Here is a 72,089-nt window from a genome sequence, read left to right as displayed (position 1 = left end):
ATTCTTTATGTATTTCTTTCTCTCAGTGTCAAAGGGTTGTCAACACACCTATTTATTATTTATTAAATATTTTCAGCCTTCTTCTGTTTTTATCTTTGTTTTTTTAATCAAACCAAACAAATTGTGTCAACACAAGAAAAAAGTATTAAACATGAGAATAGACGAAAATATTCTGTCAGTGATTGGATGCCCATATATTAAACACAGCAGTCCCTCTGCACTGATTAATATGACACACACTAAAACAAACAAAAACATACGGCAATCAAAGTCAGAGAGAAAAATATGCAGAGTGAAGAAGAGGGGAAGAAAATAAAGAAAAGGGAAGGAGACACGTGGATTTAACTCCAGCTCTTTGTCTAAGGCTCTGACTGTGAAATCCATTTAACTGATTTAAAGGGACTAACACTCCTTAGCAATTGCGGTTCATTCAGTATTCTTTTTTGTCACATCCCATAACCACCAAAAACTTAGTAACTGCATGCTCTGCACCGTATAGAGACACCATTCATTAAGGTCTACAAGGTATATTATAATTACACCAGTATCACACCAGAACTTTGGAAGACAGGGCATGAACAAAAACCTACACAGTATTTCTTCCCCTCCACCTTCAACATCAGTCAGTTGGTTCAGCTTTTATTTCATAAGGCCCCTGAAGTGTCCAAGGCATTAAAAGATTATTTATATTAAAACTGAATGAAATATCTATGATGGTCAAAGATTGCTCCTTTAATCTCATACGTTGCTCTTTTTCATTCTAAGTGAGCAAGATGTTTCTTCACAATTCTCATTACATTTTTTAACTTTATGTGTGTCTGTGTATACACGTGCACGTGTACATGTTTGTGTATAAATAATCCATATATATATATAATTTTATAATACATAAAACTATTTAGATGTAAATATATTTATATAATTTTATAATACTTGTCTCTGTGAACTTTGGTGTGTCAGTGGAAAATAACACCATGTAGTTGTCAGTCTCTGTACAAATAGTATCACTTTCAGTAAGGAGAGGATTTGGGTATTTCAATGGCATAAATATTTTGGGGCTTTATTCTGATGTAAGTGATATATCTAAATATATCGCCTTATTTCAGTACATGCTAGACTTCTTGGCAGCTCAAGATAGGTGGAATCCAGGCCTCAGTTACTAACCAAGAGATATTTCTGGAGGTGTATATATACATGTGTGGCAGCCAGTCTTTTCTCAACCTTTCCCTTCAATTTTTAACTTGAAACTTTCTCCACATGGGATGAAGCCTAAACTGATGTTGATACACTAATCTGGTCTTTATCTGACAGGTCCAATGAACACTGCAGATTAACTAACATTCGAAGTCCAGAACCACAGTATAAATAATGGGACTCAAGCACATAGGATTGCATTTGTGATAGAAAGTAGACATTGTATGGCCTGGTTTATTATAAAATGACACTACTACAGCTTTAGAAGCCAAATACTGTCAGACAAGCAGATAAGGGTAAGAAGGCAGTTCCCTTTTTTAAGGGTATCCCTGATTTTCTGAAATTAGTGTTGAGGTAGGAATCTCCCTGAGCACTTACTTAATCTTGGTAGAAATAATTTCCATCTTTCTTTTCTCAGAGAGTCTGAGAGGAAAGACTTTCATTTAACCAATTCTCAGTTAGTGCTTTGTGTAATAATGGCATTGATTTAGCTATTTAAATTTCTTAGCATTAATACCCTAGATATTTCAATGTCATTTGCTAAACCTCAAATTTGTATTTAATCTATCCCATAACAAAGAATTTTCTGCAACATTTGCACAAATATTATGTACACAGTTCTCAATGCATTCTCATAATTTGGAAACAAGTCTTCATGGGTTTTAGAACCAGCACATGCTCTGTATAAAACTTCTTGTTCATTTGTTGCATGCGTGATATAACTTATAGAACACAACAGCTGTATTGCCCTGGGTTGTCCTTACTAGCACTGCCGGCAAGATCTGGAAGAGTAGCAAGGATTATACCTCTTTAATGAGAAAGATTCTGAAATCTAATTATCTATTATTTGCCTTAATGAGGGGTTAGTATATAACAATTTAGTCTGATTCTTAAAGGGGGCATTGAATCCCTTTCCTTCAAGGGTTAGGAAAAAAATCCCAAGCAACCCTATCTTTTTTCAGTGTCCAGCAGCAACACTACGGAGCATTCTTTCAAGCACAATTACAATTATATTTATGAGTTGTCTGCCTCTTGCCAAGACTGAATAAATTTGACCTGATTTACGTGTCTAATTAGAGTAATAAGAGGTTTGGGGTTTTTTTCAGCTTACAAGCCAAGGGCTCTGGCAAGAACCTTTGTGTCACAATAGATCAAGTAAATTGAGCAGTAATTTGTGCCATTCACAGGTACCTTCCAAACTTCTGTAATGAAGGTTCTTCAACTTTCTTAATTGTTCCAACTCTGTAGTAAATTCTGGTTTTGCTTACCAAAATGTCTTCGTCTGTGGAGGACTGGCATGTGCGATGGCTAATTATAGCCAATGGGTTGATTGTTTGTATTAGCACTCACTCACCACTGGTGTTTTCACCAATTTAATTTAATTTTAACATTTTTCTTTTTAAAAAATGCCAGGTTCACAAGAGGACATTCACAAAACCTATGCCTGTCTACAAAGTAATACTAAATGTTTTGAATCCATGGGGACCTCCACAAATAATTCAAAAACTGCACAAAGTTTGTGTTCTATGGTTGCAAAGAGACTGAATTAAAGGCTTTTGGTTTTGTTGGGGGGAGTTACAAAATAAAAGTTGAAAACTACCGTCAAACTGAACTCTCTGACTTAGGCATGGTGACAGGCCAAATCCTCAAACAGTCTTATTTGAGGATAAGAGACAAGTTAGCTACTGTAGCTTGACTCTATTCCAATCCAATTGATCCTAAGGTCAAGTAGACCAGATGAAAAAGTCTTGAAGGAACTTGCTCCATTCCACACATTTAGTGGTGAGATATCTCCATGGCCTGCTGCCGTTAGGACGGTTGTTCACTGGACCAACTTCTGTATTTAATAGCCTGCATACTAGCTCTTGTAGTTTACCAGGAAAGCACCCATGTTTCTTAAAAACATGACTTTGTGTGCAGATTGTCCCAAGGAAACTGCTTCACATAGATTCTTTTTGTTTTCAAAGAGATTATAAATCCCCAAATTCTCAGCTTCACCCAGACTCCCCCTATAATACTATGTGAGTATTAAAGATTAAAGCCCAATAAAAGCTAGTTTATGAAGATAAAGTTCACATAATTAATTACAAACTTATAAACTGGATTGCCAATAGTAAATACATTTTAAAATGCATACCTAAATTTTAACAGCAAAATGGTTTCTCCTTAGGTGCTCAAGAAATAATAATCACCCAAAAACTCTTGTTGCAAAAGCTAAGGGTGCAGAATTCATCAAATTACTCCATCTGCTGGGTGATTCCCTCCAATCCTGGATGATTTCTCTTAGACTGTGTATTCCTGTCCCTTTTTAATGCAAATGAAACATTCAAAGCTTGATCAGTGTCCTTTCAAAGTAAATGAAATATTCAGGGTTTGTCTTTGATATTCAAAGCACTTCCTGGAATCATGACTCCCTCTTTTCTCTCACCATTTCCAGTTTAAGAAGACCTTTATATTGCAATTTTAACATATTCTTTCTTCCACAGAAGGCACAAGACAAATGTTTTAACGCTTTCTTGACTTTACTAGCCTTCCTATGTTGCACCTCATAAAAAAGTATAAATTATACAACAATTTGGCTAAGTTTATGATTTCTGCTGTGTTGCTGTTGCTCTACGGAGACCATTCATGACACGTTAGAAATATAGATGCCCTAGTCTGTAACAGTGTACTCAGACTTTGTGGCTGCCTCCCACCTTTCATACATCTTAACCCTCCTACTGAATAGTCTTCCCTGGACCCTAAACTCATCTGTTCTAAACAAGATATTGTAGCAACTCTACTTCTTCATAAGTCAGTGTCTTCCTGTATCTTGTATTCAGCCACACTCATCCAGTATTCATTTAGGGCTGCCCCATATGCCCCCTTTTCAGGATTTGTCCACAGGTGCAAAATTTTCTGCACAGCCTTCTCTCCGTCATGCTTTTCATATGCTTTTCTGAATATCAGCACTGCCACCCATCTGCATCCCTGTTCCTCAGGTTTTGATGTTAGCTCTCAGAGATGACATTTCATACCCAAATGTCTCCTTCAGGGCTCCCATTTAGGGATAACTTTCATCCTGTGGAATCTGTATCCACTTCTCTTCATTGTCTCTTCCCTTCAGTAAGTTGCCTTCAGTTCTTGCCTCTGAAGCATTGCCATCACTCTTTCTGGCACATGTATTCAAAGAAGCGAGCAATGCTTCCTCTGAAGTCCCCTCCAGCTGGACCATGTTCTGGTTGCTGGGCTTACTGCTGGGAGCTTGTCTATTAAGCCTTTTGCATAGGCTAATTCTGATCCCCCTTTATCTTTCATAATCATCCATATACCGGCAGAAACTGGAAGTAGGAAGCTTGCCTCACATCCTCAGCTACCACACCACTTTCTCAGTCATGACACACAGTCCCAAAACACAGACAGCAAACCAATCATACAGACACAGATTCACTCTCTTCTTAGGAACAACATTCACTCTGCTTGCATTCCAAGTACATTCCAAGCAAGCAAGCCCTTGATCTTTTTTCTGCTCTCTTTTCTGGCTTCTGTGCACAATAAACCATGAGTAGGCTGCCAGAAATGTGAACACTGGCCTACTAATAAACACATGTTTGGAGATACACTTACCTTGTTTAACAGAAGTTACCCTTCAGCACAGACTCAGCAAACACATTGTGAACTTTTTTGCATTGGGACCATCTATTAAAGCGTATCAATATGTCTGTATTTAACCTGATTGCACTTCCGTTTTATTCATGATGTTGAGCTAGTGCATGAGTAAATAAAAATATACCTCTAAAGAATCAATTGTGAAAACTGGAAAGTACAATTTCCTATATTAATTAATCACAGTCTACATATATCCTAGTTTATGTGAAGGCTTTGAGGGGATGTAGCTCTAAGATCAAGGCTATTGTGGTCTCCAGTATGTTTCCCTGGAATTTCAATACTTGCAGGTCAGTGCATATTCTACTGAAAAAGTAAAATGCAATGAGCAAAAATATTTGCAGTCTTGAATCAGGATTAGGCAAGCTAACAACCAGAATTTCCATTCCGGAAGTTCTAATTGATCAAGAAAGACAACTGCTAAGTGCAGACACATAAGCAAGCTGCTGAAAGTTATCTGCTTCACTAATAAAATAACAGAGCATTAAATTAAATGCACTTGGGCTTGAAACTGTCTTAGTAAATGCCTAGGTTTTGTTGACATTAAATGAATTACACAAACTACTTTAGTGTTTACTCTTAACCCCTCCCAGACTTACCAGCCAGCAATGGTGGAATGAGGCATCCTATCATGCTTGGTCTCAGTTCAACTAAGCAAGGTATCAGGCATCTCCTAATCTTTCTGTGCTGCTTTTGCATGCAAGTGTTGAAAAGGCTCCCATTTCACGCCATGCTTGCTATGGCTGTGCTAAAGATGGTCCTGGATAACAGTCACCATATCTTTCTATGGGTTTCATCAGCGAGACCCGGTTCAAAACACCACAAAGACAGGTGATCCAGCACACAGATAAAGCCTAGCCCTGAACTTCACAAACATTTTTATCAGTTTATGTCATTATGAGGTTGAGACCAACACTCACATAAGGAAGATGTCGGTCAATGTTTCTCTACAGAGACCTGTGCAACCCAAGCTGTGGATCACATTACTTCAGGGAAGAAAGAAATGCAGAGCACAGATAAGAACCTGAATCAATATCCCTCCCTACCAACCCACCCAGAGCACATTAAAACTGCCCTCCCATTTTGCAAGCCACAGAAAAGAGTGAGACAGAATCATATATATTGCCTTGAAATGAATCCCCTTAGCACACAGCTAGAGTAGCACAACAAAATGTAATTTATGTCTGTTAGCACAAGCTTGAGTTAGCCCAGCTCAAGGACTCAAGCAGATAAAAGTTCCTGGCAGGACCAATGGGCAAGAGAGCGCCCTTGTTCAGGTAAAGACATTCCTACATTTCCATGTAGCAAAGAAGGGATAGAACAAACTTATTGTGGGAAAAGGAGTGTGGGGAAATTAAGACAGAAAAGACACAGGGCAGATCCAATGATGGCATTTATATAGGAATCTGGTACATTGCCTTCTACTCTCTAATAAGGATAGCACCTATTCAGTAGTGGTATTTCTTTTATTTACTATAACCAGTCTATTACATTTCAGGCACATATCAACAACTTGCTGAATTCTTACTGTAAGACTCAACATGCTGTGTAGTTTCCCAAGCAAAATCGTGCAGAAATAATCTGTCTGCAAGAAAAGCATCTACCAGACTGAAGAGAGCATACCAAGTTCACATGATAATACCTTTAACATCCCTTTGCAACTCTTCTTATGAGATGTAGTGTATGCAATTACATTTAAAAGTCTTAGATATAAAAGGCATGTTAAATATGAAGGTAATACCATATGAATTCTTCATTGAAATCAGTATTATAATAATCTCTAATAAAAGGTCCTTGGCAGATCAGTTAAAGAAGAAGATACTGAACTGAGATACTGAAGTGTCTTTACAGTGTCTTTATTTTCATTTTGTCTCAGGAAATTTGCATCATTGATTGAAAACACCATCAATGCGACAAATTAAAATAATGCCTCTTCTTTGCCTAAGAGATGAGTGTTTTCTCTATTAGGTTTAGGTGGAACAAAAAGCTTTCATTAATACTTACTGGTTGCCATGCTTGGGAACTTTAAAGGAGACATGAAACTTAAATGCCTCATGCTTGCATGTGCACAGATATGCCTGTATTTATGTAGTACCCAAGTTTCTTATACATACATAACTATTTCTAACCCAAACCCACCAATGCTTTGAAAAATATGTCCTGAAAGGATGGATTCCAACCTTTTCACATCATCAATATATCTTCTTTACTCAGAAGAAGCTCAAGTAGATTACATGTGAGTGAGACATTTTCTATTCCTGGAAAGGTCAGTATCTCTGACCTTGTGAGGGGATTGTCTTACGAGTATTGGACACTGACATGTCTGTGCATCACCTGTCCATCTGCCCATGACTACAGGGGAGGATTCAAGCAGTTCAGCCTAAATATGAGTGTCTTATTGTATCAGTGTGAACTCATCAGTTAACATAGTCAAACAAAGCCAGATTAAGTAACGACAGTAATTGAAAAGAAGATCATTGGAGATCTTCAGACAGAAAATAGCTATGGAGGATTGACTAACAAGCTTACAAACTAAAAACTTAGCCCAGTTTCACACCTTCACCTGACACAGAAGCAGAGGCATCTCACGTCCACCTGGAAACAGCGTAACACTGAATCTGGGTGAAAAGGAGACTCGGCATTGGGTAGAAGAGGTGTAGAAGAATGTAAGTTCAGGTTGTTCTAGTTTGTACAAAGTGGAGTAGCCCAGTGACTGCTCTAACTTGTCTGAATTGGTTTGCCTGCTTGGGCAGCATAAGAATAAAGAGGGAAATAAAAGAAGCAAAGAGTCACTGTGGCCTCAGGATGTCATAAAGGGTGCTCTTTGTACCAATTGCATTTACTCTCCTGGCAAAAAATACACTTGTTCTTCACTAGAAAAAAAAATTCTGCAATTAAATAATATGTGAGTGTGTCAAGTAAGATTCCTCAAGTATCACTGCTCAGATGTCCTGTGTCTACTTCTTGCTGCCATTCATGCATACTGACATCCAAATGCTATCTTATCACCAGCACACCAATCATCTTGACAATTCCAAAATAATGTAACTAAACTTCTGAAAGTGAATTACCATGTTCTGCAAAAAGCTCTTCTTCAGATACTGAAGTTCATTGCAGGAATAAAAGCTCTTCAGAACTGCTTCATGATAAAGCACTACAATACTCGTATAGTTTTCCAATTCCTTTTTAGGTAGAACCTTTTAACTGCACCTTTCCCTAGTGCAGTCCTTTAATTTAAAATTGATTTCCTCATCAAAAAATGTGGCCTAATTACATAAAAGGCTCCTTAGTGCAATGAACAATTAGTAATATTCAGCGTAAGTGTTTCAGTCTCAAAACAGCAGATGTCAACAGTCTTGCAGATTTCAGATATACAAATCAATGACACCATCTGAAAACTAAAAGGAGCTTGGTTTATATTAGTCTAACAACTAACAAGAGCTTGGTTTATATTTTGAGCAATATGCATTTGAAAAGAACACGTCACTTCCCACTTAGAAGTTGCATGTTCTTTTTATTTTGTTCTTTACCATCACCTCCCGTGGTGTAAGAAGCAAAAAGTTTTCAATAGGAAGAAAGGTGAAGCCTGCTTTAGGGTCTCAACATGAAGTCTTATACCAGGGGCGTTAGAAGGGACATAAGAAATTGGACAAAAGTGCTTAGTAATTATTTAAAGCAGCATTAAGTGTTAATAAAATTGGAATGTTTTGAAAAAAAAATGTAGATGCTCCTGTTGGCAAGGAGGGATCCAGCTAAGACAAGCTCTGCATAAAAGCAGCTTCTTAGCATTAAATGTTTGTAATTGGCAGCTCTAAATTGTTCTTTCTTTATCCCCCCTATATGCTGTTTTCTTGGTTACAACATTATTGGCTGCTAATTTTACTTTTGTCCTGTGATAATGTACAAAAGTTACTGTGAAACTAATGTGAACATACTGTGAGTTTAATGTGCATCTCTTGCTGTTATTAGATAGGGCTGCAGGGCAGGCCTGCTTGGGTTTACTGCATGGGTATGTTTTATTATGTAACAAACACAGCTGAAGCTGGTAACAGCTTTAGATAAATATCTTATTGAAGATATTTTTCTGTCTGCAGGGGAAAGCAGAAAAAATTCACTATATACCTTGAGAGGGAAATAAACAGCATGAACTAAGGAGGATGACCTGAAAAGAGATGTATTTTGTACACAACAGGACAAGCTAAGTCATCAGTCCTTTGCATAACAGGAGTTACAGACAGAAACAAAATTTATTATCCAAAGACTTACTCAAATCAACCATTACCCAGAGATTCTCTATGTCCCAGTTTGAAGCTTTAACAGACACTGATAGTATTACCATACCCTGACTGGGCTCCAGCTATTTCATAAAAGCTACATTTAGTTTGCAGATTATCTGTGCTTTTAAGTTCCCAGTCCTAGGCACAATTTACAGCATAGTCAAGCTCCTTATCACAGCTAGATCCAAGCTCGCATCTAGTCAACCCTCAGCACTGCAGTTTTCACAGAGGGGAAATCCAGTCATGCTGGCCAAATAGACTTTATCAGCTAAGCATAACGGCAGCCAGTGCTGATTCTTGACTTCAGCTGATGCTGAAATTTTTGGGAAATTTTTGTCCTCAGCACAAGTTTTGAGGTATTCTAAAGAAAGCTGTATCTGAAATTATAACCAACTCTTAGCATAAAAGTGCAGTATTACTCTAATGTTAATGGGACCTTCTATATTCCATAGCATTTTGAAAATCAGGACACCCACATTGGATTTAAAGAACTATGCTTTAGATTACTAACTTTGAAATGTCTGTACTGAGATAAATGGAACAAAAAGGGGTGTGCCTCGTGAGTAAGATTAAGGGCAATATGTAGTTGGGTACCCAGTTCCCAATGAAATTCACTACAATTTGGGCACCAGTGTCTTTTTGACATTTCAACTTATATATATAAATTGTCTTTGAAGTAGCTCTAAAAATATCACAGATTGCTTTCCTTTTCCTGAAACAGTCTATATGCATTTTCCTGGTTTAATTTATTTTTTTCACTACAAGAAAGTCCTTCCCTCTCCATTCAAATGTGAAAAATATATTTGCTTTCATCTACATAAACTTCTTTCCAATTGGCTGGACTTCTTTATCCACTATACAAATAGGGACTTCTTGTCCTCTAGGCATGCGTCCCATTTGCTGCAAGGATGCTGTCAGGACCATGGTGGCATTTCCTTAATTCCACAGAGGAATCTGAGCTCATTTCAGCACTGAGTTTCCTCATGATGGGGAGAACCAACCATTTTGTCTCTTTCCAGCCCCAACCCAACATGCTCCCAGCACATCCTTCCTCCACCTCAAGAGCTTTATACATCCAGCAGTGATGATAGCAGTACATGGGAAAGAGTGAAATTAATGCCATTGAGAGGGGCATAGATTTCCTCAGAGCCATATCTGGCTAGAGAATTCTGCAGTTGCAGGAGATCCACAATAAAAAGTTCCATCTCAGGGAGCCAAATCGACAGTGCTGCAATTTTTGCCCTGCCACGTAGCACAGAGGAAGCACCGCATTGATACAAGCAGAGCCAATGAAAGCGGCTACAGCCATCCCACGGGTAGTCTACCTCCAGGCACCTCCAGTGCCCATTCCAATGTGGAAGCAGCTCTACAAACCAGCTGGGAGTTTCTCCCATAGCCACCCCAATACTCCCAGGTAACTAGTTAAAGCTTTTATCTGGCACCTTTATTCTGACTGATTAACACAAAAGAAAAGTGTTAAAAAGTATATAGCTCAAAAGGTGTCTCACTCAACATGAACTTAACAAAAATAGCAATTTCCATGTGTTGGTCTCTGCAGGTATTTAACTATATATTTCTGATTTCTTCATCTCCTTGATTTCATTTCATCTGCTCTGTTCATCAATAGTTTGCAAAGAATTTAATTAGGACAAGTTAACTAAGTATTTGCAATTGCTATCGAAACTGTACAGACATTCCAAACTGAGCTAATCTAAGAAATCTATAGCTGTGTGTCCTTAGAGTAACAAGAAACCTAAACCACAGAAGCTCTACAGCATCTTCATTTAATAAAATTAGAAATTTTATACATTCAGAAAGAGATGTGGTTCAAGGAAACACATTTAGCGTATCTCCTCTCAGTGGCTTCCCCTAGTTGACTCGAATCGTAGTGAGAAAAAAAAAAAAATCTTAAATAAATGTACTGAAAGCCGGGAAAACAGGAAAGGCATTCTCCAGTTCCCAGTGTGAAATTAAAGGATTGCTCTTAGTAGAGTAAGGATTGATTTTCCCATCCTTAGTGTCAAGCTAATTTGTTTCTAATTTTAATGGGATTAACCTACACAAATTATCCATTGGCCAGTAAAGGCTTCTAAGAACACAGCATCTTACAACATTGCAGCATTTGTAGGTTTAATTTACAGCTTATTACAGGCTTACAAAATAGTGGTTAGTATAAACTATATTAAATATCTTTTGAGGATTTTGCATTTTTGTTTTTCAGTTGGGACCTGATGAACATCATGTGATGCCAAGGAAATCTGGGCTGCATGGCATGAATGTTTCCTTGCAAAGAAATCTATCCACAGTGGAGCAACTTCCCAGAGGACAGGCTGTCAGTTTTTTAAACTAGCTGGATCAAACCGTCAGTAGGATACTGGCTAACAGTGTTATTTAACCTCTTTTCACATGGAGGACCATTTACAGCTTTTTTTAAAAAAAAACAAACTTAAAGACTGTCTTGTACAGGGTTCTCAGAATACCTTGTCATTTCCAACCAAATAAAAATCAGGCTAAATCTTGAATATTCGCTTTTTTACTCTTGTTGCCCACTATTTTATTTGCTTATTTCCTTGATTATATTCCAAGGACATTGTAGCTGGTTTTTTACTAATTTTTTCCAAGACAAATTTTTGACGTCTTATAGATCAACACTGATCCATGGATTACAGGTTGTGAAAAGCAGCCATACAGATAAATGAAGCTAACGTTCATGACATATATTGCCCCTAGGTTCCATAATATATTTTACTAACATTCAGGAGGAAATGCATTGAAAAATATGCAGTCTCAAAAGACATTTACAGGAATATGACCTTATCAATGGGCTAGACCCAGAAACAAAGTCTGAGTGCTTCAGCAATGACGTTTAAAGATACTTATGTGTGTGTGTGCGTGTACTTCAAATTTTATGCTTCTGTGCAAATGAGGAACAATTTAAGAACGGAAAAGGAAACTAAGCCCTAGGGTACAACTAGTTGAGGGAGAAGCTATCTTTTTAATTAGTATTTTCTATAGAGCACAACTACAGTATTTAGCTACAGTCATAACTAATAAGGATAATAAAGGAAAGTACATCTTTAAGATAAAATCAGTTGCTGGGGTAGAAGAGTGCAGTGTTGTATGTGTTACTTAACTGGATAAACATTTGGCAGGCACAGCTGAGGAAAGGCCATCGATCATGTATCCACGCACACAATAGTGAACGAAACATCCTTACAGACTACAGCTGACAGAGCACAGCAAAGACTTCTCCATGGGCTGAAAAGCTCAAATGTTGGCTTACCCCTTTGCTTCACCAGTGACTCTCAAATAGAGCTAGAAAAGGAAGAGCAAGAGAAAGGCTGTTTAGACACGTAGAGTGTGCACTGGAAATGATGGATGAGCAGTGCCTTGGGTGTTCCCATCTCAATAGGAAGAGCCATCCGAACCCTCTGTGATCTATTCTCTGAGCAGCAGGAGACTAGATCAAGGTAAAGCCATTCTTTTCCTGTCTTACACACAGCTCATACACGAGTGAATAGCAGGCTTTTATCAAGCAATAAGTTACTTCAGTAAGTCAAACTCCTTTTGGAGTTTTTACATTAACAGGCAGCCTAACTGGTAACTTTTTTAACAATAATGCTCTTAAAGCTTAGCTTTTTCTTTTAAACTGTTCGCTATTCAAATCTAGGCTGGTGTATTCTACGTGTCTTCACTGCCACCTTTTGGCCAAACTTTTTTCTTACTGCTTTTCTTTATTTTTAATTTTATTTATTTTTAAAGCAATACACAAAGAGCAATGTAACAAAGCAAACAAACAAAAAAACCAAAACCACAAAACTATATCCAGAGCAAGAGAATGTGCACGATGACACAAATAAAACTTTTCAGTATCAACATTTTCAAAGCCTAAAACAAGAAAAAAAAAAAACACAAACCAAGAAAAAGGTCAGATGAGAAAAACAAAAATCTATTTTATCTTAAATTCAGTTACAGAAAGGTTCACTGCTGTTGATTCACAGCGCTCCTGAGGTATTGTGATTGAATACAGATTTATAAAGCTGTCTCTGGATATGCTGACTTCAGAGCCAGAGTTTACTTGTTTTCTCTCCATAGATCAATGCCTCCCACTAAATACTTGTTTTCTTTTGATAGTTAGCTGCTCTTTCAGCATTATTAGAAGTCACATTTGTTCTCTGTTAATGCACAGCAGAATCCTGTTTCACGATGAAGGCTGCTTGGTGTCACTGAAATACACATGTAACATTTTCATAAACTATTATTACCGCTATGTTAATGTAAAGTTTATACAGCAACAGCACTTAAAATGCAACTGGAGAAGACTTCACTGTATACAGACATTAACAAAGTGATTACTCATGACCAAAGTATTTACTATTCCAAAGAAAATAAGAATATTATTACAATTAATATTATTACAACAAATTAGAATTTGTTGATTCTTCAGAAGTAATGGTCTTCAACATTGAGGAGCCTCAAAAAAGCATGGAGTGGCCAGTCAGCTCTCTCCCCTTGCTTCCTGTAGTCTTAGCAGAGGGAGGCAGGGAAAAACCGAGAGGAGGAATGGCCATCACCATCCATCCTGTTATTTCCACCTAATGAATGGTTCTTAAGAGAGCAGCTCTGACTGGTATTAGTTAAAATAATTTTCAGGCTTTTGTAACATGTGCTGCATAGTGGCAGAACATTGGAAAATACTAATCCCTAACAGTTTTTCTCAAAGCCACCACCCAAGTCATCCGTTATCCTCAGGAGACATAACACAAAATCTGCTTCCAAGTGAAGCTATTTCACATTCTAAAAAATCAGAAAAAAAGTACGTGCAAGACAGATGAACATTATTTTAATTTGTACCTTCACAAAAGAGAGACATTTACAAATATCTATCACATGCTGAGACCGGACAAGATCAGGACCTAGAATGTGCCTGCTCATTCTTTAAGGGCTTAACTCTTCATTCATTAAACAAAATGTTACACAGACAGGAAGCAGCAACACTACTTTCTGGCTGCCACAAAATGTTTGAATGAATTGAAATCAGTAAGAACCCAGAACACGCTGGGCAGGGACACTCCATCTCTATGAGACTAGGTAAGATGAAGGAACATGTGGTAGAGAAGTGTGTCAACCTGTAGAAAGAGTACATACAAGTAACAGAGGCACTTGTACTTCTGTGCTACACACGTAATAAAGCCTCAGGCTTACAGTTTAGCACATCCCAAGCCTAGTAAGTATAGCAATTGCTACTACCCTTGCTCTGACGTACTATTTGTCCTTAATGATCTCAAAATATTTTCATAGACATCAGGATGAACAGCCTTATGTTAAAGAGGGGCAGAGACACAGAGCAGTGATGAAACTTTTCCAAAATCACCCAACAAGCTGTCGAAAGCAGCCAAGAAGGAAGTCATCTGAGTCTTACTTCAGGATGCTTTCCTCCAGTCCACCTTGCCTCTCCCACCAACCATGCAGTGGCTCCTCTGAGAATGCTCCCTCAGGACACTACCCACCGCAGGCAGTGTGCTGGCTTAGGGGACAGACATTCGGTTGATAAAATGGATATTCTGAAGTAGGTAGGAAGCATTGTTTTGTTAGGGCATATACTGCTGTACATCTTGTCTGGATAAACAAAGTGAGCATCATGGAAGATATAATTCTGAAATCTCTCTCCAGCATTAATAATCACTTTAATACTCTGGGATTTGTCAAAAGTTCTGATGAGCAGAATATGCTGACGCATACACTGGCACCTTTCTTTTCAGCCCCCATGATAACTTGGTGGACTTCTGTTTATAGTGGATTTATGAAGCCAACAGCTATTGTAGAAACAATCAATGAATAAAAAAGAAAATTAAATAACCTCAGTGAAAATATTAGTTTGATTTACTGCTTATTTCAGCTTGCTGCCTACTTAATGGTAAGTTTAGGCCTCCATTAGAAGTATTTAATTACAGAGATTTCGTTGCTTAATTCTAAGTGTTTATTACTTCACAAAGGCATTTCAAATAAGTGTCTAATACTTTTTCATGTCACCCTGTTAGTTTATAAGGAAACAGATTTTTTCACTATGTTTTTATTCTTGTTGGACATTACTTAACCCATTTCTGTAATTAAAACAGATTTAGTCCTGCTATAAAAACCATAATTGATACAACATTTTAATTCCCATTTGTTGCTAGGAGTGGTAGTTGTATTAATGCTCAGACTTAGAGTCCCATTACAATTTGACAGCAGCTTAACAAGTTATCGAACATCAACTGAGTTACGGTAACTTCACATGTACCTGTTCTTAGTGCACAGCAGATGTGAGATACTGCAGCTTAACATAAACCACAAACTACACAGGGAGCCAAAAAACCCCAGACTTATCTCTCAGGCGCTTCCGTGGAGTGTCAGCTAGGCACTGTGCACGCTTGCCATGGAAATCACAGCTACATTCTTCTCTAGTGTTCAGCTTCAGAGGAAAGCAAGCATCAGGTGTGAAACTGACCTTCACTTTGGAGCTTTTGGTTTAAGAGCTTCTTACAAAGGACCAGATACAAAGTCTGTTGAAGTCAGTGGAAAAATATCTGCCCTTGACCTCAATGACCTTCTGATCAGCCTTTCACCCTTACAAAAACTATATGCTATTTCAGTGTGAAATGGATTGGTGAAATAGTGACACAGCCCCTTCGTTCCATCAGAAAAAGGCCCTCTCAAGAAAAGGAGCGTGTTCCATCACAGCCAGCCTCTGGGAAGCAGGCCCACTGACTTTAAATTACTTTAACTGAAACCTTGGCTGCTGCAAGCTGAAGGGTCTTAGAGCTGTATCAGGATGTCAGCATGTTCTGCCATTGTAGCTAATTTAGTATTAGTACTGGGGGTGGAGAAAAAATGACTTGCCAGAGAACCCAAACTAGACAGACACATCACTGGGTATTTGTTTGTTTTTTCTCACCCAGAGCTTTCCTTTACCTTATTAGAGTTGGACTTTGTGCAGTTTTTTTCAAAATGAAGTCACCCACATCCAGCTTTCAGTTTCTCCCAGATAAAACAAAACAGATGAATTAGGACAATGGAAACAGCTTCTTCAGTTTATTTTTAGACTTAACAGAAAAAAAAATCTTCTACTGAAGTTTTACTCTTCAGGCCACAGCAGATGGCCAAGAATAGGGTGGGGCGGGGCTGGGGGGATAAAAAAAAAAAAGAGTAGAAGCTGTTTTCCAGAAATAAAGTAATTCACAGTTTCCAAAGTATGTTCTTCTGAAGAGGGAAGGTTGTCACAGGGAAACAGCTGGCCACATGTGCAAAAGGCAGCAGATGGGATGAGAAGAGAAGATATACAGGAAGCAGTCATCGTTTTTTTCACTGAGTCAAAATATAACTTTATGTGTTTTTCAGAGAGATCGCTAGATAGACTGGGGGGAGGAGGAGGAGTGCATGTGTGTGGCTGCATATGTAAACACACATACAAGCACACATACACTGTTTCAACACTGTTGTGGCAGCAACGGTCACTAAAATGTTCAGGAATTGTGAATGAAAATAGAGGTGGCCAATGTGATGTTAAGGGGAGATGCTATTTCATGGGAGAGTTTTGCCATTTGCCCATACCATCAAATCTCAAAAGCCTTTCTAGCAGAAAAAAGGGCTTGGTAGCATATGGATTAACATTCCTCCTGTGGATTACACTATAAAGTGCTGCTATTCAAAGGTAAAAGTAAAACTAAGACAATTTTTATACAAAATTTAAAGGACCACCGCAGCAAGCTCTTTCAGTATGGAATATTCCAGTATCTTACCCATGAATGAAATTGACCCTTAATTTACTGAAGAATTTCCTCAGAGGATACTCTATAGGGCTAAGTCATATTCTGTTGTGATGCTAAATAAGGAACAATTCCAGCAAAAGTAACATAACACTAGCGTCAAGCAGATGTGATGCTGAATCAAGTACACAACAGTGGAATTAGTTTTCAAATTACTGATTTGATTTTAAATACAAGCCAACTTCTTCCTCTGTTCCAATGCAGTCCCATTTATTCTAAATCACATGCACTACCCTGTACCAAACAGCTTCAGAATTTCATTTAATATTTCTGACTCTACAATATAACTACATTTTACAGCAGGAAGAAAGACTTGTATGAGGAACAGTATTTCTTCTTCTCTTATATAATTTCCATCCTTTTGTCTTCATTATAATTGTATGTATATACATTTAGTACTGCTACAGTATTTGACACACTTTTGAAAATCCTCACAACATCTGAATGTTCTGTGTAAACTTCTATTTGAAATTAATGTATTACCAGGAGAATTTATTTCATCACGATTTTACTCTGCTCTACTGATCTGTGAAATGTGTTGCACCTCTCTTCCTTTCAAAGGCATTATAAAAAAGACTGACCTGTCATTTTTTCTAGAATTACGAATAGCTATGTATGGTTTACACAAATTAACTCTGCAAAAACATACAAAGGCAGCATTTGGGTTTTTTTCTTCAGCACCAAAGCAGTAATAGTAGGGCAGAGCTCAGTATGAATAAAACCAAAATTGGACAAAATTCTATAATTTATTTTTATGACTTTGCCAGCACCTTTATTGAAATGTAAGCAATCCCTTCAACTACTTTTATACCAGTGACTTTTGAATAACATAGAAACACATATTCTGAGTTATTTTTAAACAAGATAGTCAGGATAAGTGAAGAAAATCAAGATTTCCAATTTCTGTCAATATAAAATAGTCCTTGAGTGTCCAAAAATTTAAGAACGCTCTAGACCATAAAACACAAAGAATACTAAATTGCAGGTTTTGAAAGTACTTTGTTCTAACTTTCCCTTCTAAGTTGTGTTTTGGGAGTGTATATTAGGACAGGTTGTCAGGATTTCCGTTTTGCTGAAAGCTCTAAATTTACAAGAGGTGGCAGTTGGTAGAACTGGGAACCATTTAGTCATGAGTCAATCAACAGGAGTATCTTCTTAAGGACAAAGATAAGAGGTTTATGGTTTACTAAACCAGTTTATTAAATAGTAATCATTAAATACTTCTATAGCAGTCATTTAGGCAAGTTCCTTAAAGATGCTAAGGCATCCTTAAGCGTATCAGCATACTTAGGTTTCTTAGGCGTGCAAAGCGCCAAAACATCTAAAAGGTACATAGACGCGCTGCTGAATGGAATTCACAAAGCTCCAGACAGTTGGTTTAGGTAATAATAAGAAAGTGCTTGTAAACATAAGGGATCTCTTAAGTGAGAGTAAAGGATGAATAACAACACTCAGCCCCTTGTAGATCACCTAATAACATTCAGGAGCATAGATCCTGCCTTTGAAGTCTCTATTTTTTTCATGAACTGTTGACTAAGGAAGTCAGGGCAATGTTGTCAGCTGATGCAGATTAGGAAGGAAAAAAAACAAAATCACATTGTAGCTTATGCCAAAGCCAGGATTGTTACAGATCCATAATGACCATCAGGGAACTATAATAATAAATCATTTTAAGAAAAACTTGTTTCCTTAGCTTTTCTGTTCTTTATGAATGCTCAGAATGAGTTTCTCTACACTGCTTCATTTTCTGATATTGTTTCTGAAAATAGATAGGAGACAAGACATATGCAATTTTTCTACTAAGTAAAGATCTTCTGGCTTGACTCACATCTCTTTGTGAAGGTATTGCCAAGCTTTCATTTGGTAGCCTGCAATGATTAAGTCCATGTCAATGTTTGTCTTTGCTTTCACTGGACTCCTCCTGCCTCCATTTTCACTGAGATCTCAAGTAGAATTGGCAGAGGCAGAGTTCTCAGAGGGCCGTTAATGGTAAGTCACCTTAGGTCAACACCTCTAGTAAAACAAGTGTGCCAAAGAAAGTAGCAAAATAGCAGAAAGCCAGACTTCTACTCTAGACTTCAAGTAAGGGCAATAACCAAACAAAAAATGAACTAAAAGGAGATTTATGAGTACACTTCCTATGATATGGATTTAGAGTTCTCATCAAACTCTTGTGCCCATCATTCAACCTCCATATTCAAGCTAGTGCACTCCTGAGTCCAGTTCCTGAAACCATCCATAGTCATTAGGGTCACATATCACAGTGGAGTTTGATTTCAGTCTTTTCACAATCAATGCACCTTCTCAATCACAGCCAATCAGGATTATTTTTCTTATGTTTAAATGGAATTTCCTGTATTTCAATTTGTGCCCATTGCCTCTTGTCCTGTCACTGAGAAAAATCTGGCTCTTCCTTACTCCTCCTGTCAGGTATTTATACACATAGGTAAGATGTCCCCATGCCTTCACTGCTCCACACTAAGCAGTCCACCTTCTCTTATGTCAGATGCTCCAATCCTTTAATCATCTTTGTCACCCTCTGCTGGACTCATTCAAGTATGTCCATGTCTCGCCCATACTGGGGAGCCCAGAACTGTACACAGCACTCTTAAGTGTGGAGTGCCAAGTAGAGGAGAAGGGTAACCTCCCTCGACCCACTGGTAATGGTCTGCTTACTGCAGCCCAGGAAACTGTTGGCCTTCTTTGTTGCAAGGGTGCTCATGTTCATTTGGTGTCCACCAGGACCTCCAAGGCCTTTTCTGCCAAGCTTCTTTCTAGCTGGTTGGCCACCAGCCTGTACTGGTGTATGGCTTTATTTCTTCCCAGGTGCAGGACTTCGTTGAACTTCATGAGGTTCCTGTTGGCCTGTTTCTCCAGCCCGCTGAAGTGACTCTGAATGGTAGCACAACCATCTGCTGTATCAACCACTCACCCCAGTTTTTGTGTCACCTGCAAAGCTCATTTCTGACTGGATGGCTGTGAGACGGAAGCTCACAGATTTTCCCTGGAGCCTGCAGCATGCTAGAGCCTGCAGCATGCTAGAGCCTGCTGTTCTTGCTCTGCCTGAGCTCCCTGTCTCTGTTCCAGTCCTGCCTCATTTCCTGTTCCAGTTCTTCCTGAGTCCCTGCTCTGCTTCTACAGTAGACCAGTGTCCAGGCAGCAGCAAAAAGTCTGAACAAAGATCTCAGCTCTTGGATTATTTCTGACAATTAATTTCAGCTATCTACTGTTGTTTGTAGTGTGCAGCTAGTCACACAGTATAACTAGTGCTTCTGGATGACAGGAACATTTTAATTTTGACCACGGGTAGTATTTTTGAAGAGTCAGAATCTTAAGCTAGAATTCCAGTATGTAGTTTTGGACAAAAGATCTTTCTCTTTGCAACTAATAAAACTGTCCGGATTTAAAAATACTCTTGCTCTAAGAACTTATAATTGGTATAAAATATCAATATTAGCACTTAAATTGTTGAAAAATAATTCCAAATCTGGCAAAACAGCCAACTTAACAAGATCTAATTAGCACAATTATTTCCGTATTGAAGACATACGTGTAATTGTGTTGTCAGTCTTTGTATGTGAGCAACAATTCCCTTGCCAGACAACCATAATAAATGTATTAATTTAGTAGTTCCACATTAAAAAATGTGCCCAAAATCTGATGGCAGACAACTTTGAAGCATTTATTGCTTTATTTAAATTAATTATGGTACTATTTAAATTGTTAATAATTATTAAATTATTTAAGTAATTCCAAATGTATTGGCAGGTTCTGTTCCACATTTATTTAAATTGTATCAAATTTGTAACAACTGTCTGATCAACTTAGGGGTTTTTTTAACTACCTCAGTACCCTTAACATAGCATTTTAAGTATTTCTTACATCTGCTCACTTCTCAAAGACATCTTGGTAACCAAGAAATGACTTGTAAGTTCTGACAAAGCTAATTCCTTGCCTTCCTTCAAATCCCTCTTTAAAATTAGGAAGCTGTTGTTATTACAATGGCAGCCAGCCGTTGGAACTGCTATCATCACACTGGAAAGTTATCACCACAGCCTGATATCGTCTCATTACGTTCCTAAAACTCTGTTCAGCTCTGCTTCTTCCCTATGTGCTTGCATCACCCCTCTCCTATTGTTTCGAATGTGAAACCTACATTGTAGCCTGCAGAGAAAGTGTCAGTATTTGTGGTTTGTGTTTGCATAGCATCTAACACTATGGACTATGGTTTGTAGGCGCTATAGTAATAGGCAAAACACCTGATGACATAAATGCAAGGTATAGTGTAAAAAAATTCCTTACAAAGTGTAAGGATTTTAAAATATGGTATCAGAAGCAGAAAGGTTTTCTGAGAATTCCTGAGGTAGAAAGCCTGGGAAAGGACATGGTTGTGGGAGGGATCCTGCAACGTTTTGACAATTTTGTGGTCTCACCACATGCCTCCATAAGTCCTCAGTGGAAAACATAATGACATTAGAATGCCATTCCTAAACCACAAAATCTATCAAAGAGCCATAGCTACGGGCAATAAACCACACTAAATGGTTTTCACAAGGTATGTTCCAAAGCATCTTAATTTCAAATGACTCTTGTAGAAATACTGTAAAAAAATCTTTTTTAACACTTAGAGGTAATGAATACCCATATACAACACAGCAGAAAATATACCACTGCTATTCGCTATTACATAATCAGACTTAAGCAAAATGATTTCCTGTAGAAAAAAAAGCAGATGCAGAAATGAAAAAGAACTCTTGAACTGGCGTGGGTCAAATGCCTACCTGCGTGCCCAATATTCTGTCTTTCCTCAGTAACCCTTCCCCTGTGGGTCTATTCCTTCCCCTGTATCCTTTATATTTTACAATCTTGAAGAGCTGTAGCTTTTTTGTTAATCTGTATATAAAATACTGTTATTTTTATTATCACTGGTTTCATTATTATAAGTATTTTAAGGCAGTCAGCTCTATACTCCAGTGACATGTGTGCAGTAAAATCATGAAATCATCAAAGCACCACAATCAGTGAAGTATCATAACTGCTTCAAGGGATAACGTTACAATTTTAGACATTATATAAGTAAAAGTGACAAACACAATGAGAAAGGCAAGCATCACTTTAAGAGTATGTGATTATACACGAAGAATATCACTATGCCTGATTCAATCAAATTTTGTTCTTAAATATCAAACAAATTCTTCTGTGTTGCTTCCAAGAAACGACACGCATTATCAGAAAGGAATTCTGTGAAAGGTGTTAGTTTGACAAACTAGGAGTGGAAGTGCTTTCTGTACTTGTCTATAAATTATATACTTGAAATACAGAATGTAATTTCTTTTACAAGGAATGAGAAAATAAAATACTGCTATTCTCCTCTACTTTGAGTTGGTTTTCAACTCATTTAATTGAACTTTAACTGAAGCAGTCATGTGGTCTTTACTTGTACTTTCAACAGTGTCTAAAAGTATCACTGTTAAAAAACTATTTGGGTGTCATGTGGCTCTTGATTTCTCATAATTCAAGACAAGTAGTACATAATTTTGTTTCTTACACATGTTGGACTGGATTGAACAGCCCTCTCAAACCATCTTGAGCCTCTGGGTTTTTTCACTGTATTTTTTCCTGGGCTTCCTGTAACTTGGCACTGATGATTTAAATCCTCCAGAGGAATTCAAGTACTTCAAGTAGTTTGAGAGCAATTTCTTTGAATCAGAATTTGTGTGATAAATCCAGGACGAGTAAGAAATGTGTTTGACTTTAACAATGCTAGTCACTAAGAACAGCTGGTCCTTTAACTTCACGTTCATTCAGCAGGGGATACAGCAGTTGCCTGCGATCTGATCTCTTTCTATCACATTCCCTTGGATAAAGGAGCTTATTAAATAACAGTAAACCAAATATGTTGTCTGATGTCCCTGTTCTCAGTTGGCCTTAGCCCACAAGGAACAAGCATTCCCTGCCAGGTGCATGGCAACTCCCACTCACAATATGAACAGAGCGCACTTACCACTTCCATTCCCAACTCAGCTCCGTCCTATTTAGGAGCCAACACTGCAGTTTCTTATGCTGCAATTTTCAAAATCAGGTTAGATTTGACTGCATTTCAAAATTAATTTTCAAATTATTTCATAATTTTCCAAGTTCATACATTGAACTTGGAACTTTGTAGTGTGTATTTTTTAATATTCCCTTTCACAGGTTGCTGGGTTTGGGAATTTTGAGCAAGAGTCTTCTTATTGGCATCTCACACATCTTCATGGCCAAAAACGTTAATGCAGTTAAATTTTGTGTCCACTGTCCCACCCAAAGCAAGACCCCTGCCAATACCAGATCAAGTCCTAGGCTGCATCAGGAAGAACATTGCCAGCTGGTCAAGGCAGGTGATCCTTCCCCTCTTCTCAGCCCCTTTGAGACCCATCTGCAGCACTGTGTTCAGTTCTGGGCTCCCCAGTACAAGCAAGACACAGATGTACTGAAGTTACTTCAGTGCAGGTCACCATGAAGATGATTAAGGGACTGGAGCATTTCTCCTACAAGGAGAGGCTGAGAGAGCTGGGACTATTCAGCCTGGAGATGAGAAGGCTCCGGGAGGCTCTTAATAATACATACAAACACCTGAGGGAGGAGGAGAGTAAAGAAGATGGAGCCAGACTCTTCTCAGTGGAGCCCAAGGAAAGGACAAGAAGCACTGGGCACAAACTGAAATACAGGAAATTGCATTTAAAAATAAGAAATTACATTTAAACATAAGAAAAACCAAAATGAAAAAAAAAATGTTTACTGTGACAGTGATCAAATACTGGAATAAGTTACTCAGGGAGGTTGTGGAGTCTCAGTCCTTGGAGATATTCAAAACCCAACAGGACAATGCTCTGAGCAACCTGCTCTGTTAACACTGCTTTGGGCCAAGGGAGTGGAGGGGATGGACTAGATGATCTCCTCCAACCTCAACAATTCAGTGATTCTGTGAAGTTGGACATCATTCTGTATAGCAAAATTTTGAAAATTTCCATGACTCCACAATCCCTCTGGATTTTCACTATCCTCACAGTGAAGAATTTTTTCCTAATACCCAATATGAACCTTCAAGCTGCAGTTTGTGATCCCTGACTGTTCTTACACTCCCTGCCACTACCAACAGGAACTGGGCTTCATCACCTTTGTACCTCCCCTTCAAGTGTTTGAGGGTTGCTACTACATTACTCCTTAGTCTGCTCTTCAGACCAAACAAGCCCAGCTCCTCCATGTCTCTCCTCAGGGAGCATGTGCTGTAAGCCCTTCATGTCTTTGGTAACCCTCTGCTGAACCCTCTCTAGTGCCATCCTGGAAACCCAGCCATTGTTTCAATAGCTGAACCAAGCCCATTTGCACTTGTTTAAATTACAGGGAATGGTTTCCACCCTTCCACACCACTTCCCCCTATGCAGCATCATTTCTGAGTCACCCAAGGGCATGCTAGAATCATCCTGCTGACAGTAACAGTTACACTTAGCTTACTCAACAAGTCCAGAGTGAGACTAAGTGTTAGTATGATTATGTGTAGGCCTGTGTGTTACTGGAAGACTGCACCACTTTTCCAAGCATTTGGCAAGCTGTTCTCAGAGTCTAAAGAGCAGTTGCAGAAGCAGACGAATTGCCCTGACCACAGACTTCTCCCTGTATAAACTGTGGTGAAAATGTTCTCAAGATTAAAGCACTGTCAGGCAGTCTTGTCAATGATGCAATATTTTTTTTCCTCCAGAAAATGCAATCTACCATTCCCTCACATCTTTTGTCAACATCACACACAGAGTCTGTCCAGAATGAAGAAGGACTGAAACACAGATGGGCTAAGACAGAGTCACTAGACTGTTTTTCACCTGGGGAAAATACCCTGTCATACTTCAGCAACCACAGAATTATTACTCTTTCTCACCCAACTCATGCAATAGTTAAAGAATACTGACACTCTTCTAAATGTTTGGAGCCAGCCAAATCCGCACAGCTTTAAATTTTTATCAGTGAGGTCATTCCCATTCTGCATGTGCCAAGAGAAATTATCTCATTTTGAATCAACTGCCGATTCCTGTGGTGTTTCCTACCTTAAGTCTCACACTTCTTGCATAGCACTTTGCGTAAATATCAGTTCAAAGCTGTCAACATGCAGCAATATCATGTAGATGTAACAGTCTGCAGGAGGACTGCCATGCAGTTTGCTTTCCAGTAACCACTCTAATACAAGTGGTACTTCGAATGACCTGGAAGTCATGCCTTACGGTAGTCATGAAAGGAAAGTTTTCCCTAGCCTTTGAATCTACTTCCACTTTGCCAGCACCCACATAAAATAAGCTTTCCATTTTTATTCACGGACAGGCAACTAATAGTACTCAGGATGCAGAGACTAGAGAGAGGATTGCTTGACCAGAGATACCTAGGAGCATCTGTGCAGACCAGCTTACTAGGTACTTATTTAATAGCCAGGTTCAGTTTGGCTGACTTTTTGTCTCATCTTCTGAGAATGCTTATGCAGGAGCTTAGCTCTTGTGCGCTTCATGAAAAGGCTAAGGATATCTTAAAAGATATCCTGTCCTTAAGACAGGATATCCAGACGCTGAAATCTCTCAGCATCTTGAGATATGTTATCGAACATACACCCTTTTGGTCGTTAATGTCGTCCCCATAACACTACCTTACACCAGCGACTCCTGAGGAAAGCTTTGCCGAGGAGTTCACTCGGAATAAGACGATGCTTTCAGCCCTTTGGTTACAAATTCTCGTCCACCCGGTGTGTACGAGTGGCCCGGCGCGCCGAGCCGCAGCCAGGCTCCCCCCTGCACTCCCACCGCCAGGCGTCACCCTGCTGATGCCATCCACTGGGAACCGAGGGAAAACCACACCGACGGGGCCAAAAAGGAGTCGAAAAGAAAATCAAACGGCACTTTCACGAAGTGAGAGCATAGGGAAGCTAGCATCCCTTGCAAAAAAGTAACTAATGGGAAGCACGTGGAAAATAGCCTTCATGCAAAGCACAGACAAATATGCTAATGAAGGCAACGATCAAGAAAAATTAGAAGTTAAGGTTTTGTTTTAACACAGGAGAGACAATTATTCTATCTTTTATTCCTTCTAAGGCAATCTCCTCTTTTCTGCAAGATGTGGGATTCAGCTGGAGTCTATGTCCACTTAACATCTACTGAGAAGGAGAAAAAAATACATTCCCAAAATACAGAGATGGAACTCAGCATCATTTCTGCGAAGACATCCTGGGGAAGATGCAATGATCTCTGCGTGAAGAAACAAAAACATCTGAGACAGACTGGTCATGTTTTCTGCAATGTCAGTAAGCCACTAAATGTCGAAATATCCACTAAAACAGAGCTTTCACAAGATAATGACAGTTCACACTATTGTGTGACTAAACTTTCAGGAGACTGCCTTTTCAGAATCGCCAGCACAGAAAAAAGGTACAAGATCATGGTATTTGGGAAAAAATAATTTTTAAAATGAGGACTGCTCGTATTAGAAGCAGGATTTAATACAGCATTTTGTCAGGCTGGGGGAGCGACAGGTTTGGAAGAAGCGGTAGGCAAGGGAGAACGGACCGAAAGGCGAGGAGGTTTCCCGGGCAGGCATCTGCAGGGCTGCGCTTCGCGGGCAGCTGGTGGGGCGAGGGCAGCCCCCGGCCCCCCGAGGCGGTGCAGCCCCCTCCTGCAAACCCACGCGTGCGCCCCGGCAGAGGGAGCGGAGCTGCTGGCAGGAGGCAGGCTGGCGGAGCCGAGGGGCGCCCGGGGAGGCAGCGCACCTCGGCGCCTCTTCCTCCTCCTCCCTCCTGCGGGGCGGGGAGGGCGCAGGTGAATGCGCCCTTTGTCCAGCCCAGGCCCCAGCAGACCCACGGCCGGGCGATTCTTGGGGCGGCCGGGCCGGGCACCGCGGCCCCGGGCGGTGCAGGAGGGGAAACCCCGAGGCCACGCCGCTCCGCCGCCCTCCGGCGCCCGCCGCCGCCGCCCGGGACGGGGGACGGGGCTCCGGCTTGCACCCCGCCGGCCGCGAGGGGAGCGGGATGGGCGCGGAAGGCGGGGCCGGGAGGGGAGGTGGAGGCTGCGGCCAGGCCCCCCCCGCCGCTCCCCTCCTCAGAGCCTGGCAGGCGCTCCGCGGCTGACCTGCGTTCGCCTTCCCTGACAGAGCCGCGGCCGGGCACCGGCGCCCGCACCGAGGCCGGTGGGGGCTGCCCCCCTGCTGACGGAGCCGAGCCGAGCCGAGCCGAGCCGGGACCCGCCGCTGCCGCCGCCCCCCGCGGCGGGGGCTCCGGCCTCCGGCGGGAAGAAGAGGCTGCGCCGACGGCGGGCCGAGGTGGGTGAGCCCCGGGGCGGCGGGGAGGCGGCAGCCCTTGGCGGAGCCGTTGAGGAGGCGTCCGCGCGCGCCCGCGTGGCTGGGCTGCGGCCGGGTTCCGGCGCGGGGCCCCGCCCGCCCCGCGGCCGCCGCCGGGACGGGACGGGTCCCCCCGGCGGGCTCGGGCTCGGGCTCGGGCTCCCCGGGGGGCCCTGCCTCCCCCGGGCAGCCGTGCGAAGCGGCCGGGCGTCGGGCTGGCAGCCCACCCGGCCCTGCCCCGGCCGGCGTGGTCCACCCCGGGCGCACGCTGACTGAGGAGAAACGCCGAGCCACGCTCTCCTGCTCCAACCTCCCGGGTTTTTATTAGGTTTTCCACAGAGCTCAGCAGAATTTTTGAAGAACAAGGAAAGTTATTTACTCGTGTCCCGAGTGCTTACACCGTGCTGCACGATGCAGCAGGCACTTCAAAAGGGAGACAGTTATCCCCAACACTTTCACGCTGTCATTTTCCGATGATGCCAGAGGAGAGAGATGTAGTCACTGTCCCGTGCCTCTTCCATCACCTCATCATTATTATCATAGCTTGTTTATTTTACCCATTTTTCTTTTTCCGTGGAGCCAGCCCTGAAACCCCTTACTCAGGAAAACCTCTCATTGATTTTGGATGATGTTTTCTCAGAATAATGTCTGCACAGTGTGGATCCTGTTGGTTCAGCGTTATAATGAGCCTGTTTTCTCAGTACAAAATGCAGTAGCGTACTCACAGTGTTGGAAACTTGGCTTTCTGCAGCTGGACACCCTCCATCCTCATTCACAGCTGCCTCCCAGAGCAGAAGGGGTGTGCACTGAGAATGGACATTACTACAACTCTTTTCTTTCATAACAGTTGTGACTTAGGGCTATAGGCCTATAACTGATTAGTTTCTGTCTCTCAGAGGACTCCTAAATTTTTTTCTTCAGATGTATTCCTAAGACACATGCTGTAGACAACTCCTTTCTGGCAATTCATAAGGCACTCAATAATGGAATTATAAGTGCCTTGTATTTAGGGTTTTCCAAGACTATTATTGTGCTTTGTTATTGGGCGTACCCAAGAAATAATTTTGTGTTAACTCTGGTGTCAGAAACCAACTGGACTATTACGTTTTGGCACCTATGTTTCCTTGCATGCAGTCGCATGGCTGTAACCCATATTTCCATGGATGAGCACATGCATTCATTCACACACACTTTCTTTTTTCTTTCTGTTTTGTCTTCTGCTGCATAAACCGTTAATGCTGTATTTAACATTGTATTAAACATTGTTTCCCAAAAGAACCAATAAATCAGCTTTTAGGATCAACAGCTGGCATTCTAGCTCATGGATGTTTTTTTCACATCATGAGATCATTTACTACATCCTCATCAATACAAACCTTTAGCTAGAAGCTGTTACTGGACTCTTCATTTCTAAATTTTCTAAATGAAGAGTGATAGCATGAGAATCAGGTGAGTCAAGCTCTCCCTCACAGAGCTTCCCAATCTAACATATGCTTTTGGACCCCCAAGATAGTGTGGTAGTCAGAAGAGGAGAGTTATGAAGTGTGTAAGCTCATGTAGACTGGTGATATTAACAGCTGAAATCTCAACAGAGATCAGTACAGAAAAAAAATTAAAAAGCAGCAAAGATCTGAGCCACAAGCTGTTTTAACAATTTTAATAAGTCAGTCTCATTACCTAAAAGAGCAAAAAGTCAGTCTATAGGTTTAGGTCCTTTTTTTTTCAGATCAAACTTTAAAAATCAGAGGGTAGGCCTCAAAAACAGTGTGACTGCCCTTCATATTCTGAGTTCTTTTAAAAATAGATCTGGAGCTCACTGTATTTGTTACCGGTTTTTTCCAGGTAAGTACATTATACTGAGTTGTGTTTGTAAACTATTCTTTGCCACTGTAACAGCTAGAAGTACAGTATATTAAAACATATAGAAGTAGAAATTCTTAACTAACCATGGGACTGCAGGAGCTGAGGTTTTATGAAGATATCTGATACCCTGAAACTTGTGATAAAATCACTGGGACTAGCCCTAGGAACAGGGGGAAAAAATAGAAATGTGCCTTCATCAGCCCATGCTTTCATGTGTGCAGGATATACAAACAAGCCATTAGCTGGTGTATGAAAGGGTTAACAGCCTGACCTTCAGACAGAAGCTCTTGTTGACCCTACTCTGCAACACTTGGCTGAAAGGTTATGCCCAAAAGGAGAGCTTGCTAGCAGGAGGGAAAAATCCAAAGAGAAATACTTAGGAAAAGAATACTTCGGCTTCAGGAGTCTGGTGGCCTGGCAGAAAGCAAACCCTCACAGCAGACGGTACAGGACTATAGGACTCATCTGCTGAAGGAACCAGACACAGTAAAAAAAGGACAACTGTCAAAGTCTGGTTTGTCCACACAGTTTCCCAGAGAGTTTATGGATATAAAAGAATCAGTAGTTAGCAAAACAGTTTCATATCTAGTAATTCAGCTGTTCAGTAGGAAGGTACATGGAAGAGCCACCTAGTCACTGCCTTAAAGGTAGCCGCAGAAAGTCACACTGTGGTATGGCACCCTGAGTTTCCAGTGGTGTGGTGCTAGTGCCTCTCCTCCTGCAGTGTGTGACAGTGTGATGCACACATGGGAAGTCCTTGTTGCAGGGTCCTTGCAGTCCTTCTAGTTATTTTACAGCCTTCAAGACACTGTCTTTCCTGCCATCCTAGGATTCTCAGAAACATCTCTTCCAGTTTATCCATTCTCTTCCTTTCTTTTTCTGGCTTCTGATTTCTTTCAGTCCTTAATAGCTTAGAACCATTTCTGCTGGTACTTGTGGGTGATGAGTATTGCCAGTACACCTTGGAACAGCATGCGTGAAGCTCCAGCTGGAGTTTCCTCACCATCTCGAAGGGAGTATATACCTCTACAGCCACAGAGTGACTGTCAGGTAGACCAATCCTAAAAACTAAATCCTAAAAAATATTAGGAACAACACATTTGCATGGGTTTCTTGCATCAGCAAGTCTCATGAACTTACCAAAATCCACCTTCATAACATTTTACATGATATTTCTGTAAGCTGTTTCAAACTTATTTGTTGTAATTTAAAAACTTTCAGCCTGAATTAATGCATTCATTCCATTGGTGACATGGGCATTTAGCGTAAATATTATTTTTCATCAGTGATTTTGTTCTGTTGATTCATACCCTCTCTTAGTCTCTACTTAAAAAACAAGCTAAGCTTTTCTGTTCTCTTCTCAGAGAACAGGCTTTCCTTTCCCTAGATTATTGTACCTTCTCCAGCAAATGGGTGGAGGAGAGGGGAGAAAACATTCTGAGGGTAAATAGGCCTCAAAGTTCCAGTAGGGCTTTTCAAAACCTGTTTTACATCCTGTGTTTGTTTTGCAGGGAGTTTCCGCAATGGAGAAGAGGGAAGATGATAATCATGCCATTGATCAGAATGCAGGTCAGAGCATCATGCCAAGAAGATACACAGGAAACCTTAGCAACTTGGTAATGTTTCTGTAAAAAAGTACCTCATATGTCACACAGAGTATTGCAATCTTTCATTCGATTTTGTGCAGAAACAGTGTTCCCATCACACTGGCATATCATCAATACTTCCAAAGTCTTGTCACAATATTGACATGAAGAGATAAAAAGAGAAGAGCATCTCATTCAATTTAATCAGTCCATGATAAACAATGCACAAAGTTTGGGCCAGCTAAAAACTACATGAGGTTAGTCACTAGTTGCATTTTACCAGATGAGCAAAGCTCTGTAGAAATAATTTGGGATTTTTATACAGAAATGTAAAATTTATCTTTGGAGGAGTCTTCATAATTGCCACATCGCATTCAGTAAGTTTTCCACACCACAGAAAAAAGTCCAGAAAAAAAATCCACTCCAACACCATTTGCCTCTGCAACTGCTGATGCACAGAAATAGTTAAAGCTACAACTTTCTATTCTAATGTGAACTGTCTCACAGGCTGTGAAACACTGAATTAGGCTTTGCAAACTATCTCCTCAAGAAACAGGTATCTCTAGGTGAAGCTTGGTTCAGATGTGAATCTCAGTTTGTATGATTTATACCAACTTCCGATTCTGCAATGCATAGACTACGCTACTTTTCTTCACAGACTAGAGAATAAAAGTTACTTAGGCTACACCTTCACTGTTACAAAGATACGCTTTTATCATCAGATAAACACGTAGTAGCTATTCAGCTAAATAATCCTAATGAAGACCATGCCCTTTAATTTTACTGTGAGGCACTGTAGGCAAGTCAGTCAGATGTGTGGTAGGAAACAGGCTACCCTGTCTCTAATTAGGATTTTACAGCAAGATAGCAGTGTACATTTTTTTTTCTTTCTGTTAAAACAAAACACCTGTGTATCACTGAAGATGAACACAAGACTTGCCCTTGCATTATTTACAGTAGTACCTTGTTTGAATTGATCCCTTAATCAGCTTCAATGTAATATTTGATTCTTAAGAATAAAGCCAGATAATATTGCTGAGACAGGAAGATCTCCTGTATCCTAACAGAATGCTAATTTACAACTTTCAAACTACTAATATTTGCCTTCCTCAAAACAGACAGTGCCATTTCGCTTTCTGGAGTTCTGGACATCTGCCACATTAGCCTCTAAAGCTGAGCCATTGCAGTATTAATTCAGTTTTACTTTATATTTCATAGGAATATTAAAGGACTTACTTGTTTATTACCTAATGTTCTCAGTTCTCAGTTCTCCACCCCTGGTCAGCTGTCTGCTGGATCAAGTGCAATGTCCTGCTGTTGATACAAGTATTTTCATTTTGTATGTATACAGATCATGTACCTCTTCCGTGAACTATAACTATGGGACAATCTTTAAATATATTACCTCAGTGTAAAACTGTTTATAATATTGCACTAAAATGTTGTACTAGCTTAGGTCCTTCTGAAGTCTGTGATAATTCTGCCAAGATCTTTTGTGAGACTAGAATCAAGCCATGCCTCCTAGGCAGCAGAAAATTCAGCTTTTTAAACTGAAGTGACTCAGTTTCATGAGGTTTCAAAAAGGACACTTAAGAGGACACTATTACCTTTGTGAAGGAGAGGAAGAAGACCACAGGACTTGATGCTGGAGTTGACAGATGTGCAGCTGGTCTAATCATAGCATATTTTAATTTTTTTATTATTATTATTTTAATTTTAGCATAGAAATCTATGCTAAAAGTGCCTTGCTCAACTACTGACTATGCTGTTTGAAATGTTATGTTTTCAAGCTACCTTGTCTTTAATAGTGTGTATGTTTTGTATATGGTTTCAGTGCAGTACGGTGTAAAAACCATGACGGCAAATACTGTCATTACTGAAGTTTTTAATCTTCTCTTGAACTCACTTGGCATTTCCTTTCTGTCCTTTCCAGAATGTGGATATGCAAGTCACCAATCCACCAGAAGCAGCTGCACTTTTTAATTTACATCAAGCACACCATTTTGGTGAATTTGAACACTCTTCAGAACAACACTGCAAGCAGGATCTGTTCCCCAAGTGGCACTTGCCGATGAAGATAGCATCTGTGATCTCATTATTAACATTTATTTACACTTTTATGAGAGATGTCATATATCCTTTTATAACCAGAAAGGAAAATGTTTTCTATAAAATTCCAATCCTTGTCATAAACAAAGTTTTACCAGTGGTTTCAATTACCCTTTTAGCACTAGTATATTTACCAGGAATACTAGCAGCTGGTTTCCAGCTGTACTTTGGCACCAAGTATAAAAGGTTTCCCCAGTGGCTGGATAGATGGATGTTATCAAGAAAGCAATTTGGACTTCTCAGTTTCTTCTTCGCTACAATGCACGCCTGCTATAGCCTATGCTATCCAATGAGAAGATCATACAGATACAAGCTGCTGAACTGGGCATTCCAGCAGGTATGATGGGCATGCAAACGCCAACTCTTCTGTATTCAGAAAATCCTTGTTTTGGTCATTCAAGCAAATCTGGATGGAGGGAAAGTAATTTTCATTGCCTTCGTTTGATTTTGAAGCAGATCCCCAACAAATCACTGTTCAGGGATGGAGCAGGACCTAGCTGTTAAAGCATGTAATAGAGAGTCAAGAGTCATCACAGCTGTGTCATTGTGTATTAAATAAGTCATTTTCTTCATTTGGGATTTTTTATCTCTCTGTAAAATGCACATAATTATACCTGCCTCACAGGAACATTTAAGTCTTTGGCACGCTATTAGTTTAGTGTAGATTAATCTTCTCCGCACCAGTAGAATCTAACTATGTACAAAAACTGAGCACACACCAGTTTTAGACATCTTCTTTGTAAAGTGAATTAGCTAGCAATGAAGGAGGACTGAGCTAAATCACAGTAATCTATATTTGCTACAAACTAAATTTGTGAACACTGATGGCTCCACAATTGGGCTGATGCACGCTAACTTGTTAAAAGATAGAATTTCAGTCATGCTTCTGAGTGATGGGCAATAATTGGCTTACAGAGCTCCCTAAGATCCTCTGTGACTACAGAGTTCCTAATAGTTGCATATCACCTTAAGTGCCGTGAGTATTGCAGTATAAGGAATATTCCAATGCAAGGTATAGACTGCAAATGTACATTTTTATTACCCTGAAAGTCTAATCTAGAGTTTTATTAACAGCACAGTATGATGTTAGCAGCTTCTTAAGAATTCTGTAAACAGTCAAACTACCTTTTGAAAACTCTGAAATCAGCCTTACTGGTAATCTGACTTGAATGGATTACCAGAAATTTCCTTGAGATTCCAGTCCTCAAGATGAAGAAATGATCATATTCGGGGCATATTATACCATGGTGATCACTAGCACCATCAAAGAGCTGTTGCAACTAGTCATAAATAGAAGAAGCTTTGACATCAGTTTATTAAATCACAACCTTTTCATCCATACCAACCGTTGTATTCCGTGCAGCTGAATGTACCAAGTTGTTGTTTTTAAAAAAATAGAGCTAAACAACCATCCTGGAAGGATACCATCATTAAGAATGCCTGCTGAATTAGCTCCCTAAAATAGTGCTGTTAATATATTTCCTGTTGTTATAATCTCCAAGATATGGTGTTTAGCTATAGATGGAAATTTTTTGTCAAAGAATAAGATTTCTCCTGCTGTGAAGGCAGGCTAACAGGCCTCAGAACCAGTGTCTCCTGGGCCGAGACACTGATGAAGTCTAAATTCTTCTCACTTAAAGCCCACCTTTGCTCTGCAGATATTAGTGGAGACTTTGTCATCAGAAGCAAATAGCAGTTACATTCAGAGACATTCAAACAAGCAAAAATACTGTGTTTCTTGGCTTATTTCCTGAATATTATGATGAAAATAGCTGTATTTCACACAAACGGCTAAGTGTGCCAGGCTGTCATTTTAAATATGGTGTTCTTTTGGCAGGTCAAACAAAAAAAAGAAAATGCCTGGATTGAACACGATGTTTGGAGAATGGAGATTTATGTGTCTCTAGGAATTCTGGGACTTGCTTTGCTGGCCTTGTTGGCAATAACATCAATCCCATCTGTCAGTCACTCTTTGACATGGAGAGAGTTCCACTACATTCAGGTACCCGTAAATGTCATTATTGCATGTCATTAGTCCTCATTTGCAGGACTGTAGGTTATCAGCTAAGACCATTAGGAGTTAGAAACGTCAAACACAGAAGAGTTAGTGAAACCAATCTAAAAGTTTGTTCCGTACTCTTTGTTAATTGCTTTGCAAGAAATGTTCATTTCATTTGTTATTTTGTCAGGAGAAAAGGCTGTCAGGTTCAGGGTACAAAGTGGGAAGAAAGACAGCTCCAAACCACTTTTTTGCTCCTCTGACTTCGTGACCAGCAGCGGTTGTGCCTTCAGGACCTATTCTTAGGTCAAAGACCTCTGGTGCTGAAGGCATTTCAGTCATCTTCTGAGCATCTTATGTTTCAGGAATGCCCTGTGTCCTGCTGAGTTGGGAGTAGGTGGTATTGAACCAGCCAATGCTGTTCCCATACAACACACTACATAAGGAGAATTGCTTGTTGCTACCTTGGAGCTGTTTTGGCAATTCTTTACTGCCTGAGCAGTACCAGGTGGCTGGAAAGTCCAGGAGAAGACTTCTGCCCAATAATACATGCAAAGGTTTCCCATCTGCAGCATTATTAGCTTCATAACCCCCTCCAAAAAGGTGTATTCTGAAAAGGAGACATCTTAGAACAGATGCATAATCATATCCAGACATCTTGAGTTTGCTACAGATGTGCTTGTTTTGTTCACCTAAGTACCTGGTTTGCTCTTAGGTCTCCTGTATCATACGCAGTAATAATCAGGGGTGGTTCTGCTGACATCAATATGACCACACTGGAGTCAAGCAAGTGTTGAATTAGGTCCCTGAACACCAAAATCTGAAAATTCAATAACCTACTAAGTACCTGGCATTTGAAAATTTGATCTGAATTTGAAAAGTAATCTGAAATGTGTATCTTCCTACAATTAGTAATTTGAGATTCTGCCCACTCTATGAAGTACATCATTTGTAAGAAAAGTTTTCAGCTCTACAGAGAAATCTTTATGGACAGGTCTAGGAGGGAGTCTCCAAGTGCATGACTGCTTTCAGTATTAAATTAGTATGGTGAGGAAACCCAGAAGAGTAATACTACTATATTGGATTCATTTTATAAACAAATAACCTTTATACTCAAAAATCAGATTCTGTAGATTTAGCAGTTGGAAAGGCAGTGTTTGGCTTCACTGATGAGTAATTCCATTTTTCCAACAATACCAAGATTGTTATGCAACAAGAAACTCAAAATTACTAGTAACTCTAGCATAAAATTTCCTTTACTCCTGAATTTTGTAGACATCCTAAGCCAAATTTATCACTGTAAGTGGAATAAAAGACTTCAGTTTCCTGTAGTTGTGCAATTGCTTTTGTCATAGTACTAGACTTACTAGAGTTTCTGATTTTAATTGACCTTAAAATTTTTCTTTGCAAATAATCACTTAAGCCATTTATAAATCTGCTTTTGAATAATTTATCACAGAAATAAAGTAATTTAGGATACAGATGACATCTATAAATTGAGATATTGAGAACTGACCCTTTTTCAGGAATAGCCTGTAACCTGTAATCTCTTCTGTATATTAGCTAAGTATTATAGCAATACTTGAAAAATGTGCCTCATCTGTTTTCTCTTATGGTGGCACAGAGGGGTACAGTTGGATTCTTGAATTATAGTTCTTAAATTTTAGTTCAAAGCCATTGGTCTCTTTTCTTTGACTTAAGTGTGTTGGTTGAGGCCCTTCCTGATTTCCATATTTGCTTAACAGAGTACTCTTTCTGCCAGGTTGGAAAAAATAAATAGCTTACTATTTTCTTTCTCTTTTCAGAGCAAGATGGGATATTTAGCTCTGCTGCTATGCACTGTTCACGCACTGGTGTTTGCTTGGAATAAGTGGGTTGATGTTAACCAATTTATCTGGTATACACCACCTTCATTTATGGTAGCAGTTCTTCTTCCTATTGTAGTTCTGCTCTGTAAATGCATACTGCTCCTGCCATGTTTTAGGAAGAGGATAAAAAAGATCAGATGTGGTTGGGAAGCTAACACACAAACCAATCAAACCAGCATGACTTCCAGACTGTAGATCAATTATAGACATTTCCTATCTATGTATGTAAATATGCTCAAGGCCATGGAACGTTCACTTGCGAGCTCTGTTTTCATATATTCCATAGATGTTTCTTTTTAACTTTTCATTTCGACTTCAGGAGTATGGGATACTTGATGCAATTTGGACCTTTGCTAAAACAGAAGGTGGAAACATTCATTTTACACTTTAATCTATTCAGTGTTCTGGTATGTGATCATTTCTTTCTCCTGATTCACTGCTTTTAAAATCCAAGGGCTTCATTGCTTCAATCGTAATTCTTTCATAGGCAAAAACAATCATAAATCATTGCTCCAGATGACCACAGAAAGTAAATAAATTATTACACCACAGAACCCAGGAATGCTTTCTGCTTCCCACAGCCATGTTTGTTCCTTCGTTACATCTCAGTATTATAATGGGACAACAACTAGAGTATTTATCATCCCATTCCCCCTTATTGCGCCCGCATCCTATGTTTCACTCTGCAGAATGGGGACCTTGGCACATAAGCCAGACAGAAACTGTGTATTCCCACCAGGTCTTGAACTTAGACAATTGGGCAAGCAAAACTGCAGGGAACTTTACAAGGTAAATCTCTCCTGAGGCTTGGGCACAGTCTAAAAAAAGAGTTTTTAGACTCAGATCTCCATCTTATACAGGACTAGGTGTGTCTCTGTTTACTTAAAACGATAAAACATTTCCCACTTTTTATTCCATGAACACGTTCTTTTGTTTCTGATGCTGGAAATTTTCCATGCTTCTGACCTAAGCCTGTAGCCCTTGACATGTGCTAAACTTTATTCGCACAAATTATTCCAGTGGGATAACTCACATCAGGTAAATGTGTTTTACTGTTTACTCTAGGGCCAGCACAATTGTGTGACTGGAAGAAAAACATTAAAAATAGACATTTGAATCTTGACATTGATTTGGTGAGATTTTCATGTGAAATAGCTTCTGAATGCATTTGCTTTTACAAAAATTTTCATATAAGCTAATAAAACCTCACTTTCCTTATGTTGCATAGGTCTGGTTGGATGGGCTTCAAGGCTTTTCACTTTATTATCACCATTACCGTCTGTAATCTTTTGCACAAGGGCTCTGTTATGGATCACCTAGATCAGTGAACATTGAGTAGAGGAGTATGGTCAATATGGTTATAAAATTAATAGAAGCTGGACACTAAGGTTCTGTGCCTTTGGAGTCTACATCTTACTGCACAGTAGTAGGATTTAGGCCACTAAGTCATTTTTGAAAATGGGTCTTTAATTCCAAAGTTGGTTTGGCCCTTCTGAAATTTTTGTCCGAGTTCTTAAAACCTTCTCTCTCTGAATCTGTAAGATACTGTCCAATTTGTAGACTAACAGACAGATCCTTATTGCAGAAATCACTACAGGTACCACTGCTAGAAAACAGACCAAGAACTCCATGGGCATGTAAATATATTACCTATATTCAACACTTCATAAAAAGTGTTTGAGCCATCTGTTCTAACACATCTTTATCCAGGCAACAGAAAGGAACTGTTGTCTATACCACTGTATTTAGTGCATAAAATCAGAACAAGGCACATCACAAGCACAGAACTCCTTTCAGAAAGTACTAAAGAAAATGTATGTACATATACATCTTTCTTCATCTTCTGTTTGTGGCACAGCAGTGATAAATTTAGATTCATGCCACTTCAAGTGTTTTGCAAATTGTGTCCTAAGGAAGCGCTCTATTGTAATACCCTGCTCTATGCACTTGTTACACAAGGTAGCGTAAACTAGCATACCTTTATTACTTTCAATCTGTTAATATGGGTTTAAATCCTAACATAAATTACAAATGAAAACCAATTTCAAGATCATCACATGCTATCCAAACTGATCTTTACGCTCGTTGTTCAGCTGGGGACATTAAGCACACTTCAGATTTTTCTCTCTAGCATCGCTCAGGGGCAAAACCAGAAGTGTCTTCTACCAGCTGAAATTTGCATTCTATCTACGAAAGCTATTCCTAAAATCACACATGACATCCAAACATTCAAGCAGGTTTTTTCCTACTGATTCTCTCAAGTCAGAGCGAGGTTTTCTGTGTCACAGCTAGCCGTTTCTCTAGAAAGCACCGTTGACTGCTTAGAGCCAGAATTTGAGACCTTGTGTCAAGTTTCTTCCCTGCTTTGTAAATCTTCAGTAAACTACTTCACCGCTAAGTAACTCACTTCCCAATGTGCAGAACTGGAGCAGTAACACTTTACAGGACATTGCAACAGTATGTTCAAGCTTTTAAGGCATTCAGTGAGGGAGGAGGGTCATGTAAGGGCTATAAAGGGCTACAGAAGAAAATGCTATTGACAGTATTTTATTCCTCCCTTTGTCATAGATATGATTTAGTTCAACACTAACGAAAATAAGTGCATATGTACCTTTTAATTTATGTTTACATACCTATTTCAAAATTCAGTGTATTCATATGCCTATATACTACTATAATACGTAAAATCAATGCGTGTGCAATTTTAGGCACTTCTTTGTATAACACTGATTACTTTTATAAAATTGTGCATCATTAAATGCTTCAATGTATGCTGTATCTGCTATCGTGTCATATACATCCAGGGTATAAGGGTAAAAAGGCACAGTAGACTCTAGAAGAGCTGCTGCCATGAACAATAAAAATGGCTTCAGTCAAGGGGAACCATTCTCCCCATGGTGGTGCAGAGCCTGGAGCCTCCAAAGGAGAGAAGACAAAGATGTGAAAAGCAAAATGGACACTTTCATAAGGGGATGTAATGAAAGCATATTTTTCCTGACAGATCTTTTAACTGACAGACTGCATATTCTAGCATTCAGAGATTTTGTGAGAAGGAAGAGAAAGCTGAGCTAGTTGTGGAGTGCTTTGGAGGGATACCTAAGATCCCTGAAAACACCGATCAAAGACCAGGAAAAGCTCAAGAATGGTGAGGACATTGAGGAGAGGAAAGGAATACAGGCATATTTTTGGGTAAGAATCCATCACTCTAGTGTAAGTGGTTTTGCAATGCCTCTACAAAGGCTGCAAAGTACGTCCTTCAGATGTTATATGTCCCCAGTGTATTTAAGTCAGAGACACAGAATTGAAACTCTGGAGAGATACTCATAAATTGTTGAAGGGACTTGAGGAATTTTATGCCAAGTTTGTCTGGGGTAGCCACACCCCAGAATACAATTCCCAAGAAGTGGTACCAACAATCAGTGCCCAGGAAGCTAGAGCCAGGGCTGTGCTGGCTGTGGTTTAATGTAAATTCCTGTTGACAGCAGCATTTACTGTAAGCAGTCCCTCCCTTTGGCCACTCTTCTCTGTTCTCTCAGTTCTGCAAGTGTTCAAAGCTGTGAAGTTAATCAGACCAGGGAATTGGATCCAGTTGAAAAGTAATGCAGGGAAAAGAATGATTCAGCCAGATCCATACACTGGTCTGATTCACCTGACAGCCATGCACATATGCCAGCAGGAAGGACAGGAAAAGGAATGGCATAAAGGGGCAGCTTAACTTAAACCAGCTTAAACCGCATGGTTGCAAGTAGTCCTAAAATTCAAAACTTAAGTTATTTCATCCTATTTCGGTCGCAAGAATGTTTCATTGCTTCACTTATTTGTCATGTTCTTAGTTTTCCATGAATCAGTAGGCAAAAATGTGTTCTAGAAATTGTCACCGAAAAACATATAAAACTGACTGAGCTCTATGTGACTGTGGACTGTGTGGTTTCATTTGTAGAGATGATGATCATCTCATGTCTTCCCTTCTTTCCTGCTACATCCATAGCTTCTAGTACTGTCCCTTGATAACATGAAATGTTATGTTAACCATTCTTGAAATGCAGACTCATTTCTTTTAAGCTGATTTCCTTAAAATTGTATTAAAATAATCATTTAAAAGAACAAAACAAAACAAAAAGGCAGATTTTTGAAAACATGCTGAATCCACCCCTGGAGAATATAGTCTGCTGTAGTCACTGTGTCTGGCAATGGCTGGTCATTGCCGTTGATTTTTTTCAGTAGTGCCAGGTTTTCTTGATCCCACCAGCATGCTCTGTTGCTGATGGCAAAATAATTTATTTTGGTGAGACCTTGGACTCCTTAAAGAAATCTCATTGAATTCAGTTGCATTAGGGTTGAACTTTTGCATCGCTGTTTGAACTTTTCAGTAGATTGAATGTAACATCTGAATGGGTGTGGTGAGGCTAATTTATTAAGTATGCATAATAAGTTTTTAGAGATTTTCAAATGAAAATATATAAAACCAGTCAGTGAACCACACTCTATAAACTTATAAAAAAGAAGACCACAGCTACTTCCAATACAGATGATGCAACAGAAGATGCAGTTGTTTTGTCTTTTTTTGTTTGTTTCTTTATATGTATATTTCATCTTTGTAGCAGGAAAGTATATTACTGAGATAAATACGCTATGTCCTTGACTTGGTTAAAGATGTGTAGCCCCTGTGGGACTGGTAGAATACTACCACTGCTACTGATGGAAGTATTTGGTCCTTAAATGTCATCTTTTGGGCTCACTATTAAAAAAGAAGTGAGGCAAGTGTGGAGTTTTTTGAACTGGACAGTCAATCTTGTAGTTTGCAGTTATGTGCAGTCTTTATATACATGTTTACACTGTTTTGCTGGATGTACTCTACTGAAAAAGAATTTTCACAGAATCACAGAATTGTATAGGTTGGAAAAGACCTTTAAGATCATTGAGTCCAACCGCAAACCTAAAACTACCAAGACCACCACTATACCATGTCCCTAAGCACCTCATCCAAATGTCATTTAAATACTTCCAGGGATGGTGACTCAACCACTTCCCTCGGCAGCCTGTTCCAATGCTCGATAACCCTTTCAGTGAAGTAAAATTTCCTAATATCCAATCTAAACCTCCCCTGGCGCAACTTGAGGCCATTTCCTCTCGTCCTATCACTTGTTACCTGGGAGAAGAGACCAACACCCACCTCTCTACAACCTCCTTTCAGGTAGTTGTAGAGAGCAATAAGGTCTCCCCTCAGCCTCCTTTTCTGCAGGCTAAACAACCCCAGTTCCCTCAGCTGCTCCTCATCAGACTTGTGCTCCAGACCCTTCACCAGCTTCGTTGCCCTTCTCTGGACACGCTCGCGCACCTCAATGTCTCTCTTGTAGTGGGGGGCCCAAAACTGAATACAGTATTCGAGGTGTGGCCTCACCAGTGCTGAGTACAGGGGCACGATCACTTCCCTAGTCCTGCTGGCCACTCTATTTTTGATACAAGCCAGGATGCCATTGGCTTTCTTGGCCACCTGGGCACACTGCTGGCTCATATTCAGGTGGCTGTCAACCAACACCCCCAGGTCCTTTTCTGCCAGGCAACTTTCCAGCCACTCTTCCCCAAGCCTGTAGCGTTGCATGGGGTTGTTGTGGCCCAAGTGCAGGACCTTGCACTTGGCCTTGTTAAACCTCATACAATTGGCCCCAGCCCATCGATCCAGCCTGTAGAGCCCTCTGTAGAGCCTTCCTACCCTCAAGCAGATCAACACTCCCACACAACTTGGTGTCATCTGCAAACTTACTGAGGGTGCACTCGATCCCTTCGTCCAGATCATTGATAAAGACATTAAACAGAACTGGCCCCAACACAGAGCCCTGGGGAACACCGCTTGTGACTGGCCACCAACTGGAGTAAACTCCATTCACCACCACTCTTCGGGCCCGGCCATCCAGCCAGTTCTTTACCCAGCAAAGATTACACCTGTCCAAGCCATGAGCAGCCAGTTTCTCCAGGAGAATGCTGCGGGAAACCGTGTCAAAGGCTTTACTGAAGTCTAGATAGACAACATCCACAGCCTGTCCCTCATCTACTAGGCAGGTCACCTTGTTGTAGAAGGAGATCAGGTTGGTCAAGCAGGACCTGCCTTTCCTGAACCCATGCTGGCTGGGCTTGATCCCTTGGTTATTCTCTACATGCCGTGTGATAGCACTCAGGATGATCTGCTCAATGTGAATGTCTCCATGTGAATGTCTCCATTACTTGAAAAGCTGAGAAGTATCTTATTGCTGGACTTGAGGAATGGCCACATAACCCAACTCTAATTTTTTCTCTGCCTTTTTTTCCAGTCCTGTGGCTCATATATACAACTGAATGGCATTTGTATCTTGCCTGTCTACCTGCACCTGTGCATATACCAGAATAACTTTTGAACAGTGCATTTCATTTGTTCAAAAATATTCTAAGTGTTCTAACAGGAAATCCTTAAAAAGAAAAAAACCAAGAAGCTAGAATGGGAAAAAAACGAGCCACTTGCAGGGCACCTCAAGCATCTCTGCAACAGTTTAGCAGTCTAACAATTGTTTGATGGCATCCGTAATTAAAACAATGATGACTTTCTCTTGTGCCTTCTAATTTGCAATAGACTTAGTAAATTCACAAGGATATGAACATCCTAAATTATTTATTCCCAGATAATTAATGACAGACAAAAGGGTATTCTAGGGCAGAGGAAGGCTGGGACTATGAAGCTATGCAAAGAAGTATTAACATGGAATGGGAAGCAACAGGACAATTGGAGATCTGGGACAAAGAGGAAAGGAGACATCGCAAGCACTCAGATTTTCTTATGAGATGAAAGAGTAAAGGAGCCCAATGGATGTTAAAGGGGAAAAATAAGTAGGTGGAGGATAATGAATGAGATTAATGCAACATCATCCATACAGTAGGGAACAGAAATCCTTAGTCAGGGAGATGGGTAAAATGGAGGACAAGTGAATGACAGATGGGAGAGAGTCTGAAAAAACTGAAGTGAATCCTTGAAACAGAAGGGTATGGGAGGGTTGGTTATTCACATGGAGCTGGGGAATGGAATGAACAAATACAAAGAGTCCAGGTGTGTGTAGAGTTTGACCTGCAGAACCTATTAAGTTGCAACCACTTCTCCATCCCTGAAATACCATTTGAGGCATTTCTGGGGAAATCTGTTCAAATTCCACTGATATTTATGAACACCAGCAAGGTTATAAGTGGTTCTGTGACTGGAGGAATTATTCTCTGAGATGTAGCCCTACGATTTTATTATGGATGAAGAACATACTGTTTCTGAAGCTGGGGAGACATGAGTCATAGATATTGCTCCACTTTTCATAACAATCTAAATATGAACTAAGTTATCTTCAAATAGATTGTGCTTATAGTGGAGCAGACATAGCTGCTTTACTTCCTGGTAAAGTGTACAGTATGTTGTGCTAAATGAAGGAAAATGTTTATATAAGACACAATGAAGCTAAGCCACTCTTAAACATTACTTTTGCAAAATAAGGAACCAACTGAAACCAGAGAATTAGATGGTGCATTAGACTATATTCAGAAAAGTAATTCCTAATAACTGCAGTTTTATCCTTGTTCTGATATCATTATTCTATTGCAAATATTTAATCCTCACCATTCAGTTCTTGCAAAGGCAAAATTCCCAATGAAATCAATGGGACTTTTACTTAGCTATTCAGAGTCAGGTTTGTCCCCTGCAGTCACATAAATACTTCAGGTCTGCCTTCTCCTTGAGACAATTACCAATAAATTGTTCACTTTCTCCAGTGTTTCGGATGGACCCTATTCTGCTGTGTACCCTCCATCAAGACAGCCTTATCAAGGGAACAGCCCTAAAATTTATTACTATTTCTCCATTACCAGAGCCTGGCCTGGAGCAGTCCATATCACAGCACAGCAGCTGAGCCACAAAATCTCCTCCTCACCAACTGCGCAGCTTCATTCAGCCCTGTTTTAACATCCTATGTTTGTCTAGCTATTTCTAAGTTCCTCCCTGAAAACTCTTCCATGTAATTAGGTTCTTACACCTTTCTGACACCTAGGTGCTAAAAGAATGAGGGAAAATTAGTGGTGGGGAATGCCAGTGGTGAGGAAAAGGAAAATGAACTACATAAGGTAAGTGGGAATGGGATACACTTGTACTGACTGGCCCTTTTAATGCCCTTTTCCCTCTGTTTTTGCATTCTTATTCTCCCTGATCCACCTTGATCTGTCCCTTTCCCCACCTTTGGTCCTTTCCCTAAACACCCCACAGTAAATCTTGCACATTCTCACAATCCCCTTAAAATAGCCCATAATAATTTTCATACAATTCTCTTCCCCTTACATACCATAACAAGTCCCACATCCCTTTAGGAAAACACCTCTTTAGTTCGCATTACATTTCAGGGGAAAGAGTTTTTTCCCTTGATCACCTTGGTGGGTGTCACCCCAGGGACAATGATCTGGTCATTCCCATTGGGTGGTCTTGGCAGTAGGCAGTTTGGCTTCATTTTCATTGATTAGCTTGCTGGGGTTCCTTTGCCTGTTGTTGCTCCTCTAACCCTCATTGGGTCTTTGTGTTCACCATGATTAGGCTTTGATCATTTAACCTAACAGTATAGAGAAGAGCATCTCAGACGACCAAGGTGTGGAGCAGCTGCTTTACAGGAAGAGACTAAAAAGGTGGAAGCTCTTCAAATGATAGGGGAGAAGGTGGAAGGCGATAAAATAAAGGTTTACAAAATATTGAAGACAATGGATAAGATAAACACAGAACTGTTTTTCACCAAATACACATTACCAGGACTAGAGAGGATTCAATGAAACTAGTAGGAGATCAGTTTACAACTGTTTAAGAAAGTGCATCTTTATGCAGTGGGCAGAGAACCTCTGGAGCTTGCTACCACGGAGGGCTGTGGAGGCAAACAGCGTCAGCAGGTTCAAAAGCGGGTTAGACAAATTCAGAAACAGCAGCCCCTAAAGCGACACTAAAAGGACTTTGCAGGCATGTACCCTATGACATCACTAAGACAAATATGGATTTGGAAGGAGAGTACAAAATACAGCGGCCAGGCTTGCACGCTCTCGTTAAATAGCATTTTGTTTTGCTGCTCTTGAACATATACTAATTGGTTAGACAGGCTATTGGTCTAACCAAGTAGGGTGTTTCTTATGTTCCTGTACTTTGAGAGGAAATCTCTCAGATTGATACACTCCTCTAAGTTCTATGGCTGGAAAACAAATATGTTGGGAATGACAACTTAAATCCTGAAGAAAAAGCTATTGCCTTGATCTTGAAAAGAACTGCTTAACTGTCAGGCTCTGTGGCAACTCACTGGCCTCAGTTCATTTCTGTGGAATTAACGACCTAAACCTTCACAGGACTGGGAACAGAATTAGTATTTTGCTGTTCTATAAAGATACAGATTTTCCTCTCACAGTGCTAAGTTGCTGTTGAATTATCACGTTTTCATATTTATTTGTCAGGGAATATTTTACACAGCTGGCATGGTCCCATTCAGTGAAACAGAATGTTCAGAATAAACTAACAGCAGACCTAACCTATGACAATGTACATATAATAAGAATGTTACAAATATTTTACATCTTAAATGATATATTTCTACATTTTCACAACCATGATGCTGCATACTACACAGTGTGATCATGATTAATTTTCATTTCACTTCTGCTCTCAAGAAAAACCTGTGGTCTGCAGCTTTGTGAAGGAAATTTGAACTCAAACATGCTAGTTTTAGGCTGTCAAATGGTGGTCAAGCCGCAATCTAGCCTATGCTTCCCTCAGCTACTTTAGTATTCAGGCAAGTATTACTGTCTTTTAAATTAGTTTTTCAGTTTTGCAATATTCATGCTTCACTAGGAAGGACGTACATCTGTTCTTCATTAACAAGTCAACTGACTGAAAGTTGTGCTCTGGATTTAAGTGTTTGCATTTAAAAAATAATCTGTTTTTCCCCTGGCTTTGGGTCCAACAATTATTGCAGGCACGAGATCACACTTTTAGAACCTACTGTCTCACTTTGTAGATGCCTTCTAAGATAAGCAGCCACAAACCAAGAAGAAAAATTCTGACCTTCTATAACTTACACCACAAAGCAAGTGTTGTTTCAGAGTTATAGGGAGAAGTGGAAAGGTCATACATGACCTTGTGCTCCATATAAAGCCAAGAACAAAGGTCCTGAAACCCCTTAACTGGGCTTCAACAATAGCTATGGAAAACCATAGTCAGAGAAAGCTAGGAGAGGTTTCCTTCCTTCAGCTTCTTTCTGGTGAATAAAATTAATGTGCTAGACCATAAAAGCAGAAACAATCCTCACTGTTTTTCTACTTGGATTGCCTCAGAAATAGAATTGTAAGCCTGGATCTCCTGTACTTTTGGTTGCTTTGGGGTTTGGGTTTTTTTTGTGGGGGTCCTCTGTTTTGGTTGAATCACCCTTAATTTGTAATTCCTGTTGGGAAGAAGGAGATAACCTGTCTTGTTTCACATGACTTGCTAGGATTTCTTAATTATGGCTTATTAAATGTGCTCTATTAAGGCTCTCCTTCTCTTTCCTTCGTTCTGTCTTTCTCTTTTTTCCTTTCCTTCTTCTTTTTTCTTTCCTACTTTTTCTCCTTTCTTCTCTTCTCCTCTCTTCTCCTTTTCTCTTCTCCTTTTCTCTTCTCTTTTCCCTTCCCTTCTCCTCTCCTCACCTCTCCTCTCCTCCTCAAAAGAATATCGAAATGTTTTTATTTATCTATTTCAGTTTGTCCTTCTTTCCTTGCTTTTGACTACTGAAATTCAGATCCTACAGGGTCTGAAAGAAGTAGTGATACCTGGACAGTTAGTGAAAAGGGGACATCACAAATTTATGAAATCCAAAGAGTGAAGGAAGGGAAGAGACTTTAGCTGAGGTATTTACCATTCAGTTTTGTTCTTTGTTTAGTTAGTGGTTAAGGTTTTGGTTTTTTTTAAAGAGTATCTTTATTTAAAAAACAACATCTTTTCAAGTAAACGATGACATCAAATTAAAAAATCAGAAAGAAGCAAAGAACAAAACTACAATTTGTTTCTACCAAAAAAAAGTAAAAATATATTTCAATTTTCTAAATCTCTCAGATCCATTTTGTCCTTGTAAAGAATGGGTAAGAGGTATAAGTTTTATTTTTAGAGTAATTGCAGGGTGCCATAAGAAAAAATTAGTTGTGCTGAACATTCCTGGCTGGGAAATACTGTATTTTTCTGCTAAGTTATGAAATTAGCTGTGTTGAAGGTAGTATGCCAGAAACGATTGTATTTAGGTTTGTTGCCCTGATAGGAAGCAAATTTTTGTGTGTTTGTTTTCACTCTCTTTCCACAGGGAAATCCCCGGGGCTTTGCTTTCCCCTTGCCAAGAGGAAGAACCAGAATATCTGTTTCCATTTGCCAATTGGAAACTCCTTTGTTATGTTCCATCCCTTAAAGGAAGAAATAAGAATGCTGCCCTGGAGTTTGCTAAAGAAAGAAAAACACCTGCTAAGAGAAAATAATCTCCTTTTTTTAACGGATTGTTTAAGACAGCCCTTTAACAGGATATCTGAGAATTATGTTGCCCATAGATCTTTGTAACTATCCAATTTCATCATCTCACTAAAGAGACATGGTCCAATTTTGCAGAGAGTTTAAGCATATAAAAGGTATGTAGATACCCTTGCTCTCATTCTAAACTCCATGCAAAACGGGAACCTCTTTATGCTTCTCCTGCTTGAATGGATCAGTTACACAGCAATGGAAGGGAGGCTGTAGTTGTTTTAGTCCCGATTTCAAACGAGGATATTCAAACTACAAAACCTCAAAAAGGTGCAAGGAAAACATAGCATCAAGTGAAATCCTTCAAACTGCCTTGATTTTAATTTTTAAATGTACTAGATATCAAGTTAGTGGTGTCTGTTCAACAGGCTGGTAAACGACCACGACTAACGCTCGGTAGGTTTGTACACAGTGAGAGGAGAAACAAGTGGAGAAGAAATGACACTGAATGACATCCGTGAGAACCCAGGTGGGTTAGGCATGAAGGACCAGGGTCAGAGCTCACACACCCTACATAGTGCTGGCTGGAAGACAGAACCTGTGACGCTTTCACATGGGAAACGTAGTTAGTGAGCAATCGCAAGCCAAACAGCTGCACAAGAAACAGGTAACAGAATTCAAAGATCATTAACCATACTATCTGCGTAAGAAAAAAGCCCTCTCCTTGTTACATAATCAACACAGATCTAATGCATCACTTCCTAAAGGTCTGAGTCTTCTGTTCAAGACTTTATGCCGCAGTAATAATATTAAAAAATCCACAGGAAAACAATCACAAACATTCAAATTTACAGCCTTCTTATTAAGGCTATAATTCAAATAAATTAGAATTATAGGACTGTGACTACTCTCATTATGTATGATGCACTATCATTTTGAGGTGCATGAGTTAGTCTCATCACCAAATATGCCTGTTTTAATGTAAATACCTTTATGGCTACAAGAGTCACATAATGTAGCATATAATGAGACTCAGCCACAAATAATGCAGAAAAGAATATTCTCCTTTTTTCCTTTGATACATTTGTTGGTTGGACTAAAATTTTTGAACTTGTACTACTGTAGTTGTTCTGGCTACAGAAAAACAAGCCTAGGATGACAACTTTTGAATCAACAGCAACAAAAAGGAGAATATTAGAACAAGAAACCAAAGAGCTGAAATGCTAGTTCTCGCCATGGAAAGGGCGTTTCTGCGTAGTCTGTCAATGGACTCACCTTTCCACTGACTTCCATGGAGTATCGACCCAGTCCTCACTGCCTGGGAGCTGAAAATGCAGTTTGGAAAATCAGGCAATAGGTCTTCTGTGCACCTGTTTACCAAATCAAAAAATACTTTAAAAATACATGCTTTCAATGTCAGGAAAATGACATATTTAATAACTGGGGGGAAAATGGCTTCAGAACTACAACACAAATGTTTCTCAGACTTCTTTTCAAATTCCACAGCATGGTTGTTTGTGATTATATATTGAAAGAAATGTTTGAATTAATTATATGGTTCATTCTGCTTAAGCCCTCAGTTAATGCACTACAGAAACAAGTCAGCATGCACACAGAAAGGATGAAAACAGGTATGTTGAGTGTTTCACTGCGATCATGTGGCTCCTTTTCAGTTATCAGTGCACGTGTTACTTTTTTGCTGCAACATAAGCAACGTACATCATTGTATGTGTTGGTCAGTTTCAAATGTGTTACACACAACGGGTTGAGGGTTGCACATTGTTATATATACAGCATAATGAAAGATGGAATTTGTTTGGCAAATCAGAAAATGTTAAAATCAGAAGCTACGCTTTTTCAGGAAAAAGCTCCATTTGTCTTCAACTGGAAATTTCCTTGCCCAAGCAACACAGAATTCAGATCTTGGGGTTTAGCTTCACTTTTATGCGGTTGAACCCTTTTGTCCTCTCATTTTGTGTAACACTGAAATTAGAGCACAACTCCCACCTGCACAGAGTACACTGGGTACACAGCAAACATGAGGAACAACTTCCCTGTTACCCACACCCAGGGAAGCTGGCCTGGGCCGCAGGGGCATCCAACACCCCTCTGGAATTAATTTTTTATGATGAGGATGGTGAAACACTGAACAGGTTGCCTAGAGAGCTGGTAGATGCCCGATCCCTGGGAACATTCACAGTCAGGTTGGACGGGGCTCTGAGCAACCTGATCTAGTTGAAGATGCTCATTGCAGGAGGGTTGGACTAGGTGACCTTTAAAGGTCCCTTCCAACCCAAACCATTCTATGATTCTACGACTCTATGAATCCTCACCTGTGGCCCTGCAGCTGGCACTGGTTGAGGACCAGCAGTGCCCTTCTGCCGGGAGAGAATAAGGAAATGCGGCCGGAGGAAGGTTCCCGCTGAAGAACAAACCTGGGCCGGAGCAGCCGAGACACAGCAGGGCCCGGGAGGAAAGGTGCGTTTTGCCCTCAGGGTCGTGAGCTCGCCTGGGGACCGGCGAGGTCCCCGCGCTGCGTCGGCGGGACCCTGAGCCTAGGTCTGTGTGTGCTGCGGGCGTTGCGCAGGCCCGAGGGGTTTGTGGCCGGAGCGCAGCGACGGACAGCCGGGGTCAGGAGCACCGCGGCGCCGGCCGCGCCCCTCTCCTTCTCCACACGCGGCCGACCCTGGTGCTGCCGGCGGGAGAGCGCCGCTGCCCGCCCAGCGTCTGTGGTAGCGATGGCGGAGCGGCCGCAGGGGGCGGGTCGCAGCAGCAGGAGAGGCACCGCCTTCCCGCCCGCCCGCGACTGCGGGGCCGGAGTCAGAGGAGGAGAAGCGGCCGCGCTGGTCCTCCTGGCGGGCGGGAGGAGGTGAGCGGCGCCGGGGCTGGGGCTGGGGCTGGGGCGGGAGGGGGCCCCATCCCCGCCGGGCGCCTCCTCAGACCAGCCGTGCCCGCTGTCGCCCCACGGGAGGCTGCCCACCGCCCCTCGCTGTGGCGGCGGGCTCCCGCCGCGGCTGCCCCCGTCCCTGGGCAGGCTCTGGTGGGCCTGGCGGTGTCGGGGGCCCCCCGGAGCGGGTCAGGCAGCGGGGCTGGGTGCGGCCCGGCCCCCGGCAGCCGCGAGGGGCGCCCCGGTGCCTGGCGGCGGCGCGGGGCTGGGGTGCCTCCGCCCCGCGGCGGCCGGGCCTGGCAGCGCTGCCCCAGCTCTGCCCGGGGGGTCGGAGGCGGCCGTGGCGGCGACTGGCCCGGCGGTGGGGTCGCCGCTCTTGTCACGGGCGATGTTGTCGTTGCAGCTGGAGATGCCGGTCAGGAGCTGGGCCCCGCCGACCTCCTCTGGGGTAGGTACCCGCATCGCGCTGCCGCCCGCTAGCCTGCCGAGGGGCAACCAGCCTTCACCTGGCATCCGGCCAGCCCCTCGCCTCAGTCCTCGCCCCGTAAGGTCCCGCCCGAGCGCGTGGGCACAAATTCATTGACTGCCCGGCTTTCTGTTTGTTCGTTTTTCTCCTTCAGTAGTTATTTATCCAAGAGCAGTTTTTCACGTCTGTGTCACCTTCTGGGTGGCATAGCTCTGTAGTGTTTTCTTAGCTTATCTAAGGGCAAATGTCAAATTTATGTCGCTTCTACTATTTTTTATATCTGTGAAGCCAGATATGTTGTAAAAGAAGGTGGGTTTTGTTGCAGTCTGTTCCTGAAAAACCCACCTTAGCTACTTCTTATCACCTGCTTCCCATCTAACTATTTACAAATTGATTGCTGAATAACTTGATGTAAAATCTGTCCAGAAGCTGAAGTTAGGCTAACAAGTCTTTGCTTTCTTCAGTCCTCTTCCTCCCCTCTTTTACAGGTATGTGCTAGCCTGCCTCTCTCGTCCTCTCTGAGTTCTCAAGATGTCACTTCGATCAGCATTTTAAGCATCAAGGGTGGATTTCATAAGTGTCTGCTGACTTGAAATTCTTTATCTTATCTTTAACTTTATCCTTTACTCTTAACTCACCTTTTTCCTCTTTGACCTCACCTTCTGTCTCCCTGTAAAAGGATTTTCATTAAATATCTCTTCATAATTAACCTTTCTGCTGAGGGCCGAAATAAGACATTTAACACTTTGTCCTACTTTGTGTCACCTATAATTTGTTCCTTTTCCTCTTAAGTTATAAACCTTGCCTTCTGTCTTTTATTGTACGTTTACTTGTTACCCTTTATGTCCTTCACTAGTTATAACTCATTTCTGTACCGTTGCTGTTCTGATTTTATCCCTACATGATAGCACTGTCTCTTTATACTGTTCCTTACCCATGCACACCCCCCCTTTTTTTTTTACTTTTTGTGTGATTTTTCAGGTCATTAAAGCTCTCCTGATGCAGTTAAAACAGTCTTATACACACTCTTTCCTCTGAATTGCTGTTGTGCATTTAATGAAGTCCCTTTCAGTAACTGCCAGCTCTCTGATCTCTTCCATCTCTTAGATTATTTGACCAAGAGTTGTGTCTGCCTATTCCCTGAGGTTTTTTTATGAAGTCTGTTAGGTTTATTCTGTTCTGTTCCTCACGCTCTACTTTCCTTAGAACAGGCAGTGAGAAACTTTGGCCAGTGGGCCAAATTCAGCTCACCAGGGCAATTCATCATGTCCAAATCCTTGATGCGCACTCTCCTAAGGATCCTTTGGACAAAAACTGAAAGTAGGCTGCAGTATGGTTAAACGGTACTGGTAGCCCATTGCCTTATGGCGATTCCCTTTCTATCCCAAAGTTTTGCAGCACCTTCATGTCACATGGCATGAATTGAAATGAGCTTTGTAATCACATGGTGAAAGCATACGTGTTCTGTCATATCCAGTTGATGTATATCTCTTGCCTGATCAAAATACAGCTATTCTCATTATGTTCCTGGATGTGAACCCATCATGATACAGGAAGTACTGGTATTTTGGTCATGTGTTAGATACATTTCAGGTCATGTGGTAAGAAGTCAGTGTTTTGTCAGTGCATGCATAAAAATCTACATGGTCTGCCTCTGCCAGAAAGATTCACTGTTAGAATCTTTTCTTGGAATACTGATTTTGTGGTCGCTTTCACATATTGCTTTCTGTCTTTAGTGTCTCAGTCCAGTTTCAGTGAGTTCTTCCCTTCTAGTCAAAGCTGAAAGGAAAAGTGCCCATTCTTCTAGTAGCTTCCTCCAATTTCTGAAACACAAAGCTGCTTTTAATTGTGGGAGGTTGTTCACCACACATACTGTATTCCTAGCCAATGGCTGGGTAAAGTCCCCCACTAGTGATTAGTTACTGTCATATCAGCTCTTGGATGGTGGCTCAGGAAAAGGTTCATTCAGCTCCTCCTTTCTATGTGGTTTGTTGTTGACTGCTCCTAAGACAGCAACCTCATGGTTTCTGTTTGCTCCTTCTTAGCCTGCCTTTCCTCATTGCTTCCTTCGTTTTCAGAACTCATTCCGGTTCTACAGTGCAGAACCACTTATGTCATAACTCTGGTTTCATGTGAAGACTTGCCTCCTGGGGGTTGTTTTGTTGGGTTTTTATGTCTTTTTGTCTTTGTTACAGCTTTACTGCAGTTCTGTGACCTCTTCTCCAAAGCTATAGCAGTATTTCTTTTAATTTTCTGTGAGCCTTAGCCTCTGTTCTTCTTCAGAGCCTCCCTTACTGCACTGAATTTGAGTTCTAAAACTCTCTTCCCTTTTATTATTGCAGGAAATCTATCTCTTCGTGCCATTAGCTTTTCATGGAATGCTGTCCCATGTGTTTGTCTCCAGGATTTATCTTCTCTGCCTGGTGAGAAAAATTCTGTTAGGCATATTTGTGACCCATGGCCTTGAATCCTTTACCCTTGCACCCACAGTTAATCCTTATACATCCATGGCCAGACCTAGCAGTCTGACCTAGCAGTGTCATTAGTGATCTCATGAATAGGCCTTGACAAACTGCCTTTGTTGTCTTTGCCATTGGATCCATATGTGCTGCCTGTTTCCCCGGCTGACAGGTGAGTATGTCAGATGGATGTCTGTGTCATGATGCCATGTGTGCCATGACATTTGCAGCTTTGAGACTTTTGCATCCCTTCCTTCCTGGCCAATACAGGATACCATGATAATAACCTGCATAAGCTTTTAATGGAATTCAGCTTCCATGAACTTACTGTCCTTATGCCAGCCACAGGCCAGCTATCTCTACCTTCTAATATTTTCCATAATTACCCAGTTTTCCTTACATGTTTCTTCTCATTATTCCATTGATCATTGACCTGAAACTTCAGGAGCACAGGGTTATCTTGTGGTCTAATATTCTGGGGCAGCAGAAGATGGGGAATAGGAGAAGATGAAAAAAATATCATTTACTTCTGTAACTGTGTTATTGAAGTGCTTGAAGTATTTTATGTTTCTCCTTGTATTAGTGACACATTGCAAGACAAAATTGATTAGCACATACTTTATTAAGGAGAAAATATAACATGAAACTTAGAACCACATATTTTGCTCCCAGAGATGTTTATGGATTCTGATGTCTTGTAAAATTGTATGATGCTGCATTTTCCCTTCTGTTGCTTTCTCCTTTTTTTTTTTTTTTTTCCCCCAGAAGAAATCATTATAGGTTTGGTGTCTTGGAAGTATGGAATCAATTTCTATGATGGGAAGTCCTAAGAACCTCAATGAAACTTTTCTACCAAATGTTGCCAATGGCATCAAGGATGCCAGTAAGATCACAATAGGCATCATTGGAAGTGGAGACTTTGCTAAGTCATTGACAATTAGGCTTATAAGATGTGGGTACCACGTGGTCGTAGGAAGCAGAAACCCTAAACTTGCTGCCGAGTTCTTTCCCCATGTGGTTGATGTCACTCACCATGAAGATGCAGTAGCAAAAACAAACATCATTTTTGTAGCCATACACAGAGAACATTATGCCTCTTTGTGGGACCTCAAGCATTTACTCACTGGTAAAATTCTGATTGATGTCAGCAATAATACAAGAGTAGACCAATATCCGGACTCCAATGCAGAGTATTTGGCATCACTTTTCCCAGACTCCCTGATTGTCAAAGGATTCAATGTCATTTCAGCTTGGTCACTGCAGTTAGGACCAAAGGATGCCAGCAGACAGGTAATTGTTACAATTGCATTAATTTAACTTGTTTGTAAGATTAAAATGACAGGACCTGAATGTAAGCAGCCAGAACTCATGGGATTCATCCTGCCTGACTTAATGTACCTGAAATTTTGGGCCTTTAGTTTAAGTTTTAGTAGCCAATAAAACTTTCAGAATCTAGTTCATCCACTGTAAGACGTATAGAGTAAGTGGTCCAAATTGTCCCCTGGGATGCCTTTTTGTCTTTAAAGATTGCAGAGGAAATGTGGATACTAGCTTAGACTAGACAGCTGACCTTTATATTACTACAGACAGAGGAGAGGAGTTGGGTCTTAATGTCTTCTGTAGGAAATATGTTAATTTTTATCCTTATGCTCTATACAAGGATAGAGGCAGTCTTTCCAGTATATTTTAGTTTCAGTATTGGTTTACATGGAGTGAACTATTGAAAGAGATGCACAGAAATCTGAGGTCCTGATCCTAGGGCTCAGGAGTCAGCTGTTCTAAAAATGCTTGCATTCAATGTAACAGCAAAGTGAATGAAAGATTATCTAGCTTTTAGAATGCCCCAAGGTCATAAATATGAGGAAACAGAATGTCGTGGTTTAACCCTAGCCAGCAACTAAGCACCACACAGCCGCTCTCTCACTCCCACTCTATCCCAGCCAAAACCAGCACACAGAAGGAGGCACATATGTTTCTAAGTGATCATTTGTTTGATCCAGCACTGCTTGGGAACATCATGTTCAAATTCCTTCCCAGTATGTTCCCCAAATCCATCCTGCATATAGAAAAGGCAGCTTTATGTTTTTCATGCTTTGCTGAAGTGATACAAAGGATTTAAGCCTATGCAAGAACGCAGTCCTTCACGGCTTTATGAACTCTGAGAAATGCATGAGAAATGACTGGTGTAATGTGCCTACTGAACACTAAATTGAGTTTTCTGGCACTTCAGGTAGATTTTAAATGGAATGCAATAGATTTAGAATTAGCATAATTTTAAAAATAACCTCTACTATTTTTATCCCCTTTCAGAATAGCACTGCACTGTAAGTAATTAACTTCTGTCAAAACTGATCATGTTTGCTCTAATGCAGATGATCAGTAAACAGTGTTGAGCAAACTATAGCCCACCGTAAATTTTAAAGGAACTTTAAAGTACTTTGTAGCAGTGCACTTCGTTCACTATGTAATAAACTGATCTTTAGAAGGCGTTCTTATTTGGCTGCTAGTTTTTGTCTTTTCTGTTAAACAATCAATTTTTGTGGAAATCTAGAGTGTGAAATTGAGCTAAGATTTTTATACTTGGAGAGATTACACGGTTCTCTGCTTTGTATTCTGTTTATGCTACAGCTGTTTTAGGGTCCTCATTCAAGATTCCTGTATTTTTGAGAGACTCATGATTTTCTGAAATGCTTTTAGCCATTGTTTCAAGTTCAATACAGTCCTGCAGACATTTTGGTATCGGGGCTTTCAGTGTGCAAATTACCAGAGCATCCCACAATCAGCTCATTATTAACTCCAAGAAAAAGCCAATTCTGTTTTGGTTACTCTGTTGCTAAATCAGTGTGCATATTTTCATTTTGGATAGATTTGTGTATGGTTTCATTCTTACCTTGGTGATATAAGCTGGGATAACAGTGTGTAGTTTTAGCAGTAGTGCTGTGGTTTTGTCCTGGAGGCCCTTAAGGTTTTTTTGTGTTGTTTTTTGGTTTTTTTTCACCTTTGAGTCTGTTTCTCTGACTACAGACAATTTGCTTGACTTTCCCAACAGGTCTATATATGCAGTAACAATGTTCAGGCTCGCCATCAAGTTATTGAGCTTGCCCGTCAGCTCAGTTTTATTCCTATTGATTTGGGGGCATTGTCATCTTCAAGGGAGATTGAAAATTTACCTCTGCGACTGTTCACACTGTGGAAGGGGCCTGTAGTGATTGCCATTAGCCTGGCAACGTTTTTCTTCATCTATTCCTTCGTCAGAGACGTAATCCATCCATACGTGAGAAATCAACAGAGTGACTTTTACAAGATCCCCATTGAGATCGTGAACAAGACTCTACCAATTGTTGCTATCACTTTACTTTCTCTAGTGTATTTATCAGGACTTATTGCAGCTGCTTATCAGCTTTACTATGGTACTAAGTATAGGCGATTTCCACCTTGGCTGGACAACTGGCTCCAGTGTCGAAAGCAGCTTGGACTGCTCAGTTTTTTCTTTGCAACAGTGCATGTGGCATACAGCCTCTGCTTACCTATGAGGAGATCAGAGCGATACTTGTTCCTCAATATGGCATATCAACAGGTAAGCCAATCGTTAGTTCAGTAAGCCAAAAATGCCTTGGCTGTATGCATATGGCTCATGCATACAATATATATGTTTTCTTAATCTGTTCCACTGTTTTCAGCAGAGAATGTTATGGATTACCTTATGTATAGCTAGTGCCAAGTAAGAAGGGAGACTAAAAGAAACATCTGTGCATTGTGCTCACCTTGTGGGTCAAGCTGCAGTCAAGTTTGTGTGGTAGGGGGAATCAAGGATGTGTCCTACTTAAATCCCAGATAGTAATATACACAAGGAGAATGTAGGATAGACAGGATAAGAGCAACAGCAGGAAACTTCTGAGTTTCTGCAGTATGTTCCTCTCTATGCATACTTAACATATAGGGGAAGTATGTATATCATAAGTGCATTTAAAAGTGTGAAAAAAGTATAAGGGTAGATACTGTAATAACGCTTACAGATACATCTATGTTTACAAAATGAAAATGCTGTTACTTTGTAACATTTTGGACCAGTGGTAAAAATATTTTATTCATTAAAAATTCTTTGAACATCATCTATTACAGGCAATAGAAATTGACTCACAGTTCCCAGGAGCAATTGGTCTTGCATAACCCTGAAACAATCTCCGACAAATCTGTCATCCTTTAGAAGAGGGTCCGATGCTCCTGTCTGGCAATGAGGTAGCTTATTGTCACCTTTAAAGTGGCAGAAAAGCAGCATTGCCATTCAGCACATAAAATCTGCAGAAAAAAGAGAAGTGATAGAACAGAAAGAAAAGCAAACTAAGGAAATCAAATCAAATGGAACAAATTAACAGGGATTGGGTCCACAAATTCTAAAAGAGCTAGCATGAAAAATTGAACTTAAGAGAAAGGCAGGAAGAGCAAAACTAAAAGGCAGCAAGAAGCTGTAATTGTTCACAAGTAGTATTAGTAAAGGACCCACTGATACTTGTACTAAGAAATTATTTTGGTTTTAATAATATTGTAAAACTCTCACTTGCTAATATTCCTAGTGAACCTCTTTCAAGACATGCCATATCACAACAGTTCACCTGAAAGCGGAAAAATAATTGAATATCCAAGCCTCTTAATTGTTAAGGACCTGAGTTGTTTCTTTTTTCTGGTAAAGCTCTCCAATGAGAACAATCTTGGATGTATCTGATGTCAACAAGAGGCAAAATAACTTGGACTTAGCAGAGGGAGCTGAAGCAAAACCAAGAAATTATGCTAAACTATTTCTAAATGTAACAAACTAAAAACAAATTGCAGGTTTACCCAATTTATGTTATCGAATTTAAGTTTCCAGGGTCTGAAGAACACAGCTACTTTTCTACAGTACATAGGAATGCGCAGATTTATCTGGTTTTATAACATAATTGTTATAAATTGTATATAATGTTATATTTTCTTTTAACAACTCATCTAAGTTTCCATGTTTAACATATTTTTCATCTAACAAGAGCCAATACCAGCAGTAAGGAAACAGTTGTTTTTCTCCAAGACATGAGGAAACCTCTGAAATATTTGACCCCATTTTATAGTTCTCCTGTGACTGTAGACTTTTAGTCAACAAAATAACTTCTGTTGATATTTTTAATATTCTGTAGAATAAAGTGCTTCCTTTCTGTTCTTTCATCAGGTTCATGCAAATGTTGAAAATTCTTGGAATGAGGAAGAAGTGTGGCGAATTGAAATGTATATCTCCTTTGGAATAATGAGTCTTGGATTGCTTTCTTTGCTGGCAGTAACTTCCATCCCTTCAGTAAACAGTGCCTTAAACTGGAGGGAGTTCAGTTTTATTCAGGTGTGTTACTTTTTAAATAAGGGGGTTTTGTTGTTAATAAGATATTATTGATGATGACGATGATCATGATGACGATGAACATGGTGGTGATGATGAAGAAAAGCACTTTGCAACATGATGAGAGCTTTTTTTTCCCCCTCTCTCTGGTAAGTTAATTAAAACAACATATCCTTACTCAGCAGATATATTACCATGAAGGCACATTAAGTATTTCATGAGCGTAAGCGTAGGAATTTGCATTTTACACTTCTTGGTCTTAAATAACCAACACAGCTAAGACCAAATGAGCACTAATCTATTCCTTTTCCATTGTCAGAATTTCTTGCTAAATTCAAATTAGATAAATTTGGACAAACTCACTAAAGGCAATGATACTGATGAGATACTACTATATGTAGATGCACACAACTGTTAAAATTAAAGACTTAATTTCTCCTGCAGGATTTCTATTGCACAGCCCTCTGACAGCCATGGTGTCATTGATTCAGGTTTGCTTCCCCTCCACTGTGTGGGAATTAATACAGTTCTCAATTGCGTTATTCCCATTAGCTGAAAATACCTATTAGTAAAATATGAAGCTTTGTTTATTAAAAGCAGAGGCTTTTCCAGGTCCTGGCAGCCCTTCTGCTGCCCTCTTTCCTCAGATAAATATCTGCTACAGGCAGACCTAACCAGATAAAATACTGAGAAATACAGGCTTTAATAAACAGCTTAATGTTTGGTTCCAAACAAAATTGCCATTAGTTTTAGGTAACAGTCAGTGATAAGAAATCTTATTAGGATTCAGTCTTGTGATAAATTTCCTAAGTGTGTACACGCAGTTTTGGGTTTTGGTTTGGTTTGGTTTATTCTCTGATTTTGGATTCAGTACTCCAGTCTTAACTCAGTCTTTTCTGATTAACAGGTTTTGAACATAGCCACTGTAATAATATTGCCTAATTCTTAGTCCTGTCACTCTTTACAAATTCCTACCTTCAGAACACAGGCACTGACTTTACTGTACAGGACTTGAGTTGTGCTTCATAATTTACAGACATTTTAAAGCCAGTGATGGGGAACACTTCTTTGGCTGTAGTTGTCAGAGGTCTTCTGTCTGTAAAGTAACGTCTTCCCTTCCCGTAGGGTTTTTGTTGGTGGAACACTCCAGCTAGGCCTACACAAAGTTTGCTGAATAATTTTTCAAATTAGAGTTCCCCTGACAGAACTGTTTATTCTCACTCATGGTTTTGAGCCTTCAGAGGGAGTAGATACCCATTTTGTATTGTTACAACATCCCTGTCATCCAGAGTTCTCTGTGCAGGGACAATAGTAGTGCTGTCGAGTGATGTAAAACGTAGTGCAAAAGGGAAAAATATGTATTCACTCATGAGTGAGGTGATACCTTTGTCCAATAATGACCTCCAGCCACAAACCCAGCATTTGTGTCTTATTTTTCCTTACTCAAATTTCCAAATTTCAGGCTTGTGTGACTGAGTCAAAACCCACACAATAATCACATAATGATGTGTCTACAAGGGCATTTTTTATTGTGTCGTATTTACTGCAGTTATTTCCACTTTAAATAAAGTAAAAATAGTTCCAAATTTAAATAATTGTGAAGTTTAATGAATCGTCTGTCAGTATTTTGAGGAATTTGATTGGGAACAAGTTGTTTGCTTTGGAGGTATGTTACAGTTGATACTGCATTACATGCTGAAGAGAACTGGTATTGGTAATTAATTATGATCATTTCCAATTTTTAATCACAAAAAATACTGAACTACTAAAAATTTCCTTAAAGTTAATGATCATTAAAGGTACTTTACTTTGTCATTAATTACTTCTCAGGATGTAAGTTGTTCTTCATTTAGTTACTTTTCCTTCAAAAAAGTCCTCTTGCTTTATTCAATCAGAAAACAGACTTTCAGCAATCCCTCGCTAAAGTAAAAGGAGTCTGCATTTGTGCACAACCTTCATTGTACCCAGTGTGCAAGTAAAACAGATAAAACATCATAATACTTACTGTCTTTTGTATTTTTCTTCTACTGAAGTGCAATGTGATGAAGTGAATTCGAACTTCATTTTCTCAATCTTCTCTAAGTCAGGGGGAGAAACAGTGGAACTATTAGCCCATCATCTCAGTGCTGCTTTTTTTTAACTGGGAAAACCAGTATGTCTCTAGCTTTAGTACTGAATCTCGGATGATTTGCCACAATAATTGCTGAAGTTGTTTAGCATCTGACAGATGAAGAATCAGTCAGTCAGCGCACTCAGGCAGTTTCTCACCCCAGGACTTCCCACTGAGAACAACATACTATTGCTTGGTCATCTTAGTAAATACAGTTTCATCAAAATAAGGGTCTGGCTCCTTTAAAGAGTTTTACCACTAAAACATACTCAGTCTTGAGTCCTACTAGGAAAATCTGAGTTTAGGATTAACAAATTATTAACATAGACTATTTTCTAGCCTTGTTCCAGTAGTACAAGCCCTGAGCAGCATCTCCCCTACCTACAGTGGTTCAAACAGACCTCTACTGCAGTCTTCCTCATAGTGTAAAGAAACCCCAGTTGTGAATGTTTTTGCCCAGAAATCATTGCTGTCCGATATCCCCAGTTATTTTGGAGATGCCTCCATCTTACCTGACACAGGTGTCAGCAGCCCCAAAAATTCCAGCCTGCTTGATCAAGGGAAAAGGACTTTAAGAGGAGAAGCAGTGCAGGCTCCTCTCATTCCCTCAGAGTACGAATATGAATGAAGTGAGATATGAGAAGGTTGAATAGTGATGCAAAAGGAAGTTACTGTGTCAGCCCTACCAGAAGCTAAGAGACAGCAGAAAACTTGAAGTACTTACAGTAAGAGCTGACCACTGTACAAAACAAGTATCTGATTACTTCATCATGATTCAGAGAAAAACACTCATAACATCCAGATGGAGGAGCCACAGAACCAGGCAGTGATGAAGAGTTTGCCCAGTAGGAGATCCTAGATGATTGAAACTTAGCATGAAACTTTGCAGGCATCTCAACATGACCCAGAGTTAGAGCTTACTGAAGAAAGAAGCAGGGAAGAAGCTGGGGCTGATAAACCAATGCATCAGTTTTCTTAAATGCGACTTCAGTACTCTTCTTTTTCTCTTCTAAACATATTTCGATAACGGACAAAGATAGACATGGGCAAGAAATAAAAAAGAATTTGTATTTTGTCAGAGCAGGCAGAATAACTAGCCTAAACCAAAACACTGCAAACAGAAAAAGGCATTTATTGAAACCAGTCCTTGAGTGTTCACATAAAATATATGGAAATGGAGACTGTTGTCTGCCAGCAGTGCTGTACCAGGTCCTTCAGTCTTCTGAAGGAAGTTAAATTGTAAATATATAATGTAAGCATAATTGACTACTGCTTTTGTTTTTCAGTCTAAGAGTTGAAGTCCAAAGCACATCACTCAAAGTGGCAACGGACAGAACAAACTGGCTTTAAAAGCTGAGCTTTATGTTTCTTAGCAAAAATCAGTGCAAATCTGCCATTTGCATAGTAGGAAGCTGATATTTTTGTAAACATTCCTTTTGTCTCCTAGCACAACGCTAAAGTTTTTTGGAGACAGTGTTACTAAAACTTTTCTTGCGTACACACTTTGAGGAAGGGCTGCCCTGCCTTGGTTCTCCCACAAGGATAGGATACTTTTTCCCCAGAGTAAAGAAGAATGAGGCCTGAGTATTTAGCAAGTTTATGGGTAAGATTCCAGTCAGAATTGCTACAGCCTGTATGTAAGTTTAGCAATATCCTGTTACTGGGGGAATCTGAAGTATACCTTGCATAAACGTGGGCTTTGGAAAATACCTTTTGTATATATAAATTTCTTGGAACTACTTGACCATTGTGAAAGTAGAAATTCCTCAAGCAGATTTGTCCCACGGCAGATTCGTGTCTCTATATATGTACATCTTCCTGGTAACATTTTAGGGATTTTTCTCCTGCATCTTTTCCACTCCTCTAACACTTTTTTTTTCACCCCAAACAATGCCAGTTTGTCCAGTTTATCAGTGGCGTTGGCTGAGAATCTCCCACATTGGCTAAAAAACTGACTTTGATCAGGAAGGAAAAGAAACAAAACAGGAAAGACTTAGAGGAAAGCTAAAAGATTGGGAGTCCATAGGAAATGTGCTAATCTGTTACTCAGCTTCCAGGAAACACAGTATTATGGAAGATAAGGAAGCAAAGCAACCAAAGATGTTCTTCCCCTTTTCTCAGCAGCCATCCTAGGGCCTAGGCAGAGTGTTCCCAAGACTTACAACTGATATTGCTACTCACTCACCAATGTGAATTTACCAGTGAAGGAAAAGTATCCCTTCTTGCTGCTTTCAAAAGTCCTCTGCTCTTAAAGAAGTTAGCATCCTGTGCCTCTCCTGGCCTCCCTGTGGTAACATTAGTGTAAGTGATCTTCCAGCTCTCGTAGACATACTCATCCCCTTTCTTTTTGTGCCTTAAGAAGCCAGGAAAGGATGACAGAAATGCAATATATATATTCCATCTGAAGCACAACTACATTTCAGGAAATCCGTTGTCTTTAATCCCTGTATTCCCTCCTCCATGTTGTCCAGTCATGAACTTGTGCAGAAGAAAATAACCTTGCATACCTGAATGATAGCAGCTCTCTCCCCTTTCCAGTATTAAACAGATTGCTTTCTAGCAATTAATAACTCCCACAGCACAATCATCATTTATTTCTCAATAATTTAAACATCTTTCATGTTAGCATCCATAGGGTTGGTCAACTTTGGAATATGGCTTCCTGACACTACCACTAGCCAAGATTTGTAGTATGATCCACTGCTACCAATTGATTTTATTTTTACTGTTCAGCTGCTGAACATTGCCTTTTCCTGCACTAGCTGATGTCTTTTTGTCCAAACCTGCTTCGGTCAGTTCTGAGTTTCCTTATTTTACTACTGTACAGCCATTGCTGTAGTCTTTGAACATTTGCAGATACAGAAAAATCAAGTCTTTATAATGAACGCAGAAGTTTTGTACTGACACAGCCTCCTGCAGTGGGGTTTTACTTAAGTAGCAAAGACAGCCAGTCTTGCTTGTACTTCTGGAAAAGTCATTGTCAGTAGCTGCAAGCTAGGATAAATGCTCTTAATGGAACTTTCTAGTGCAGATCTGCCCTGATGAAACAAACTAAAGACTGCAGAATGCTAAGTAGTGTGGAGGACATCCTCTTTCTAGCTAAGCGGTGTTATTACTATCAAAAGTACAGCACAGAAATAAGGCAATTAAGGGCCTGATAGAAGAAAATACCATCAGTAGCTGACAGAAGCTCCTATAGGAGTGTTGTCAGATTTTTAGATGAGTGGTTGAAATGATCTAGTACATACTAGCAGATGCCCTACCAACACTTCAAAGAAGCATATGGCAACTTTCCACAAGGCAAAACAAAGAACTTGATAGAGGTGCATCATATGTTTTTCTTGTCCCTGAGCTGTTAGTTCAAAATGTACTGATAAATGTACTGATGTACTACTTAGCTTCCATTTTGACCATTAGATAGAAAGATATAAAGAGATGTCTCAAAACTGTAATTTGCAGATGGAATTTAAATAAGCATCAGATTTCTTTTTTTGTTTAAATTTGGGAAGAGTCTGTATAACACTTCCCTCCTTTTTCAAGAATTGTTATAGTTCTCATCAGTAAGCCTGATAAAGAAATGAGGAATATGATTCACTTGTGCCCTTCTCCCTGCTGGCAGTGATATAACAGCAATTAATTCAGTCACACCAGAAAAAATCTGCAATAACATATTAAAACATCAGGTTTGATAGTATTGTTTGCTGTCCAGATTTCTTACCAGAACTTCTGTTCAAACACTGCATATGCCATTTTCATATCCACAAGTGGTTGTTCTGTTTATTATGGAATATTCTGGGAGGAAATTGTTCTTTTTAATAAAATGGGTGCAGCTTACCTAAATTTTACCAACATGGCTCTGAAACCATTGTCAAAAAAATGTGTAAATATTGACAAGTTAAAAAGCATGGTACCAATCTCTGGAAATTAACAAAAGTATTTTTCCTTTTATACCATTGTATCTGTGAATCCTTGCAAATGGTATTAGCTCAGACATTCTCCTTTCCCTAGAAACTGGTTAATCTTGAAGTAGAAGGAATTAATTCTTTCACTAACTATTATAGACCCTTAGGCTGCATTTTTCTTTGCCTCTCTGTTTACTGGAATTAAACCAAACCTTGGTAGCTAGTTACCTTTCTTAATATTCATTCTCTGTTTCGATGATTTTCTACAAATGTTTCCCAACCAAGTTAGTCATTACATCAGTTTTGGCCAAAAAGAGTTCTTCTTCATTTGATCACCACCAGAATTCAAAGCACAGTAGTCTTTTTTTTTACCATGATTTGGGAAAGTCAAGGTTAATACATTTAACTCTGTCTGCAGAGCAATACAACGACAAGGTTCTTAAAAGGGCAGATTCACAGAAACGGTGAATGACCCCTATTAGCACTACCTTCTGTGGCATGCTCTAGATTACACGGTAAGAGGTCCTCTGCAGAGTGCTGTGGGAACTTTCTACTTCACGTTTCATCCGGCCCTACCTGTTTATGATAAACTGCATCATCGCCTTGTGCCATTATGCCCAAGTCTTGCAGTCCAGATACTCCCATTAACCAGTAGGCAACAGCTGAAAGATAAGGGATGGTTTATGCTAACTTCAGATGAGTGGATGTAGGCCATTATGAGGAAGAAGCAAACTGCACCTCTCAGAGCGATAAAAATCTGGAGTGTTAGGCCCAGATCTCTTCCAGCAGAATTGCATTGTTCCATAATTGTGAATCTTGGAAGCGATCTACCCTCATAGTTAAGAAACAGGGAACTTAATTTCCAATCACAACTGATGTTGTTACAGTAAATTCACTAGGATTGTTCCTTATTCGCATGCGCATCCTGAAGTTGACTTCCATTACTTAGAATTTGGGCAAACATCATCTTCATTTCAGCTTTGACTAAGGCCTATAGATGCTAGCAGAGATATGTTGTAAATCAGTGTTCAGTTCAATCCGTAGTTTTCAGAACATGCGAACTTAAAACCTCATATTGCTAATTTAAAATAGTGTATAGGTAAGAGATTTTAACATGATGTCTAATAGAAACGTTAATGGGTTAGAGCTGTCAGATGAAGGACCAAGTACTATTATCTCTTCTTTTTTCCCTGTTTTCTCTTTTTTCAAAGTCTACACTTGGATACGTTGCTCTGCTTATAAGTACTTTCCATGTACTGATTTACGGATGGAACAGAGCTTTTGAAGAAGAATATTACAGATTTTATACACCACCAAATTTTGTTCTTGCCCTTGTTCTGCCTTCCATTGTAATTCTAGGTAAGATTATTTTACTTTTGCCATGTGTAAGTAGGAAACTGAGGAGAATTCGAAGAGGATGGGAGAAAAGCCATGGTATAGAAGAAGCAAGTGGGTCTGTTCCACATCTCTCCCCAGAAAGGATAACTGTGATGTGATGATAGACTAATATTTGTTAGGACTGTTGTAGATGTGGTTTGGGGTTTTTTTGTCATAAACTTGTATTTTTAGGAGTTTAGTTGAAGTATGAGTAAAGTCACTGTGGACTTGCTTGGCATATAGTACAAGCTCTCAACCAAACTGAGAAATTTGTAACTAGAAGACTACTACTTCAGATAACTACAAAAATATTTTTGTTTTGAATTACAGAGGGCAGATGATTATGAAATCAGAATTTTTTAATGCTCCTTTGCACAGTTATGTCACAACAGTGTTTTATTATAACCATGTTTTCCAGATATTTCTTTGACTTAGAGCATATGTGTTAAGAGTGCTATTTATTGATATCACATTTTCTGGGCAGTGTTTCTTTTATTAAAACCACACTTCTGGGTTAGTGAGTTCAGAATATAGACTAATAGAGTTAATAATTTAGGAAATAATCAGGTTTTTAAACCAATTAATTTGTAATGATGTATTGCACATGTACAGTATATTTATTTGTGTGTGGTTTTACACCATTCCATGATTTGAATATGCAAAACCAGTTTCAATTATGATGTAATTGTACATCTTGCAAGTAAATGGTATTGTACTAACGGGGTTATTTTTTTCAAAGTATCACATAGGATTTTAGACCTTTGGCATCTCTTTATTTCCATATATCATATAATGAAAATTCAAAACAGTGTTATACATGTATAGAAAGACTTGCAGATATGTGTGCAAACTAGTTTTTGATTTTAGAATCATTTCGAAATATCAGGAAATATTTTAAAACAAAAAAGCTGAGAAATCTGCAACAATAAATATCCATTTTCACTGTGAAACTTCCAATATGTTGGTACAACAGGGAAGCATCACAATACTCATGTTCTATATGTTTCTACACTGGAGTTTCAGTTATATATGAATTTCCCAGAGTCTGTCTTAAATTCTTAGTATCTTTTTGTGCAAATCCAATCTTATATTTTTATATAAAAGTCTTACTTTTACAACAAGTGTCTCTGGGATATGCCTGAATTTTTGAAAAGCAAAATTATTATTCTTATACCTAAAAATGAATTTATCTCTAAAACTTGACATTTGCATTTACTGTGGGATTCTAAAGAACGTTCACAATCATTTATTACTAGTGTTTTGTCAGGTTCTACTCTTCTCTAACAAAATAGCCAAACTCAACTCATACCTTCAGGCTACTCCTGCTTAATTAGCAAAGCCTTTATTTCAGTGTATCAGAATGTGTATATCATCCTAATTTTCTTTACTTGTATGAAATTATATTTTTCTTGTCTATATTTGCACTGTTTAGGCTCTCTGACTTTCTTAGCTGAACCTTCACTTATTATTTATTACTTTGCAAGAATTTGTCATCGATGTGATACATCAGAAATATACAGTACTTAAGTTTTAATTTATCCTTAAACATCACTAGTCCTGTAAATCTCATTATCTCTGTAATGAAACCAACAGCTCCACAGAACAAAAAGAATCTAGAATCAAACTCTGCCCCCAGTTACACCAACCTAAATCTCAAGAGTTCATGTTAGTTGTTCTTAATTTCATTTCAAATTCAAAAAATCTACAACAATTTTATTTTCATTGTAGTATCCATATTCTGCAAACTTACACATCAAGCCTGTGTATATTCTGGGTTTGTTGCAAATCAAGAGACAGTTGAACTTTCTTTCATTTTAAGCATGTTCAAATCTAGAGATGAAAAATAAAATTTTTGCATGATTTTTTCCAGAATTAAAGCATTTTTTATATGTCTTTAAACATGTTTTGTATCGAATGAGAGGTCAGTGAATTCTTTTTGAAAATGGAGGTTTGCGAAAACATTTTTCTGGAAAAAAAAAATTCAACTTTCAATTTCGTGCGTGTCAACAGAAATTTGAGGGTTTTCTCAGTTCACAAATTTTCAATTTCACATAGTTAGAAAACTCAGTTTTATCCTCCTTTTTAAGCTACTGGGGAGGAAGCAATTGGAAAGAGAAAATTCATTTTATTTTACCATTTTTTGGAAAGTAACAATAATAACAGCTATAATTGGTCAGAGTAAGCTCTTTGAGACTTGTCTCCAATAGCTGACAAGTGGCAGATGCTTCCAAAAAGAGGGCATGTGTCCATTGATTCTTCTCCTGACATAACCTCTCAGCCTCTTGGAAATCAATAATTTAGAACTTATTTGAGACAGGTGCTGCCTCTGGACTATTGTATTTAATAGCTACTTCCTCCAAAAATTTAACTTTTTTAGAAATTTGAAACTTTCCCAGTTTTTTACAGGAAAAGAAAAGTCGAAAGAGGAAAAAAAAAAGTTTAAATATCTATCAAATTAATAAAAAGTTTACATTCTTTCTTTTTTCCAAAACCAAATCAGTCAGTTTCAAGGTACTAATTTTATTGTCCCTCATCCAATATGCAGCTATTTCAGTGATACTTGTGATACACAAGGACAATACTATTTTATCAAACATTCTAGACATTAAGTGAAAAACCTGTCATTGTTGGAGATAGACAGGAGCCTAAAGTAGTACGAATTAGATTTTCACATAAAAATGAAAAACAAGTGACAATTGCAACTTCTAACTTACTTTGCCTGTCGATAAATACATTCCAATACAGAAAGCTGTATATTTCTTGAAAAGCTTGCAGAATTATATGTAACTGAATTTCCTGGCCTGTTTCCTATGCCATTATTGCAGAGGGAAGCCACACAAAGCTTAGGCATTTGTGCTTCAATCCTTTAAATAAAATTAATTTTAAAAAATCTTAGAATACACAAAGTCTTGGAGAATTTTAATGGGATAAATACCATACTACATTCTACCCCAGTCCTGTACCTGAAACCTGATTAAAATCACTAGAATGGGATGGTATAACTGAGAGCAGAATTCCATACCTCTGAACAAATTTAGGGCAGAAACCATTATGTTGACAATCTGATTACATTTCAAAATTAAATATGCTGCTATTATTTTATAGTAATTCTACACTTCTGTAGAATAGGTAATTGACATTCATGTTCCCTACAATTATCTAATTCATTTGATGCAATAGCGATAATGTTGCAGAACTAAGATACTGTACTAATTGAAAATTACTGTCAAAGTCCATATATATTGTACTGTAATGCAACCACTGACAGTATATACAGAAATGTATTGGCCCTCTTTCCTATGCAAAAAGTTATTTCATCATTAACTTTCTTCAAGAATGTTTAAACTGTTACATTTTGAACTGCCAAAGGTGTCTGGAGAGAATAATGATGTGTTGTTCCTTTTTTCAAACTGTGTGTGTAGAAAATTAAAAATGTGTTTTGATTTTATAAGTTACGTGAAAGGTTGAAATACTGAAGTATAAATAAATAGATGATATTTTTAGATAAAATATATGAAGACATTTTGTGAAATATTTGTGCTACAAAATAACATGCGGTTTCCTGTTAGGCCATGTATTTACTTCTAACGGGAATAACAAGTTGACTTGTGATTTAATATTTTGTAGTGTTCTTTAAGGACCAGTTCACTCTTAACAAGAGACCATTAAGTCTGAAAGTGAAATGACACTTATGCATTTACTACACATTATGTATCATATCATGCATATGTTTAGTCACATAAGGAATATTTACTCATGTGATCAAACACATTGATTTCTATAGAAGAACTCACATTAGGACTTCTCATCGGAAAAAGACCTGAGGCTAAAAGTTTAGTTTTGATTGCCTAAACATGAACAACTAAACTCGTTTAGACGTCTTAGTTACTTAGGAGAATAAATACATATTTTGAGGAATAGCCTGCTATAAAAATATTATTGTGTAGCTTTATATAAATTTGCTTACTGGCTAATGAAAAATGAATAATGAAATAAACTACATTTCTCTTCATTACTGTTCAGTAAAAAAAAAAATAGTGCTTAATATGTAATACATAACTGTACACATCATATTAGAAAATGGATACCTCTATGTATTTAGCAACAGGTTATTTGTTTTCTATGGATATTAAGGTATGCTTTCTTAACATTGTCTAAAATACAGTTCTATTACAGGTTCCATATGTGTCTTTATCTTACAATTCTATTAACTGTGGCAACTATGTACAAGTTAATTAAGTACCCATCTTCTTGAATTATTTAGAGATTAATTATTTTGTAATTGTTTTGCAAGTTCTTTGCATATCTAGCTTGTGGTAATGGTTACTGTGAATTGGTTTCACTTTTTGTTCCAACATTGTGCATTACATGATGTGCTAACATGAGAAAGTACATTTGCATTTTTATTTGGCATTAATTGCCTATAAAACAGTGTGTCTGTGTCTGTGTGTGTCTATGTTATTAGCTATACATGCTGCCCAACTAGCACTAAGGGAAATTATTAATTAATATAAGGCAATGAGTTCCCAAGTGGCTATAAATTTCATGGGTATGAATATAGTTAGGAAACAGCTTTCCTCTGAATGTGAAGATTTCCTCTGAAAGTTAGATATATCAGGTGCATAAAAATTAGATAGATTGAGTTTTCCAGTATAATATTTTCATATATGCAGTGGTAATAGATGCATATGCATAGTTCCTTTCAGACAGTGCATCTCCTAATACACAAGTTTTCGATTTCTTGGCTGTTCATCTTGTAGTATTTTCTATCAATGTAATGAATAATGTTGCAGTACTGATGTTGTATCAGTATATGATACTGCTTGAATTAATTAGATTACAGCCTTTAAAATAAGTGACACATTGAACTGACTTGAACAATGATCTCTATCATTATATATTGTTTCTCATGCCTTGCTGGCAGTGTCTTGCAGTGAGCATAGTACGTCTCCCATGTGCAATATTCTCTTTGTAGTTGTGTTTGTCAATTTGTTTGTGCTGTCTCTCTGAACAGGGCTATTATAAATTACTAGTAGTGCTTTTATCTATTTTTCCATACGCTGTGTTTTACAGAAAAATCAATAAAAGTCAATGTCAGGTATTTGGCTTTTTCTTCTGTGCTTACGCATAATAAATTGTAGCTTGCTTTTCTTTATAATACATGTGTGCTCTGATCAACATTTTCTCTGAGAGGTAGAACTTGAATGTGAGTTCATAAAAAAACATTCTAAAGGACAATTGGTTTCTTTTGCAATGGCTGGATAACAGATATTTCACACTGGAAAGCTATATCCCATATCCTACTGTAAGGTATTCTCCATATTTTCAGATCA

The 72,089-nt window shown here is 39.5% G+C and overlaps 2 protein-coding genes across 3 annotated transcripts; both read left to right on the top strand.

Annotated features, from left to right (window-relative positions):
• Window positions 1-30,646: 30,646 nt before the first annotated feature.
• STEAP1 (STEAP family member 1) lies at window positions 30,647-36,888 on the top strand. The gene is made up of 4 exons (XM_072851499.1): window positions 30,647-30,747; window positions 32,651-33,163; window positions 34,664-34,828; window positions 36,631-36,888. Exons 1-4 carry the CDS (start codon window positions 30,655-30,657, stop codon window positions 36,886-36,888), a joined length of 1,029 nt encoding a protein of 342 aa, XP_072707600.1. The 5' UTR covers window positions 30,647-30,654.
• Window positions 36,889-51,017: 14,129 nt separating this feature from the next.
• On the top strand, window positions 51,018-71,836 carry STEAP2 (STEAP2 metalloreductase). Of its 2 annotated transcripts, none has more exons than XM_072854305.1 (7): window positions 51,018-51,062; window positions 51,484-51,528; window positions 53,889-53,969; window positions 54,774-55,295; window positions 57,055-57,582; window positions 59,206-59,370; window positions 66,591-71,836. In XM_072854305.1, exons 4-7 carry the CDS (start codon window positions 54,804-54,806, stop codon window positions 66,873-66,875), a joined length of 1,470 nt encoding a protein of 489 aa, XP_072710406.1. In that variant the 5' UTR covers window positions 51,018-51,062; window positions 51,484-51,528; window positions 53,889-53,969; window positions 54,774-54,803; the 3' UTR covers window positions 66,876-71,836. The 2 variants fall into 2 exon arrangements, with proteins under 2 accessions (XP_072710406.1, XP_072710405.1); XM_072854304.1 differs by having other exon boundaries at window positions 54,771-55,295.
• The last annotated feature ends 253 nt before the right edge of the window (window positions 71,837-72,089 follow it).

Source organism: Ciconia boyciana, chromosome 2 (assembly GCF_034638445.1).
Source record: "Ciconia boyciana chromosome 2, ASM3463844v1, whole genome shotgun sequence".
NCBI lineage: Eukaryota > Metazoa > Chordata > Aves > Ciconiiformes > Ciconiidae > Ciconia > Ciconia boyciana.
This window is presented reverse-complemented; position numbering and strand designations above follow the sequence as displayed.

Coding starts and splice junctions, on each gene's coding strand:
- STEAP2 (XM_072854305.1), top strand. CDS start 54,804: ATGGAATCAATTTCTATGATGGGAAGTCCTAAGAACCTCAATGAAACT. Junction 57,583..59,205: donor TCAATATGGCATATCAACAG/GTAAGCCAATCG, acceptor TTCTTTCATCAG/GTTCATGCAAATGTTGAAAA. Junction 59,371..66,590: donor GGGAGTTCAGTTTTATTCAG/GTGTGTTACTTT, acceptor CTTTTTTCAAAG/TCTACACTTGGATACGTTGC.
- STEAP1 (XM_072851499.1), top strand. CDS start 30,655: ATGGAGAAGAGGGAAGATGATAATCATGCCATTGATCAGAATGCAGGT. Junction 33,164..34,663: donor TGAACTGGGCATTCCAGCAG/GTATGATGGGCA, acceptor TTCTTTTGGCAG/GTCAAACAAAAAAAAGAAAA. Junction 34,829..36,630: donor GAGAGTTCCACTACATTCAG/GTACCCGTAAAT, acceptor TTCTCTTTTCAG/AGCAAGATGGGATATTTAGC.